A 60,948-nucleotide genomic window follows, 5' to 3' on the forward strand; every position below is an offset into this window, starting at 1 on the left:
ATGTATATCGTAGAGGAAAGGTGAGATAGAGGAGATATGAAAGAGACATTCAAATATCTCAAAGGTTTTCATGTACAGGAGGTGAACCTTTTTCAATGGAAAGAAGGCTCTAAAACGAGGGGTCATAAAATGAAGTTGAAAGGGGTAGATTCAGGAGTAAACTTAGGAAATATTTCTCTGCAAAGAGGGTGATGGATGTGTGTGTGAGGGAGTGTACAGAAAACACCCTCAGACAAGCCTAAAGGACCGGGCACAGCTGTCTTGCCTAGTCCTCTTTAAGGTTGAGACCCACAGGGAATCCTGGAATATAAGTCCTCAGGGCCTAGAAAGGGTAAGCAGGGCCCAGGAAAAAGACAGAGTCCCACCCTATGAGAAGACCTGCTATGTTTAAGGTTGAGATTGACATTATTAAGACCTGCTATGTTTAAGTTTGGGACTTGCCTGAAGTCCACGTGAGCTGCCTCCAAATGACTGTTTTGCTTTTTACGATCCTTTGTTATTTGTAAGATACATGAAGCCAAGGTGAACTGCTTAATTTGTTTGGGTGTGCTATGCACTGTACTTTTGTTTATTTTCACTGTAAATAAACTATACTTAAGGAACAGTCTGAGTCTGCCTCCCTTGTTCCTCTGGCTGTTCCCAAGCCGCTACCGCTCCAGTTACCACATATGGGGGCAGAGTGGATGTCTTATCTAAGCGGTAAGCATAGACAAGAGCCCACAGCTGCTGCAAGAAAGAAGAAAAAACGTGCAGAGATTTTTTTCTCTTTTCCTGGGACTTCCCAAATCCACTATTCTAGCTTTTGCACCACAGGCCAAGGGGCCTATCCCCATCTGTACAGTCAGGGGTCAACCAGTGAGTAAGGGACGGACAGGCCAGCAGGTTTGTTTTTTGTTTTGTCCTGCTCTCCTATTCTCGGAGAGGTACATTTTGTGGAGGCAGCTCGCTTAATAGAAGAGATGGATCAAGTAATACAGGTCCTTCTTACAGGACAGCAACAACTACAAAATGCCCTGCAAACATAAATTGATCAACCGCAGGCATTATGAGAATAAGTGGTGCAGCAACAAACAGTGCTAACGCAGATCGTCCAAGCTTTGCAAACAGCCATGAATGGACCACTTTCAGTGTTACAGACACTCCCAAATGGGTTTTGAAAAACTCTGAGCACATAGCAAGACTGGCCAGAGGCACATAGAGAACACTGATGACTTAGCTGCATTGATTGTGGTGATGTTGGAGATGCACTGATGGTTTAGATACACCAATAATGCAGGTGCATCAAGTGCCAATGCAAGGAGTGCACCAATGATACAGATATATCGATGGTACAGATGTATCAATAATTCAGAAGCATCAGGTGCACCGATGGTGTCGATACATCGATGACATAGAAACATCAAGTGCATCTATTTTGCCGATTCATCAAGTGCACTGATGGTGCCAATGCTGAAACATTGAGTCTGAAGCATCAAGATGCATCGGGCAATGGTGCGGAGAGACCGATTGTGTCTGGACACTCCTACACTGGCGTCTCTTTGTGTCGATGGCACTGGAGGCTCCTGCGTCACACTTTCCACATCAACAGCACTAGGATGTTCCTGTGACATGCTTTCTGCGTCAAGGGCACCAGATGCTCCTGTGTTGACAAAACTCTTATCAATGCTGCTGGACACTCCTGCGTCGATGGCGGTTGCATCAACTATGTCAGATGCTCCTTTGTATTGGCACTTGTGCCAACTGTGTTGGATGCTCCTGTGTCAATGGTGATGGGCAATCCTACATTCTGAGACATCAGTTGGTGATATTTCTTCATCACTCAACCCCTGAAACTACAGTGGATCCTGAATCTGGCGCTGCAGGAAGGGGGAGTCTTGTGCAAGGTGCTCCTGCTCAACTCAAATGTATGGTAGGAGAGTGCCTGTCAGACCATAGAACCAAGACCTGTGGAAAAGAAAACAAAGAGAGCATGAAACATTAGTGTTTAGGGGCTGCCTAAGCAGAGATAAAAATATGAAAAAAATTGAAGCCCTAAGGCCAATATACAACATATTTCATGAGAGAGAGAGAGTACACATTTGTGCTACAGTGCAGACAAAAATAGACCGAGAGGCTTGTGAGGCAACACACGCATGGGAATTCCAAATCATGCTCAGTAGCAAAAGCTCTACTGAGCTAATGGGTTTGTCTGGAGCCATCGAATGATATCACTCATGTGTCATGGCTAATTCGACTCTGCTTGTCGATGTAGAATGCTTATATAGGTGAATATCCTTTTGCAGGGTTTTCTATGGCAATATTTAAGCCAAATATTATTGAAAATCCTCCAGTAGTGATATCCTCATTTACATGTGCTAGATTTCTATTGTACTGAACCACTGGTAGTTTTAGGAAACAGATATAAAATATGTGTGTGTGTGTGTGTGGGGGGGGGGGGGGGGGGGGGGGGGGGAGGGGAATTGCCCATTTTCTGCCCCTAGAAAGTTATCCATGCCTCTTACAAACATGCATACCGAGGCTTCAGCTGGTCTAAGTGCCCTTAGTGTGACAGAAGTCTCACCAGATCTTGTTTGCATGTGAAATCAGTGTGCTAAGGAGGAGCACACCATGCTCTATAGGCAGGGGTGTTAGAGTAGAAAATCCTTGCACCCACTCGAGCAATGGAAAAGCTTGGAGTACCAAGAGGATTTGAGGGTTTGGAGACCTGGTGGATTTGGAGCTATCACTCTCCACAGAATGACACCATAGGGCTTAGCTTTCACAGAGAAGTTTCAAGAGAAGAATTCTAGGAAGGAAGTTCCTGGAAGTATGGAAGAGTGAGAAGGAAGACGGTCTCAAGAGCAGTGGGATCCTGAGGAGGAAAGGATTTTTCCTGGGATCAGGAGATGAGTGTACTAGGAGGTGCCAGAGGAAAGATATCCTGCCTGGCAAAGTCTGCCAGAGTTAAAGCTTAGATCCCAGAGGAGGAATAGATTTCCTGAGAGCTGGAGACAAGAATACTAGGAGGTGCCAGAGGAGAGGCATCCTGCCTGGGAAAGTTCACCAGATTCAAAGACTGATTCAGGAATAATCAACCTGAGACACCAGAGGGAAAGAGAACGAGACAAGGACCCCTTAAGGAAAAGAATGCATCTACCAACCAGGAACTGAGAGGGCTCAGCGAGGACAGGGTACTTTCCCATAAGAGCTTACCTGTGGGGACGAGGTGCGAGAAGGTGAAGAAAGACTGAATTTGGTTTTGGTGATTTTTGGACTTTGTGCTTCTGTGGTGCACTGTTCTGTAGTATACTATTTTTGAACTTGTGTTCCTGCCATCAGCTTTAGGAAAGGATTTTATTTTTGAACAACAGCACAAGTGTGGAGAGTGATTATTTTGAGTGCCTGGAACTAGTGTGCAGAAAAGAAGTAAAAACTCCAAGAGCCTTGAAAAGACTCTGCTCACCCCCCCCACGTGCAGGAACCCTGAGAGGTTAGAGGGCTTTACATGGTCGATGGCCATCCCCATGTGCCCCGGTGCCCAGGACCAGAATGAGTCATAGGCTACATTGAATTAGTTGTAAATACAGAGAGTATTACGTGCAATTAAGAACCAAAATTTCCATTGACTGGGATCACTCAAAATCTGGTCTCTGGAGGGTGAATAACAAGAAATGGCTGTTTTCTATCTAATAGCAATATCATAAAAGGAAATTTTCATCACATATTCAGTCTTTTGGCAAGATAAAAAAAAACCAACAAGATATTCAGCGTCACCATGGGTAATCTAATACTGTCCCTCGTGCTGCCTTTAGACATACCCACAAATAACTATTCACCTAAAAATATTCATTCCTTTTGTCTCTGGTAGTCATGAGACCTGAATACATTTCCTCTTGCCTCAGAGAAGAGGAACTCAGAGCTGGAGCACTTCTGCAGTTGCATGACTCCATTGCTTCCTTTGCTTTGTAAAACTCATTACAGTTGCCTTATAAAGCTGTACTTTGTTTAAAGAAAAATAAGAAAGTTAGCTTAACAAATCCTATCATTTACCTTGATCAGATAACTCTTACATCAAATTTAAGGACCTTCTCCTATATCTTGGGGTTGCAAGAACTTGTTAGAGGTGGGGTGCTGAATGGTTACTTGGGTATGGCTGACCTAGTGTGAATGTATTTTGGTGGTTTCTGGTTCAGTAAACTGGTTTTGATGTATTACTACTTATATTATGTTTGCTTCAATTTTTGAAGTGCACTTTTACACCACTTTGGGTAATTTTTTTCATTAGAGAAGAAGTTTATAAATACAGTATATTTAAATAATCTAAACAAGCTAAATAATCTAGTTTCCAATGCAAAACAACGTTTAAAGGGCTAGTGCTGCTTTTTTATTTTCTGAAAATCTCAAAGCTTACTTTTGAAAAATAACCTTGGCCTACTCTATCATCTACATTAGTCCAGACAAAATTTGAAAACCCAGGGTCTGATAGGGTAAGACCTGTGACATAGAGACATCCCCTTCCCAAAATGACAACCATTCAAAATGCCTTTTAGGCACTGGAAAATTAAGATGCTCTAGAAATAGAAACTGAGGTAGTATCGGAAAGGAAAGAAGATACCCAATGTACACAGAAATTTCAAAGTACTTTTAAAGGACCTCAAAACTGAAAACTCCTTTTGCTGGGTGACTCTGTTATCAAAGGCATTAACTTGAGAACACAGTGTGGGACACACAAAAGTTAAATGCGCCCCAGGATTCTTGGCTAGCAGAAATATGAGCCAGATTGTTAACGTGATCAGAAAATAAAGTAAGGCCTCTAAAAACTGGTGGTATAATCCACTTGGAGACCAATGTCCTGGCTCAAAACAACATCTCTTCAGTACAGAGGAATTTCCAGAATCTGGGGGAGGAGCTTAGGCACATGGAGAAAACCATAGCCTTTTCAGAAGCCTTACCTGTTCATGGAAAGGTCGTGGAAAGGCTGTCATATAGATGAATTCAAAAGAGGTTCAAAATCTAGTGTAAAGAAGAAGGTTTTAGATATGTAGGAGGTTGAGGCTGGTTATGGAAAAGGCTATACACTAAAAATGGTTTATGTCTTTCTGTAGTGGAAAAAAGGATCCTAAGTGAGAAACTAAGATTATATGTTGACAGGCATTCAAGCTACAAGACAGGGAGGCAGATGGAAGCCGATAGAATTGGAATGTCATCCTCGACAAGCTCATGTAGATGGTGGGAAAATAATATAAGAAATCATCAGATTGAAGAGGAGACAATAGGATCAGTGAGCAAAAGAGAAAAAAGCAGCAAAGCTATGAGAACAAGTGCTCATAGACTAGGCAATAAAGTTCCAGATTTGCAAGACCTAATGGTGGAAGCAGACTTAGACATTAATGCTATTATGCAAATGTGGTTTAATGAGTCTCATGAATGGGATATGGCCATATCAGGCTATAGTTTGTTTAGGAAACATAGAGGTGACAGAAAGGGGGAGGAGTAGCTCTTTATGTCAAAAATAATTTCAAAGCAACTGAAATACATGGAAAGTGGTGAAAGGAAAAGGTGCTGTGGGCTTTCTTAGAAAGAGGAAATGGAACTCCATATATTTATACCGGTAGGTGTGTTCTACAGACTTCCGACTTAGATGGAAGAACTGGACAGAGATCTGCTGACAACATCTAAAAGATAGAAATGAATAGGGATGTGAATCGTGTCCTCGATCGTCTTAACGATCGATTTCGGCTGGGAGGGGGAGGGAATCGTATTGTTGCCGTTTGGGGGGGTAAAATATCGTGAAAAATCGTGAAAAATCGAAAAATCGCAAAACCGGCACATTAAAACCCCCTAAAACCCACCCCCGACCTTTTAAATTAAATCCCCCACCCTCCCGAACCCCCCCCAAATGACTTAAATAACCTGCGGGTCCAGCGGCGGTCCGGAACGGCAGCGGTCCGGAACGGGCTCCTTCTCCTGAATCTTGTTGTCTTCAGCCGGCGCCATTTTCCAAAATGGCGCCGAAAAATGGCGGCGGCCATAGACGAACACGATTGGACGGCAGGAGGTCCTTCCAGACCCCCGCTGGACTTTTGGCAAGTCTCGTGGGGGTCAGGAGGCCCCCCACAAGCTGGCCCAAAGTTCCTGGAGGTCCAGCGGGGGTCAGGGAGCGATTTCCCGCCGCGAATCGTTTTCGTACGGAAAATGGCGCCGGCAGGAGATCGACTGCAGGAGGTCGTTCAGCGAGGGTTCCGGCGCCTCGCTGAACAACCTCCTGCAGTCGATCTCCTGCCGGCGCCATTTTCCGTACGAAAACGATTCGCGGCGGGAAATCGCTCCCTGACCCCCGCTGGACCTCCAGGAACTTTTGGCCAGCTTGTGGGGGGCCTCCTGACCCCCACGAGACTTGCCAAAAGTCCAGCGGGGGTCCGGAAGGACCTCCTGCCGTCCAATCGTGTTCGTCTATGGCCGCCGCCATTTTTCGGCGCCATTTTGGAAAATGGCGCCGGCTGAAGACAACAAGATTCAGGAGCAGGAGCCCGTTCCGGACCGCTGCCGTTCCGGACCGCCGCTGGACCCGCAGGTTATTTAAGTCATTTGGGGGGGGGTTCGGGAGGGTGGGGGATTTAATTTAAAGGGTCGGGGGTGGGTTTTAGGGGGTTTTAGTGTGCCGGCTCACGATTCTAATGATTTATAACGATAAATCGTTAGAATCTCTATTGTATTGTGTTCCATAACGGTTTAAGACGATATTAAAATTATCGGACGATAATTTTAATCGTCCTAAAACGATTCACATCCCTAGAAATGAAGGGGGAGGCGTTGTTGGTTGGTGACTAATCTGATGCATATGTACTGGAGTATCCTTCCTGCAGAATCAGTAAGAAGTAGATAGATTGTGGATGCCTTTCAAGGGATTCTTCTCAAACAAATGGTGATGGTACCCACAAAGGCAGGGCAATACTAAACCTGACACTCACAAATGTAGTCCGTGTCTATAATATCCAGGTAGGTCCCCTCCTGGGCACCAGTGATCATCAGACAGTATGGTTTGATATAAAAAGAGTAAGACGGAGAAAAGTCACAAGAAATTCAAAGACCTTGGGGAGATAGTGTCAGATGCTCTGAAGGTAACAAAGCAGTATGACAAGGCAAGGACTAGGGCCAGAGGAATGCTAGGTTGCTTAAAGAGAGGCATAGCTAGCAGGAAAAAGGTGGTAATAAAGCCTCTGTACAGGTCTCCAGTGAGGCTCTACCCGGAGTATTGTGTTTAGCTCTGGAGGCCATAAAAAAGGATAAAGAGAGGATAGAAGTGATTCAGAGAAAGCCAACTAAAATTGTGTGGGGTCTGCATCAAAAAAATTTTGAGATGAGACTTGAGATCCTAAATATATATAGCATATTCTACAGGAAAGGAGAGATTGGGGGGAGCTATGATACAGACTTTTAAATACAAAGAAGGTATTAAAAATGCACAAGAGGCAAACCTTTTCCAAAGGAAATGAAGCTTTAGAACTAGAGGTCATGATAGGAAATTTCAGAGAATACTCAAGAACATCATTCATTGGTATTTTTCACAGAAAGCGTGATGGATGCTTGGAATGCCTTCCCAGAGGAGGTGGTGAAGACAGGAATGGTGATGGAATTCAAAGGGCATGGAATAAATACCGTAGAGCCCTAGTGGCTAGAGCTTAGAAATGAAGCATTCAGGTAATTTGGATAACGTTTTCTATGGGGATAACCTCAAGGAGCAGCATAAATCCATAAACTGCTATGATGATAATTAATAAGCAATAGTAGTAGCTTGTGATCTATCTAATGTTTGGGTACTTGCCAGTTACTTGTGACTTGGATTGACCACTGTTGGAAACAGGATACTGGGCTTCATGGACTCTTGGTTTGACCCAGTATGGCATATCTTATGTTCTTATCCTCGTTGCAAGAGGATGATGCACCACCTGGAGAGCAGGTCTTTGCTACAGGAACATTTCCTGCTGCACCAGGTTGATGCTTTCCGATCATGAGACCTTCCTCCTCAAAGGCAGGAACAGGGATGCCAGACTGGAGTCAGGACTTGGCTACTGTGTCCCTGAAGTCTCATCTATATACCTCTCTGTCTGCCTCAGCTCCTCCAGGTCTGCCCCTCTAGCCTCCAGAGATCGGACTTGTTCTCTGAGAGACAGGAGCTCTTTGCATCGGATGCACATGTACAACTTCTCACCAGCGGGTAAAAAAATCGTACATGTGACACTCGATGCAAAAGACTGTGAGGCCCCCCTCTTGCTGCTGGACTGCTGCCTTCATCTTAAATTTTTTTCGGTTCCTAGTTAAGTTTTAGGTTGCTGTGGGTGTAGGATTGCGTACAATGAGGGTCCTTTATCTGGTAGTGACCTACAAGGGAATGATCAAACACTTGATAAGGTGTGGGGAATTTCTGAGTTTAAAAGGCTGATTTTTTATTTATTTTTTACACATGAAAGTGACACCTGCCTATAAATTAAAAGGTTGAACTAGGGGTCGGTGGGAGAGGGGTGGGAAATACAAACACACAAACTTCTGTTTGTTGCTTGACTTTCTGATTACCTATTTTAAACAAAACACACGAACACGCTAAATAATATACCCCAATAGTTTACTTCTCCCCAATAATTTTAAGTTTTAAAAAATTTCTCCAAGTAGTACTTTGTGATTTTTTCCAGTCACCAGCGAGGTGATCCTCTCCTCTCAGTGCTCCCACTGGATTGTGTGAAATTTGCATGTAAATACTTATGCGCATTGGCGTGTGCTGCAGTCCCTGCCACATAACTTTACTTCTGCTATGGATGACATGTAAGTAATAAAACAAACAAATAGGCAGATCAGTGGGATTTTAAAGTTCAGGGCTATCAAGGGGGAAGGGAGGCTATTAACAAGGGGGGTTTGGAAATCCTCTCTCTTGACTGGGTGAACTGGGAAAGAATTGGGAAAATGACCAATGGAGTCAGTGTGTGTGGCTATTAAAATTCCCCCACTTATGTAGTAGAAGCATGCACCCACTTAAAATTGCGTGCACATGTGCATGCTGTCAGGCTATTTTATAACAATGTGGCATTTTCTGGGACTGTTTTGCTTCGGTTTCAGTCCTTTTATCTCAATGTACACAACCTGTGGAGTGTGGTAACAAACATTCTGAATTGTCTTAGATTAAGACAGTTATTCCGCAAGGCTCTGCCCTGTCAGTCATGCTCTTCAACCTTTATCTGGTCCCTTTGTACAAAATCTTGGCCAGTTTGTGCAAAGGGTACAAGTTTTATGCAGATGTATTCAGTTTTTGCTATGCATCTCATCATCATTGCAAGAAACTGTCCAATTAGTGAACATCTGCCTACTGGCTATCCGAAAATGGAGAAATTACTTACCTGATAATTTCGTTTTCCTTAGTGTAGACAGAATGACTCAGGACCAATGGGTATAGTGTACTCCTGATAGCAGATAGGAGATGGAGTCAGATTTCAAAACTGATGACAGCCTACATATACCCGTGCAGGAAGCTTAGCTCTTCAGTATTCTCCTCGAAAAGCAATTGTGGATATATGTGTGCTCTAATAATCAAGTTAATCAAGTTAACTTGATTAACTAGGACTGGTTCAACTGATTTCCAAATTGGAGACCGCCAGTGCACTCAACTGAATAGCGCCAACACCCGGCAATTAGGGTGTCTTGAACTAGGGGTAATATTTGGCTTACCTGTGCTTGTCTTGTTCTCGGTGTTTGTCACCAGAGTTTTCCGGATTCCAGGGCAGCCGTGGGTGGGATGCTGAGTCCATCTGACTACACTAAGGAATGCAAAATTATCAGGTAAGTAATTTCTCCATTTCCTAGCGTGTAGCCAGATGGACTCAAAACTAATGGGATGTACAAAAGAGACTCCCAAACAGAGCGGGAGGCTGCCCATGGCCCACTTAGTACTGCCCTTGCAAAGGTTGTGTCCTCCTGGGCCTGGACATCCAGGCGGTAGAACCTGGAGAAGGTGTGTATGGACAACCATGTCGCCGCCCAACAGATCTCAGCGGGTGACAGCATCTTGGTTTCCGCCCAGGTCATTGCCTGGGCCCTTGTTGAATGGGCCTTGACTCACAGAGGCGGTGGCTTCCCTGCCTCTACTTAGGCTGCCTTGATTACTTCTTTGATCCAGTGGGCTATGGTTGCCCGCAAGGCCACTTCCCCCTGTTTCTTCCCGCTGTGAAGGACAAATAGGTGGTCCGTCTTTTGCACAGATTCCAATCTTTCCAGGTATCTGACTAGGAGTCTGCCAACGTTAAGATGGAGAAGAAGGCATGAGTCTTCCGCGTCCTTATGTTCGTCTGGAGATGGTAGCAAGATGGTTTGGTTCAGTTGAAATTGAGAAACCACTTTCTGTAGGAAGGAGGGGACAGTGTGTAGCTGTATGGTTCCCGGTGTGAACCTGAGGAATGGTTCCTAACAGGATAGCGCTTGAAGCTCTGAGATGTGATGGGCTGAACATATTGCAGTCTTCAAGGTCAGGAGCCTTAGTGACAGACCGCGTGTTGGTCTGAAAGAAGTTCCCACGAGGAAGTCTAGTACTAGATTGAGATTCCATAGGGGTACCGGCCACTTTAAGGGTGGCTGGATTTGTTTGACCCCTCTCAGGAAATGGGAGACATCTGGATGGGTTGATAGGCTGATGCCATCCACTTTGGCTCTAAAGCAGGCCAGCGCGGCCACCTGAACCTTGAGGGAGTTGAGAGACAATCCCTTCTTCAAGCCTTCCGGCAGAAATTCCAGGTTCATGGGGATTTTGACTGTCTGCGGGAGGATCTCTCAGTCCTCACACCAGACTTCAAATATTCTCCATATTCGTATGTAAACTAGTGATGTGGAGAACTTGCATGCTCGAAGCAAGGTGTCAATCACTGCCTTAGAGTATCTGTTTTTCTTTAGGTGAGTCCTCTCAAGGAGCAGACCATAAGAGAGAATCAAGTCGGGTTTTCGTGGAGGATCGGTCTTTGCCGGAGAAGGTCCCTGTGTGGAGGTAAGCACAGAGGTTCCCCACAAGATGTCTTCGCATGTTTGCGTACCATGGCCTTCTTGGCCAGTCCAGGGCCACTAGAAGAACTAGTCCACTGTGGTGTTCTATCTTGCGAATGATCCTGCCCAGCAGTAGCCATGGGGGAAAGGCATACAGCAGGTCTTCCTGTTGCCAGGTCAGGACGAGGGCGTCGATTCCCTGGGATTGCGGTTCTCGTCTGTGGCTGAAGAACTTGGGAACTTGGTCGTTGTAACAGGTTGCCAGGAGATCCATGGCTGGGGTTTCCCAGCAGTTTACTATCAACTGGAAGGCTGTGGACAACAGCGTCCATTCCCCTGGATCTAGACTCTCTCTCTGCTGAGGTAGTCTGCAGAGACGTTGTCTTTTCCCGCGATGTGGGCAGCTGAGATCCCTTGCAGGTTTGTTTCTGCCCAAGCCATGAGGGGGTCTATCTCCAGGGGACACCTGTTGGCTTCTTGTTCCTCCCTGGCGATTGATGTAGGCAACTGTTGTAGCGTTGTCCGACATGACTTTGACAGACTCACCCCAGAGTCTATGGACGAATCGTAGGCAGGCTAGTCTGACTGCTTGGGCTTCCAGTCGGTTTATGTTCCATCCCGCCACTTCCTTGTCCTTGTCCCTGAGCCGTCAGTTCCTGACAGTGTGCTCCCCACCCTTGCAGGCTTGCAGCCATGGTGAGCAAGATCCAGTCCAGTGAGGATAGTTTTACTCCCTTGCTCAGATGGTCTCCCTGTAGCCACCATTGGAGCTAGGTCCGAACCTCTGCTGGTAGCTGGAAGAGAATGGAGTAGTTCTAGGACATCTGTTTCCATCGTGACAGCAGGGAGCATTGTAGTAGGCGCATGTGGGCCCTTGCCTATGGAACGACTTCCATAGTTGATGTCATGAGACCGAGGACTTGGAGGTAGTCCCATACCTTGGGGCGAGCATAGTTCAACAGGTTTCGCAGCTGACCCATCAGTTTCCTTCTCCTTGGAGGGGGAAGGACAACCTTGTCTTGCTTGGTGCCAAATTGGACGCCCAGGTACTCTCGTGATTGGGAGGGCTGCAGGCAGCTCTTGGCTGTGTTGACAACCCACCCGAGATTCTGCAGCAAATTCTTGACTCTGGTTGTCACCTGGTGACTTTCCTCTGGAGATTTTGCCCTGATTAGCCAATCGTCCAGGTAAGGATGTACGAGGATTCCTTCTTTCCTCAGTGTTGCCGCCCCTACAACCATGATTTTGGTGAAGGTCCGTGAGGCGTGGCTAGTCCGAAGGGTAGCGCCCAGAACTGGCAATGATGGTCCAGTATCGCAAAGCGTAGGAAGCGCTGATGGTCTTGATGGATCGGGATGTGGAGATAGGCTTCGGATAGATCCAGTGAGATCAGGAATTCTCCTGGCTGTACTGCCCTTATGGCTGAGCGCAGGGTTTCCAAGCAGAAGTGTGGTACCCTCAGGTAACAATTGACAGACATGAGGTCCAGGATGGACCGGAACGTTCCTTCCTTCTTGGGAATGATAAAATAGATGGAATAGTGACCAGTATTTTGTTGGTGCGTGGGCACCGGAGTTATTGCCTTTAAGTTGAGTAGTTTCATCAGTGAGGTTTCCACTGCCGTCCTCTTGGAGAGGGCATGGCACGGTGATCTCACAAATTTGTCTGCAGGGATGCTGTGGAAGTCCAGATAGTATCCCTCTCGAATGATATATCGGACCCACTTGTCCGACGTTATCGTGACCATCTTTGATAGAAGAGGGTAAATCTGCCCCTATGACTTCTTCCAGTGGATGGGGTCTGTTGATTCTCATTGTGGAGTGTGGATGGGGCCTGTCCCTGAGCCTGTTCCCCTCTTGTTGTGTCTGTTCCGAAAGGACTGAGCCCTACCTGTGGGGCGAGGTGCTTGGTAGTGTGTGTTCTTGTACGGTCTAAAGCGCTGAGCTCCCCTGCCCTTGGTTCTTCGGGGGGGGGAGGAGCACTGGTTTCTTTTGTTCCTGTTCTCTGGTAGGCGAGGTACTGGAGATTCGCCCCATTTGTTGGCTAGCTTCTCCAATTTGCTTCTGAACAAGAGAGATCCTTTAAAGGGCATCCTCGTGAGGTTCGCTTTGGATGTCGTGTTGGCTGACCAGTTTCAGAACCGTAGATGTCTTCTGGCTGCCACTGCCGAGGTGACGTTCCTGGCAGAGGTGTGCACTAGATCTGAGGTCGCATCCATGAGGAATGATACCACAGGTTCCATTGTCTCAACAGCCGTGGTTGCGTCTCTGGAGAATACTGAAGAGCTAAGCTTCCTGCACGGGTATATGTAGGCTGACGTCCGCTTTGAAATCTGATTCCATCTCCCATCTGCTATCAGGAGCACACTATACCCATTGGTCCTGAGTCCATCTGGCTACACGCTAGGAAATGGCTATTTTTCAATAAATTGTCTCTGAATCTTACTAAAACAAAGTTTGATTCAGATGCCCCTTCCAAAAATTCAACATACTCAATTGTGATTGAGAACACCAGATTTTCTAACTCAAGTATAAGAAATCTTGGTGTATTAATCAATCCTTCACTTTCCTTTCGTCCTCATGTAAGATCTGTCATAAAGTCTTTTATAAGCTGCAGATCTTATGTGGCCTAAAAAACCTGTTGGATAAGACTGACTTTCGGATTGTAGTCCAAACATCTATTTTACCACTGATTGACTACTGCAACTCAATCTAGACTGGTCTACCTGCTGTGACATTGAAGCCTCTCCAGCTATTGCTAAACTCTGCTGCTCATTTAATCTCAGGCCATAAGTGCAAGGATCATATCACACCCATCATGATAGATCTTCACTGGTTACCTATCACTGCATATATCCAATACAAAATTGGAATCGTTGGTTTCAAACTTATCTCATCTTCAGTTTCTTGGTGAAATGCTCTGTTGAATGTCTATTGCCTGACATGTCAACTAAGATCAGCTCCTGGATATTCCATCTCTTCAATATGCAAGGCTTAGCAGAACTAGACTGCACTTTTTCGGTTGCGGCAGCAATCTTTTGGAATTCACTTTCGAAGCATTGCATTTGGCAGACAGTATGAAATCTTTTAAAACATTGCTTAAAACCTGGCTGTTTATACAGGCATATTTGCTGCTATCCCTAAGAAATCTGAAAACTTGAACAGCACAGATGAATTGTTAATTTATTTTAATGTTTTTAATTTTTTCGTGAGTTTATGCTTTTATGATGGTTTATCTATATACATCACCTAGATTACTTACATAGGTGATTTATAAATTTACAATAAATCTAAACATGCACGCATATATGCACATATGTTATAAAATGGCTATGTCCCTGGGCATGGGCCGATGAACGTGCACATATGTGAGCCAGTTTAAAATTTACTATCAAGCTGGAAACTACATTAGCTTCCAACGTGATTATTGGTGTTGTTTACAATGAACTTAATGTTTGATAAAATCTAGACAATGCCCAGGGCCTAGGAAGAGATCTTCCCCTTCTCCTCTACCCCTTCAGGGAATTCTGGACACTCAGAATAAATTAATGGTAGGAGGAACTTTACCAATTTGAACCTTATTTGAGGTGTGGCCCTTGCGGTTCTGTGATGGGACACTAGCCCAAGGATTACATTAGTTCCATCAGACCTCAAAACATTTTGCCAAAAGGCTAGTGTCCCCTAAGTGTTTCTTTACACACTTCAAATAAAATTTAAGGTGGGCTTTCTTGAGTAATTGCTTCTTTTTGCCACCCTACCATATACGCCAGATTTGTAGAATGCTTGGGATATCGTTATATGAACACTTTGACCAGTCTTGGCCATGGAAGCCTGTAACTTTTTCAAAGTTGCCTATTGATTACCTGCCTGATCAATCTGCTTCTTGCTTGATCATTCAGTTTGGAGGGCTGACCTGGGCCTTGGTGGCATCATACACCTTCAAATTCTTAATAATCATCTTGTCTGTGCTTCAAGGAATAGTGAAGGACTTTGCAATTCTTTTGTACCCATCACTAGATCTGTGCCTTACCATAACTTTGTCTTGGAGTTCTTGTGGTGCTCATGGCTGGGTCTTTGCTTTGAAATGCACTAATTAGCAATGAGAAGCAACAGAAACTGCTGAATTTATCATGTCATCATGCGAATCAGAACAATTTAACACAGCTAATTCACTTGGGGGTAGATTTTATAATTTTGCGCGAGCACGTACTTTTGTTCGCACACCAGGCGCGAACAAAAGTACGCTGGATTTTATAAGATACGCGTGGCTACGAGCGTATCTTATAAAATCTGGGGTCAGAGCGCGCAAGGGGGGGTGCACATTTGTGCAACCTGCGAGCGCTGCCTGTTCCCTCCGAGGCAGCTCCGAAATTGGAGCGGCCTCGGAGGGAACTTTCTTTCCACCCCCCCCCCCCGCACCTTCCCCTACCTAACCCACCCCCCCGGCCCTATCTAAACCCCCCCCCTACCTTTTGTTGGCAGATTTACGCTTGCTGAAAGCAGATGTAAATCTGTGCGCGCCAGCGGGCTGCTGGCGCGCCATCACCCAACCCAGGGGCTGACCCGGAGGCCTCGACCACGCCCCCGGACCCACCCCGAACTGCCCCCTGACCCCGGGCACGCCCCCTCCCCGCCTTTTTTACGAAGCCCCAGGACTTATGTGCGTCCCGGGGCTGTGCGCGCGCTGGCGCGCGAGGGCCCTGAGCGCGTAAATCCGGCCGGATTTACGCGCACAGGGCATTTAAAATCCGGCCCTTGGTGTGTGCTTTTGAAGGCATTTGGTTACACTGGAGCTTAAGTATTTAGGATTGCAACACAAATACAAGAGGGGTGGACACTTACCAGACCAAGCTATTCCATGTTTTTATTTCTGCTTCATTTTCTAAGTAATTCTGGAATATATTTTTTAACTTGGCAATTGTGGGGTAGGATGTGTGTATACAGAGAACAAACACTGGTTTAATTAATTTTACTTCAAGGCTACAAGGCAAAAAAAGGTGAACACTTTGGAAGAGGGTGAAAACTTTTGATAGCCACTGTAGCTGCTCTTGTGCAACCTTCATGTGCATGTCAAGACTAAACTGCGGTTTCCCACATCACAGATCCATTTCTAACATCCCTTTTTATTTTTTGTAACAGAATTGCTATTACTTGCAGACAAATCAAGCTGTTTTTCCATTCAACTTCTCCTTTCCTGTACTATATGCAGAAACTGAAAGAGAAGTTCTGGGTGCTGCAGCACAGCCAGTATTCACATTTGTTGGCATGAAAAACAGCTTAATGTAGCCAAGAGCCAAGCAAATGTTATATGGGAAAATTGCTACATTTATTGTGCTACAGCTGATGATCAGAATCTGTGTATATTCCTCATTTCAACTGACCCACTGAGAAGGTAAGTTTAGCTTTGTCTATTTTTTTGTACAATTTATCTTTTGGTCTAAGCTATATCAGTATCACTTTTCTTACTTCAGTAAAAATCTACCCTTAATTATAAAGCTTGAAAGCAATGTGAACATAGAGAAGAACATACCTTTTGACTTAACTGTCTTACCAGGCGATGCTATAGAAGTTTTTGTTGGCAAACAGTTTTGTTTTTTATCACCACTGTTTCTTAACTCACTTTGTTCCAATGATACAAATTCACTGAATGAAGGTTGCCTGGAAAAGGCCCTTGGGCATTTTTTTGCTTAACTAGTGAATCTATACTCTGAAAACAAACCCATGGACAATATAAAGAATATACCAAAGAAAGGAATTTCACTCTAAATGCTACACAACAACGTTTATGTTGAGAAGAAAATATGTAAAACCTTTTGTATGATCATAGTAATTAAACCAATGGACTGCATTAATTTCTGGAATGACTTATGTCCAAATAAGCGTGGTGAATATAACCGTAAGTCATCCAAAATGACAGTGTCTTTGATATCATGCAGTTTTTTTTAGAATTTTGATATGCAAATCAAATATTTAAAAAAAAACCAAAAAAAAAAACCACGTCTTAGTGCTTATGAAAATCTTGAGCACTTATCCGAGGATACCAAGTTGTAAACCAGTCAGGACAAGGCTATGATGATCATCTGTAGTCTGCAATCAACACCCGACTGTTTTCATCAGGTTATTTGAAGCTTATAACCATCATCAGCTTGTCTTCATCACATAACTTTATCCTGACTGGTTTACAACTTTCAATACTTGAAGTATCCTCGAGATAAGTTCTCAAGATTTTCATAAGCACTAAGAAGTCTTTTTTAAATATTATATATACATATATACATATAAAACATATATATACATATAAAACATATATATACATATATACATATAAAAAAATTGCAAGAGCTCAAACACACTATCATTCTGGATGACCTATGGTTATATTCACCACACTTATTTGGACATAAGCCTTTCCAGAAATTAATGTAGTCCATTGGTGTAATTATGATGGTCATACAAAAAAACGTTTTACACATTTTCTTTTCAACATAAATGTTGTGTAGCATTTGGAGTAAAATTCCTTTCTTTGGTAACTAGTGGATCTAGCAGTGGGTCTTAGCGAATATGATGAGCTGTAAATGTGCAAATGTACTTAAAATAATTGTTTTATAATCACCTAGTTTAAAGTTAAAATAACTTATTGTGCCTTGGTTAAGTATAAGGATGTCATGCATAGAAGTTCTACAGGAAAGTCAGATTAATTATTGTGCTGCAGAAGGCAGTTTCTGCTCTATCATACTGCTATAACAACATTTAATAATCATAGCTTGCACAGCGCACAAAGTGCTGTATCGGATAAATGTTATTGTCATGTGGAAACTAGTGTCAAGAAAAAGGAGCATGGAAGCGAATAAAGAGAAAGAGAGGCATGGAATGGTGTGACGAGAGTGTAAAGGGCATGAATGAATGAATAATGAGGATGAGAGGAGGGCTGAGACTACATGATGAAGAAACAAAGGCAAGGAAGTGCGGCAGTCAAAAAAGCAAACAGAATGTTGGGAATTATTAGAAAGGGAATGGTGAATAAAACGGAAAATGTCGTAATGCCTCTGTATCGCTCTATGGTGAGACCGCACCTTGAATACTGTGTACAATTCTGGTCGCCGCATCTCAAAAAAGATATAATTGTGATGGAGATGGTACAGAGAAGGGCTACCAAAATGATAAGGGGAATGGAACAGCTCCCTTATGAGGAAAGACTAAAGAGGTTAGGATTTTTCAGCTTGGAGAAGAGATGGCTGAGGGGGGGGATATGATAGAGATGTTTAAAATCATGAGAGGTCTAGAATGGGTAGATGTGAATCGGTTATTTACTCTTTCGGATAATAGAAAGACTAGGGGGGACTCCATGAAGTTAACATGGGGTACATTTAAAACTAATCAGAAAAAGTTCTTTTTTACTCAATGCACAATTAAACTCTGGAATTTGTTACCAGATGATGTGGTTAGTGCAGTTAGTATAGCTGTGTTTAAAAAAGGATTGGATAAGTTCTTGGAGGAGAAATCCATTACCTGCTATTAAGTTCACAAGCGGGCGGATTTTAAAAGCCCTGCTCGCGTAAATCCGCCCGGATTGACGCGCGCAGAGCCCCGGGACGTGCGTAAGTCCCGGGGGTTTTTTAAGGGGGCGTATCGGGGGCCAAATGACGCGGCATTTCGGGGGCGGGACACGGCGTTTCGGGGGCGGGACCGGGGGCGTGGCTTCTAGCAGGCGTAAATCGAAGGACAAAGGTAAGGGGGGGTGGGTTAGGTAGGGGACCGGGGGCGTCTGCTTCTAGCAGGCGTAAATCGAAGGACAAAGGTAAGGGGGGGGTGGGTTAGGTAGGGGAAGGGAGGGGAAGGTGAGGGGAGGGCGAAAGAAAGTTCCCTCCGAGGCAGGCTACGCGGTTCGGCGCGCGCAGGCTGCCCAAAATCGGCAGCCTTGTGTGCGCCGATCCAGGATTTTATAAGAAACGCGCGGCTATGCATGTATCTTATAAAATCCAGCGTACTTTTGTTTGCGCCTCCTGCACGAACAAAAGTGCGCAATCGCGCTTTTTAAAAAAATCTACCTCTTAGAGAATAGCCACTGCCATTAGCAATGGTAACATGGAATAGACTTAGTTTTTGGGTACTTGCCAGGTTCTTATGGCCTGGATTGGCCACTGTTGGAGACAGGATGCTGGGCTTGATGGACCCTTGGTCTGACATGGTATGGCATTTTCTTATGTTCTTAAAAGGGCAGAGGAGGGAGTGGTGTCCTGTTCATAGAATTGAATGAGGAGGAGACAGCATGTTATGAGTGAAAGGAGCCTCATACATGTTTTCATGGACGGTAATGTAACTTTCTGCAAATAAACTAGCATCCAGCGTGTGTTACAATATACTGTATATATGTATATAACACAGTATAAGGACAGAGCCACTCTCTGTTTGAGTGGCATAGTGAATCTGTGTAAAGGGTCAACTGATATATGTTCTACAACGTAAATGAAGATGCTACTCCAACCCTTTTTTTTTTGTGGACTTAACTGTTTCCAAGGGCACACAAAATAATTTATTTTCTAGGGCTGTCTTCAACATCTGTTTCCCCTCCTGCATGTCCCCAAGGTGTGTATCCTTTCGGTGGGGGTGAGAGCAGACCTTCTTGGCCCAGGCAGTGATGTAGGACTTCCCTAGTGTGTGTGTGTGTGTGTGTGTGACTATAGCTGTTTGGGACAGGTACTTTGACAAAACAGGCTGGACTCGCTGGATGTGTATTCAAATTAAAAGTTTACTGTTATTGATTTTACATGAAGCAATGTGAGCAAATAATGAAGTGTCCAGTTATATCCAGATTCTTCAGCCATATTGGAGTACAGATTATCTCCCTCTGTGGACATATCCCTTGGTAGTGAGGCTTGGAACTTGCATTTCATCCTTGAGATGAAATATTTGTCCCAAAGGGGCTGGGGTATCCTAGCTGTGACAGATGTCCCTTTTCCCCACAAGAACTGATATCCAAAAAAACATTCCCACACTCCAACCTGCCTGTGTCCTGAGGTGGAAAATCTGTTGGGGGGTTTCCATATGTCCTCAATCCTCTTTATACCAAACAGCAGGGGACCTTCCTGAAGAAAGCTCTCTAGTAGAAGCAACTTTTAAACTTCTAGTTCGGGAAAGAAAGAGGGCAGAAAAATACTTCCTTCCCACTTAGAGGGAAAAACATAGAATTTGGCCAACACAATACTAAATCTTCAATCTCTTGTCTCTGCAACCTCCTCGTGATGGGGCGAAGGGGTTTACAGATCCATCCTGTACTTCTGGAGAGGGGATTTCTATTCCCAGAAAGCTCAGGTCTCCAAAAAAATCTCAAAACCTAGGAAAAAAAAAAAGTCAAATCTCAATCTCTGTCCCTCTTCTTTCCAGTCTTTATTCAAAGACTTGTCAGGGCAGAGTCTCTCCCTTCCTTATGCAGGCTGGGGGCCTAACATTGGAGAGCATTCCTTATCAGCTCCTTCTTCTTCCACAACAAAACCTAATCTGCCTCACACTACCCTAAGATACCCCCCGCCCCTCCTCCCTGTGCCTCAAGGACTTTCCATTCCAGACATCCTCTGGGGGAGGTGCCGTTATAAATTCTAGGTCTCTTAGCAACTGTCTACCCAAGGGCTGGGAGCTAGGGCCATCTAGTGGAGACTCCATCTTCTCTACACTGCCAAAAGGAAAACAAGAAAGGAAGCAGCCAGCAGTGCAGGCTTGTAGTGTGCAGAGGTGAGAAATCCAGTAGGTGCACAAGGGAAAGTCAGCAGAATACAAGAGAGATAAGAGGCTCTAGGAACAGTAAGCTAAATTATCTTGGTGTGTCACAGGAAGAGGAATGGCCATATGGGATATAACACACATACAGGCTAATCTACTAAGCTGTAGTAAAACATTGCAATTCTACAGTTTTGCCATAAGAAAATTTCTGGAGGATTTACTAAATGGCGGGGTCTGAGCTCTACAATCTAGTAAATCAAACAAACTTTCCACGTATTGCCACGGCTAGGAATACTGCACTTTCTCAGCCATGGTAATGCACGATAGTGGCCTTTCCTCCATCCTTGAGCCACCGTCTTTTATAAATTATGCAAGTCCTTTTAACAGCCTCCACCCCCACTTGAAAAAAATGTTCATGGTAGTCTGTTCATCCCCAACATTCTCCTCTTACCCCTTGCTGGTCCCAGGTCAGCCCATAAAATTGATTAAAAAAAAAAATAAAATAAAAATTCTTCTTGTCAAGCCCTGCCCCTGGTCTGTTATTCTCACACCCTTTCTTAAAAATACCTCCCCCCCCCTTGGGATAACTCCCCCTCACTCCTGCCCTACCAGTACCATCTCGAAAAATTGCACCAGCTGACCTCAGTCTCTCCTATGTCCTTCACCTGTGGAGCAAACGAGTGCTTGCGATCAGTCATTGCCATTTTTCAAGATGGTGCCTACAATGTAGGAGCAAATGGGGATCACTGCTGCCCCCTGAAGAAACCCATAAATGGGCTAAATTGGGGGAGGCCTGGAGGATATTTAGAAAAAAGAGGTGAGTATAAGAGGCCAGGGGTAGGGCTGGGGACAGGGGGAACTTTTTTTTTTTTTTTTTTTAATTTTATGAGCAGTCCCAAAACCAGTGGGGGTGGGAGAATGGGGCCCATGGATATTTTTTCAAGGGAGGAGTGGGGCTATTTTTAAAGGACTTGCGGCTCCTTCATTAATCTTCCCTCCATGCTACTCCTACACTTTTTACCTCCCGTAAAAGTAGTCTTTCTTCCTACCAAGTCTCATTACCCGAAACCCTTACCACTTTATCCTACTATCCCTCGCTGTAATTTTACCTAAATCAGTTCCATGTAATGATATAATCATGTTTTTTATTATTGTTATTATTACTTTTCATGCATTATTTGTTCCATTTTTTCACTCTGCCTTTCCTATAACCAATTACTCTGTCATCTATTAGTCCCTGTTTCCCCCCTCCCTCTTCCATGTAATTTCAATCTGCAGTTATAATGTAAACCGATATGATGTTTCACACTAATACCGGTATATAAAAAGCTTTAAATAAATAAAATAAATAAATGCTCCCTCCAACTAGTGACTAGGTGTGTGCACATTATTTTTTTCATATGAGCAATTTTTTTAAACCAACAATTTTTTTTTTAAACTTTTTATATAAAGAACAAGCAGAACATCAAACACAGAAGGGGTATCTATTTACAAACGCACGGCGAGCAGGATACAATGTATAGACAACCAGAATGGTCTCCTTCCCAAATGTTAAATGTACAGCATCAGAGCCTCCAAAGTCATGACACATGGGAGCATAGGTTAGAGCAATTCATTCATAATTATCATATCACTATTTAGAACATTACTATTGATTAGAAATGCTCCAGTTCAGTAGCATTTCCACATCTGATCATAAATCACATCTTTGCTCTTCAGCTTATATGTCAATTTCTTTATTAATGCAATTTCATAAATTTGCTTATGCCAGCCAGCCATAGTAGGGATTTCTTTCAATAATAATGCTAGGGTATGCCTCTCTGCATATATTAACTGATCAGTTAATATCCTCTTGAGAGTCAGCAGGACTGTTTCTCCAGAGCCCCAGAAGGCAAAATTCTGGCATAAAGTCAACACTCATTCCCAAGATTTTTTCCACCACCCTGTCCAGGCTTCTCCAAAATGCTGCTACTGGGGGGAGGGGGAGCATGACTACCATAATCCACAGCACAGATGGGAAAAAGCTGGAGAGAAAGCTACATAATACAGAAGGTATCTATAAGTGTGATGCAATAGCTTAACCATTAACTCCACCCTGTGGCCCTTTGCCAGATAACTTTCCAATTATCATCCTCCAATTGTAAAGATAATTCCCTATTTCACTGTCAGATACAGAAGAGAGGGGGATCAGCAGCCATCATACCACCACCGATAGCCTTGTATAGAAGTGAAATAAATTTCTTAGGCACATCAGAACCTAAAAGTGTTTTCTTAAATGCCAAGGAGGGAAGCGGTATATGTCCTCTCTTCCTATGCCCCTCAAGCACTCAGTTTCTGGTAGTATGCTATAGATGTCCTTTGTAACTCATGCGCGCCGCCCCTCAGATCGGTGAGTGGTCAAGCCCTCTTGCCACAACTGGTCCAAACATTTTAAGACCTACCTTCCACCAGTCAGCAGTCTCCCTACTAAATGTACAAACATTTAGCATGGGATTATTCCGTAACGGAGAGAGGGGAGACGAGGCCCATGGGACAAGCTTAGGTTTTTGCTGACAACCCACCACACCTTAAGTGTATGAGAAATGGTTATGTTCATTCTCCCTGTCCTCCTACAGCGTGAAGAAGCATTAGAGTTTAACAATAAGCAGCAGAGATCTAAGCCCTCTGCCAGGTGAGATTCCAGCACATACCTTGGAGTATCCTTATCTCTGTGCAACCACATCATAACCCCATGCAAATGGCCTGCCCAGAAATACCCCTATAAATTTGGGAGACACATGCCACCCCTCTCCTTTGGCAGCCAGAGCATCCGTAGTCTGATGCAAGGGCGTTTGCCATGCCACATAAATTTGAGGAGAAGCTGTTAAGATTAGAGAAAAGGCTATCAGGTAAAAGTTTCGGGATGTACTGAAACAAGTATATGAGATGAGGGAGCACATTCATCTTGACTGCATTTATTCTGCTCATCCAAGACTGATAGGAGTCATCACATTCCTGAAGGTCCCGCTATATGCTACTAATTGCAGGTGAATAGTTAAGTTTATGAGATCTTTTGGCACTCTGATCCCTAAGCATCTTGGAATGTCTTAATCAGTGGTGACTCCTATAGGGAAAATTTTAGACTTATTAAAATTGACTTTATAGTCTGACATCCACCCATATTCCCGAAGTAGTCTTAACATTCTGGGACCTGATCATTTAGGATTCGGAAGAAAGAGGAAAACATCATCCACATACATTGAAACCAAATGCTCCTTACCGCCTGCTAGATTTCAATGGCTAAGTCAAAGAGCAGCAGGGACAGCGGACAACCCTGCCTTGTGGTGCTTGAGATCGGAAATGGACACGCTCTCTGCTCGTTGGTTAGCACTTGTGCTATGGGTCAGTGATATAGTGCACAAACAGTCCCTAAATGGGGCAGGTAGTCCAAATTTCTCCAGAACTGCAAAGAGAAAAGGCCACCTCAACCTATCAAAGGCCTTTTCTGCATCCAAGGCCATCACAGCCCCCCACAGTCTTCTCTCTCTTAGCCATATATGTGATATTAAACAACAGGTGTTTGTTGTTGAGAGTTGGCCCTTCACAAAACCAGTCTGGTCTGGATGCACCAAATCTTCCATGATGCTCTCTAGCCAGGTCTGCAAGATCTTGGCCAGGATTTTTATATAGGTGTTTAGCAACGAAATTGGCCTGTAAGAGCCAGGGTCCAAGGCATTGTGCCCTTTCTTGTATATTAACACTATATTGGCATCTAATAGGTTATTGCCAGTCTCTGGTGATTGTTGCAGATAAGAAAACATTGTCAGCATGAAAGAAAATATTTCCTGCAAAATTCTTTTGTAGAATTCCAAGGCAAAGCTGTCTGGCCCCAAGCACTTCCCATTAGGGAGCCCCATCATTGCTTTAAATATTTCCTCTACCTGTATCAATGCGGATAGCCTTGCAGTCTGTCAGTGAGTCCGGGGACCTGTACCTCCCTCAGATACTCATTTAATTCTTCCAAGCTGTACTCTTTTCTATTAGTGATTAAGTCTGAAAAACATTCTTTAAAAACCCTATTAATGTCAGAAAGCCTATGTTTCACTTCCCCATCCACCCCACGGATACTATGTATAAGGGGCTGCGAAATGCGTTTCCTCAGCACCCTTGCTAACAAGGCACACGTCTTGTCCTCATGTTCATAAAATCTGTGTCTGGCGAATTTAAAGGAACATTCCACCCTCGATATCTGGAGATGCTTCAGTTCCCAATTTCATTTTAGGAGCACTGCATAAACTCAAACAGAGCATATGGCTTTATGCCAGTCTTCTAGCTGTTGAACCCATCTTTCCAAAGAATTCCCTTTCCTCCTTTTGTTTAGATGACTGGCAAAATTAATTCGCCCTTGCTATACAGCTTAGAATGTCTCCCAAAATACCACAGGAGACTGATCAGCCCCCTGTATGAATCTCTGCATAGTCCTGTACCACTTTCTCCACCATAGTACAAAACTGTTCATTGCCCAAAAGGGATGGATTGAAGTGACATTGTTTGTCTGACTCCAGAGCCTGGGATATGTTCAATGGGAAAAGCACCGGATGATGATCTGATATACTGCACGCTAATATCTCAATGGGCCCCACTAACTGCACAAGTGAAAATGCACATAAAAAAATAATCTATCTAGCTATATGAGTTATGTTGTAGGGTAAGTATAATCTCTTTCAGATACGTATTGTATACACCAGACATCCAGAAAACCTAAGCATTGCATTCAAAGGTTTAACACATCAGGTAAGTATTGTCATTCTTTCCGCCTTTCCCTGGGTTGAAAGTAGGTTGAAATATTCCCCAACACAGCCAATGCTTCGGTAAACAATTCTCCTCTGCAGGATAATTTCATATAGCATGGCAACCTCAAAACACAGCCCATGCTCGAGTAGATGATTTAACCCAGCAGGGAGCTTAAAGACCGGGAGTATAATACTTCCATTTACCATAACATTCCAGTTCGTGGCAGGGCTTCGGAAAATATGTCCGGCCTTCTCTGCACAAATTAAATCACAGTTCGTGGAGAGAACTGCCTAATAATGATCATTCTCTTGCTTTTGCCATTGGGTTAAACCCAGTCTGATTTAAACACAGTTTCTGGCTTCTGCCGCAGGGCTTGAACTTGTCCTTTTTAAACAACAGTCTCTGGCTTACACCACAGTTTCTAACAGAGACCAGAAGAGTTTTTTCAAGCACAGCTTCTAGGGCTTGTGGGCTTGGTTTGAGGGAACCAAGCCCTTCTGCCACCACCCACTGTAGCTCGTAGAGAGAGACATACACTTTGCCTTGCCCAACTACAGCTACTACAACCCAGGGCAGTTCCTTCTACCGGACTCTAAACCTGTCTGGCTTTAACAATCCAGAGAGGGTTTCCACCATTCATCTCTCACATTCATTGGCATTGGTTCCAGTTCCGGCTCTGGTGGTAGATTCTCCAACACCTCCACATCTCCCTTGGCCTCTAGTAGTACAACTTTCTGTTCCTGTCTGGCCCCCTCCCCTTCTCCTCCTAGTCTACCTGGGTGTTCCTTCCCCCTTGCTGAAGTGAAGGCTGTGAAGTCCCTCCCTCTTTGATCTCCAACTCTCCCACAGTTCTTCTAAGTGAATGAGATTTTCTTCTAACTTGGGGATTCTTGGGTTCTGAAGGTTCCACCCAAGTTTTTTTTCTTGCCCAGATTCCCCCTACTGGTTTCCTCACTCAACCTCTCCCGCTGTATATAGTAACCATTAACGTATGTGGCCAAAGATTCAAGCTGTTTCAAGACGTCAAATGGAAATTTTTTTATTTATTCAAAAGACATGCCAAAGACAGCAGTTCAAACTATGCACAGTGCCCCAACACAGGACCGTGTTGCACTGGGGCTGCGTTGGGAGGGATAATACAGGAAACAACCTTATCTATAAACAAGGAAATGTGTTACAAACACAGAAACAGCAACCTCTACACTAGAAATTTCTTTAATGATGCCAAGGCGGCAATGTACTTTATTCAACTTGAGGCATGCGATTCTGGAGCTGCCTGATGCCATGCCCTGTATCCTTGCATATTTCAGTACATAAGAACATAAGAAAATGCCATGCTGGGTCAGACCAAGGGTCCATCAAGCCCAGCATCCTGTTTCCAACAGTGGACAATCCAGGCCATAAGAACCTGGCAAGTACCCAAAAACTAACTCAATTCCATGTTACCATTGCTAATGGCAGAGGCTATTCTCTAAGTGAATTTAATAGCAGGTAATTGACTTCTCCTCCAAGAACTTATCCAATCCTTTTTTAAACACAGCTATACTAACTGCACTAACCACATCCTCTGGCAACAAATTCCAGAATTTAATTGTGTGTTGAGTAAAAATGAACTTTCTCCGATTAGTTTTAAATGTGCCCCATGCTAACTTCATGGAGTGCCCCCTAGTCTTTCTACTATCCGAAAGTAAATAACCGATTCACATCTACCCATTCTAGACATCTCATGATTTTAAACATCTCTATCATATCCCCCCTCAGTCGTCTCTTCTCCAAGCTGAAAAGTCCTAACCTCTTTAGTCTTTCCTCATAGGGGAGCTGTTCCATTCCCCTTATCATTTTGGTAGCCCTTCTCTGTACCTTCTCCATAGCAATTATATCTTTTTTGAGATGCGGCGACCAGAATTGTACACAGTATTCAAGGTGTGGTCTCACCATGGAGCGATATAGAGGCATTATGACATTTTCCGTTTTATTCACCATTCCCTTTCTAATAATTCCCAACATTCTGTTTGCTTTTTTGACTGCCGCAGCACACTGAACCAACGATTTCAATGTGTTATCCACTATGACACCTAGATCTCTTTCTTGGGTTGTAGCACCTAATATGGAACCCAACATTGTGTAACTATAGCATGGGTTATTTTTCCCTATATGCATCACCTTGCACTTATCCATATTAAATTTTATCTGCCATTTGGATGCCCAATTTTCCAGTCTCACAAGGTCTTCCTGAAATTTATCACAATCTGCTTGTGATTTAACTACTCTGAACAATTTTGTGTCATCTGCAAATTTGATTACCTCACTCGTCGTATTTCTTTCCAGATCATTTATAAATATATTGAAAAGTAAGGGTCCCAATACAGATCCCTGAGGCACTCCACTGTCCACTCCGAAAATTGTAGGTTCCCCTGAAAGAGAACCTCTTTAAGCTTCTAGCTAGCTTCCAGAATTCGATTCTTATCCCCATAATAGTGAAAACGTAAAATAATAGCTCTCGGGCAGCCATTATCTGCTGGAAGAAGCACCCTGTGCGCTCGGTCTGTCTTTAGCCTGCCATTTTTACATTCCAAATTCAGTGTAAAGGCAGCCAAAAACCTGGCCGGATCACTGCCTTTGACGTTCTCCAGTAAATCCACTATGCCCAGGTCATTTCGACGGTTCCAATTTTCCAAATCATTGAGTTCTTTGACTGTGCGCCTGTGGGCTCACTCTAGGACTTCTGTGCTGTAACCACATCCTCTAGCAATAAATTCCAGAGCTTAACTGTGCGTTGAGTGAAAAGAATTTCGATTTGTTTTAAATGAGCTACTTGCTAACTTCATGGAGTAACCCCTAGTCCTATTATCTGAGAGTAAATAACCGATTTTCATTAACTTTTTCATGTCCTTTCATGATTTTGTAGACCTCTATCATATTCTCCCCACCTCAGTTGTCTCTTCTCCAAACTGAACAGCCCTAACTTCCTTAGCCTTACCTCATACGGCAGCCATTCCATGCCACTTATTTTGGTCGCCCTTCTCTGCACTTTCTCCAGTGCAACTATATCTTTTTTGAGATGCGGCAACCAGAATTGCATACACAACACTATTCAAGAAGCGGTCTCTCACCATGGAGCGATACAGAGGCATTATGACATCCATCATTTTATTTGTCATTTCCTTCTTAATAATTCCTAACATTCTGTTTGCTTTTTTGATTGCCACAGCACACCGAGCCGACAATTTCAATGTATTATTCACTATGATGCCTAGATCTCTTTCCTGGGTGATAACTACTAATACAGAACCTAACATTGTGTAACTACAGCAAGAGTTATTTTTCCCTATATGCATCACTTTGCACTTGTTCACGTAAAATTTCATCTGCCATTTGGAAGCCCAGTCTTCCAGTCTTACAACATCCTCCTGCAATTCATCACAATCCGCTTGAGATTTAACTACTCTGCATAATTTTGAGTCATCACAAATTTGATCACCTCACTCATTGTACCCCTTTCCAGATCATTTATAAATATATTAAAAAGCACTGGTGCACATACAGATCCCCGAGGCACTCCACTGTTTACCTTTTTCCACTGTAAAAACTGACCATTTAATCCTATTCTGTTCCTGTCTTTTAACCAGCTTGCAGTCTACAAAAGGACATCACCTCCTATCCCATTACATTTTAGTTTTCTTACAAACCTCTCATGTGGGACTTTGTCAAACACCTTCTGAAAATCCAAATACACCACATCTACCAGTTCAACTTTGTCCACATTTATTCACCCCTTCAAAAAAAAAATGTAGATTTGTGAGGCAAGACTTTCCTTGGGTAAATCCATGCTGGCTGCATCCCATTAAACCATGTCTATCTAAATGTTTTGTGATTTTATTCTTTATAACAGTTTCCACGATTTTTCCTGGCCCTGAAGACAGGCTTCACTGGTCTATAGTTTCACGGATCACCCCTGGAGGTCTTTTTAAATATCGAGGTTACATTGGCTATTTTCCAGTCTTCAGGTAGAATGGATAATTTTAATGATAGGTTACAAATTAATTGAAATAAGACTGAAATTTCATTTTTTAGTTCTTTCAGAACCCTGGGATGTAAGCCATCTGGTCCAGGTGATTTACTACTCTTCAGTTTGTCAGTCTGGCCTACCACATCTTCCAGGTTTACCGTGATTTGATTCAGGTCATCTGGCTTCTGTTTGCCTTTTTCTTATTTCTTGAAATAACAGGCATAAGTTTGTGCAAACATTGTCAACAACCTTACAATAGCATTTGATATACAAAGCAAAAAAAGAAAGAAGAAAAATAAGTACTGAACAGAATCTAATCTGTTGCATTTTCCTTTTATTTATTTAGATATTTTTATATTACGCTTTTCAGCACTTCAAAGTGCATATCAAAGCAGATTACATTCAGGTACTATAGGCATTTCCCTATCCTCACAGGGCTTACAATCTAATTTTGTATCTGAGGCCATGGAGGGTAAAGTGACTTGCCCAAGGTCACAAGGAGCAACAGTGGGATTTAAATCCTGGTTTCCCTGGGTCATAGCCCACTGCTCTAACCACTAGGCTACTCCTCCACTCAATACATGCAATCTTTAAAAATTGGCTACAGCAAACCCACTACTGGAGAGAATTTCCAAAATTTTGCATCTGTGAATCTAGTTAAAAACCACTTATTGTCTCTATAATACCCTAATATACAGAGCTATTACTTTGCTACCAACATCTCTTCTAAAATTGTTTCTAACTTCAGCAAGTATCAAACATCCTAATATTTCTTGTAATTCTAAAAATTGTTTTTCAAAAGGTTTCTTCAGCTTCTATCAGTCATCACATGAAGTTACAATGAGTGAAAAGAGGAAAGCAAACTTAGTAACTTCCCAAAATAACAGGATCACAGTAACTTGAGGTTTTTGTTCAAAAAAAGTACCTAAAACATATGCCTGTAAATCTCACGCTCACCCTCTAACTGCGCACAGGCATAAAAGCGTTGGCATATACTAAGGAATGATGCTATTTTTAAACATGCAGGGGCATTGCTTTAGGAATGATTTCCAACATAAGAGTTGTAGAAGGGATGTGTGGATGTGGGGTGTGTGGCTTTGAGGAGTGTTTGAGAGGAATGGAGGGTGTGGCTGAGTAACAGAGGGGGTTTGTATGTTGAGAGGATGTGTGTGTGTGTGCATGGGGATGCAGGGCTGTGTATGTGGGGGGCGGGTATGGGAGCCTCTGAGGGATGAATTTATAGGGTCTGTGTGTTTGGGCGGGTAGGAGTGTGTGAGGATGGGAGGGGTTTATGGAGGGAATGTGTGTATGGGAGTTGTGGGGTAATGCTGTGTCTGTAGATGAAGGGTTGTAAGATGTGTGGAGGAATTTTGTGTGGTGGTATCTGGGAGTATGTGTGTGTGTGTATATATATATATATATAGGCATCACAGTGTGTGTTGGGGATAAATGTGTGTTTGGGTGGGTTTGTATGTGGGGGAGTGATCTAAGGGGGATAACGTGGGAGGTTGGAATGTGTAAGGGGAGTTATGGGGTGTGAATGTTTTGGTGGTATGTGTAGAGGTGGTGGATGTGCTTGCAGGGGTGTGGAGGTTGGGGCAAGGGTGGGTGAATTGAGAAGTTGCGTCACTTATTTTCCCTTTTTTTGTAGGAGAGGCGGATGTGCTGGGAGCAGGTGTGTAGGAATGAGTGGGATATTTGCAGAGCCAAAGCTAGCCTATGGTCATAGGCGCCTCTCCTAAAGGGCACGTGCTACCCACCCTACCACACGCAGGGAGGTGGATGAATGGTGCACTTCTGTAAAAGCCACGTTGTAGTTGAAGCAAGAGAGAGAAGAAAAAAAAAGTGAATGCAGGACCCATTTCTGAGCCGGCACGCACTTAGGCCCTGCAGCGACCCTGTCCTAGGATGGCCAATTTTTCCATGGACGTTAATTGGACATCCACTAAATTTCATGCTTTGGGAGGGGAGGCGGGGGAAGGTTACAGACTCATTACTTTGTTTTCAAGCACCCCTCCCTTCAATATACTTTGTTTTATAAAATGTTATTTCAACAATCTTCATAAAGACATCAACCGCCAAAAAGCAGTCCTAAAGTTACCCACATAAACTTAACTGACTAAAGACAGTTGGGTATATTTAGCAACACACCTGCAAGGCTGAATATCCTGACTAATTTTCCCAGGTAAGTTTGTCAGGCTAGTTTTCCTAGCTGGCCACTGGCTGAATATGGACTGTGCCAGTCACTCAAACTGCTTAAATGCAGAACATAGGTTATAATAAGACTGTTTCAACACCAGACTTTAAAACTAAAACGTCCGAGGTTCATGTACATGGCAGCAGCAGCTAGGTCTCCCTCTAACCTTTAAAATTCCTGGGAGTTTATGGATCCAAGTTGTAGATTTAAATACAAAATAGCAAAGGAAAGCTTCAGACAAATCAATGCTTCTTTGTTCTTCTGAATAATTAAGATGGCTTGAGCCATGAAGCACTGAGTGATGCACTGCTGTACAGAATACTGGATGCCTGTCTGCAGAGTTTAAGAGAAAATAGTCTCAGTGACCCTGTGTGCGGAAGGTAATGGTTAGTTTTTCATAAAGTCAGTTAGCCAGTAAGAGAAAGAACATTAATATTTTGAACTCATGGCTCACATCTCAGACTGGAAAAACTCAAATAGATCATGTTGATTTTCTTAAATCATGGGCAATGATGCCCTGCTTGGATTAAAAATTTATATCAATGTTTGATTACACTAGGGATTAAAAAAATGAGTTTCTGTACATATACATAGGACTTCTGTTAAAAGCAATTTACATACTGACTGTAGAAATTATTAATGAGTTACATACTTTGTAATAAAGAAAGATTCAGTCATCACTGACAGCTTTTGGATCTGAGAACTGCCATGCCTACACAGATGTTACAATCTAGCACCATAAACAGAACAATTATCCTTCCAGATGTTCCCATTTCTATATACTTTTTGATTTTTACCTAAAAGAAGTACTTAATGTTTTTTTTTATTGCAAAGGAATACAAAGATCAAGAAGGTACCACATGAATAGAATGGCATTAAAGAAATCCATTCCCCTTCCCCCCCCCCAAAAAAGAAAAAAAATAGAAAAAAGAAAAAGATCCATTAGAATTAAAGCCCTATCAAGTCCACAAAATTATCAGGGATCCAAGCCAGTAATGAGAGAGGAAAAAACAAGAATTATATAACTAAGAACATGAACTAGCAAAGCAGCTGTTATAATTGATACATGAATCAATGAGAGGTACATAGTTAGCCAGCAGAGGAGGTTTAATTAGTCAGAGCAGCAGGGGTCAACTGTTGACTACATTTGTCATTGAGAAAGACAGATTTTGTGGGTCAAGAAAAATTGAATAAGCATTTTGATAGCATACAACACGCAAAGAATAAAAAAAAAAGGCCCCTACTTGAGCCACTTTCTCTCTCACTGCAAGAAATACTTACTTTTGTTTCTGCATGGGATGGATATAGTCATGTCAGGAAATACTCCTGACTTAAAATTAAGAAACAAAAGACTGAAATGATGTTAAACAATCTGAAGAGCCAGTCACTTACATGCTCCAAGATACAGTTCACAAGTAGGGTTGAATTCTTGGCCATCTCGTCTTCAGATTTCTTCAATAGGGCCATCACATCTAAGCGTCAAAGAGCAGTTTTGAGACATCCAATCTTTTCTCCAAATAAACTGTTGAAGTTGGAGGAATCGTCCTTAAAAGTACTTAAGATATGCCCCTTCTAAAGATGTCAACAGCAGATACTGACAGCACAATTGGAAAGTTAGTGAACCTTAAGTTTGAATCCTGACCATATCATCTAGAACTTTGTTTCTTACTGTAAAGGTGTCCGAAACTTGCCCCTTACTAGTGTAGCATCAGTAGTCTCAACAGACCCTGTATTAAGTGTGATGTTAAAGTAGGAGTGATAGGTAGTTGGCTCTCCCCAGTGGGAGGTGTAGGAGTTAACAGAACATCTGTGCCCTTGTGGTACAGGGTTCTTTGGGGGTACCTTTCACAACAGAGACGTGCTGTGATAGGGTGGTCTCTCCAAGGGGAGAGGACTGCCAGTCCTGATTCCTGTCCTGGGAGGGTGGCTGAGGCCTAAGGTTAAGGTGCCCAGGCCTCTTAAGTCTAGGGAGTGTCTGTTGGGGGGTCCAAAAGAGAATCCCTAGGTTTCTTGAAGATCCATTTCAGAGGGATTTCTTTAGATGGAAGAGTGAATTCCTGAGTCTTTTGGTAATGATATGGAGGTAGTTTAAAAAAAAGAGTTGTGAGTTCCTAATCATCATCTGTCCATTGGATACTGCTTCTAAGCTGAGTAAAGAGAGTTTCAAGCTGGAATCCAGGGAATATTGCCAGACTTGGAGGTCTGTTTCAGAGCCGCTGCCTAAAGGGAAGCATCAGCTCCAGAGTTCCTAATTCAGAGGAAGTTCCAGGTTACTACTGAAGTAAGAGAGCTTATCTAGAGAAGCAGGTACCAGGGGAAGTGCCCAGAAGGGAGAGCCTGACCCAGAAAGCTTACCTGCCAGGATGTGCAACCTTTGCTTCTATGTAAGAGACAGAGTTTAATTTTGCGATAAAGTCCAGTATTTTATACATTTAAAAGTGCACTGGATGTGGATTATGTTTCTTGCAAGGACTTAAGTTTTTGGACATCTACTGCGTGGCGTGTGGAATTTTTGGTATTGAATGGAATGTTTGCAGAAGAGCTCCAGAGAAAATTAAATCCCTAAAGGCCTTGAAAGAATGACTCTTCCCTGTTTGGGAAGCACACTAGAGGCATGGGTCCTATACTGGCCCATGACCTCCTCAGTGAGCCCCGTGCCCAAAGAGAAATTGGGACAGCTAATTAAATCTCAGTATAATTATCTTCATCCTGTAGTTTCCCACTTTCCTTTCCAAGTACTCCGTACAGACTTTATAATCCAGAATTTGCTTATCCTGAAGAAAGATCTTAGACTCAATATTTTTTAATTGAACTAATCCAGACAAACAAGTGCCCTCTAAATTTCCTTTAAGCTAATATCTAAGGTTTAAATAAGACTGCTCTGCTCCCAAGACAAGGACTGGTTTAATGCTGGTAATCTGGATGTAGTTTCCAGTCTTAATATAGGCTCTGAAAGAGGTTTCGAAGGACCTGGGCCTATGTGTCGTAAGACATAAGGAATGCCATACTGTATCAGACCAAGGATCCATCAAGCCCAGCATCCTGTTTCCATCAGTGGCCAATCCAAGTCACAAGTACCTGGCATGAATCCAAACAATAGATAAACGTAAATCTTGTTTATTCTGGAAGGGATTCTGTCAGAACAATTCTGATCCTGGTCATGTTATCAGCTGGAGATGATAAAGCAGGAATGCCTGGATTTTTTTGTGACATAGTATAGTATTTATGAGCCAAGGGACAAAGTCCTGCCCTTTAAAGCTGACCAAAAGAAATGGCAAGAAATCTTAATACCGTGCTTAAATTATTCTTATATTCTAAAAACTTAAGAACATAAGAAGTGCTGGGTGTCGAATTCGATTTATCAGATCTCCTTCACCTGAAAGCTCCACTCAGCTTCCTGACCAAGCTGTGCTTCAGTTCGATTCCCAATGCAGAGCTAGAACAATCAGCATATCCCCTATCTAGCTGACTCAGGACTCATTGCAGCTTCAGCATAGTTCTCAGTGCTGTGAGTTTACCCTGCATTCAGCACTATTTAGCTGCATAAGTATAGCTTATGCAGTTTAGTAGCAGCCATAAAAAAGATATAGTTGCGATAGAGAATGTACAGAGAAGGGCAACCAAAATGATAAAGGGAATGGAACAGCTCCCCTATGAGGAAAGACTATAGAGGTTAGGACTTTTCAGCTTGGAGAAGAGATGGCTGAGGGGGGATACGATAGAGGTGTTTAAAATTATGAGAAGTCTAGAACGGGTTAATGTGAATCAGTTATTTACTCTTTTGGATAATAGAAAGACTAGGGGGTACTCCATGAAGTTAGCATGGGGCACATTTAAAACTAATCAGAGAAAGTTCTTTTTCACTCAACGCACAATTAAACTCTGGAATTTGTTGCCAGAGGATGTGGTTAGTGCAGTTAGTGTAGCTGTGTTTAAAAAAAAGGACTGGATAAGTTCTTGGAGGAGAAGTCCATTACCTGCTATTAAGTTGACTTAGAAAATAGCCACTGCTATTACTAGCAACAGTAACATGGAATAGACAGTTTTTGGGTAATTGCCAGGTTCTTATGGCCTGGATTGGCCACTGTTGGAAACAGGAAGCTGGGCTTGATGGACCCTTGGTCTGACCCAGTATGGCATGTTCTTATGTTCATTGAGTAAGCGCCTTTGCTCACTCGTTGCTAAGCCACATAAGTCACTAGTATGGCTAAAGAGTTAGCCGCCTAACTTGTGGGCGTGTAGTGGGCGATAGGGGCAGAGAGAGTTAGCTGTACAAGTTAAGCGGCTAACTACCGATATTCAGTCTTAGCCAAATTTAGATGAGCCATAGAGCAAGTCTAAATTTAGCTGGCTATAACCTATACGACTAAGCGTGGATATATTCACGAAATAACAGTGGCTTAGTTATGCTGCTGAATATACCTTGTAACTTAGCCAAATAAGTTATATCTGGCTATAGTTTTGATTCTACTTTCACTTTGTAATTTTAGCTGTTATGATCTTTTAATTCTATCTATTGTATTTCTCTGTTTTAATTATTTGTAAACCGTTGTGAAGGTTTTTACTGATGTGACGGTCTAAAAAAAATCAAATAAACCATGAATTACTTAAACGGCCAGCTTTGAATATTGACTCTACTATTTTCTTGTCTAATTCAGTGATTCTCAACCCAGTCCTTGGAACACACCCGGCCAGTCAGTTTTTCAGGATAAACAAATGAATATACATGAGATAGATTTGTATACAGTGGAGGTAGTGCATGCAGGTCTCTCTCATGCATATTCATTTTAGGGATGTGCATTCATATTGTTTTGTTTCATTACATTATGTGAATAAAGTTTTTGTGCACATAAAATTCTATTTACACACATAAAATCAATGTTATGTTCTTATGGAAACATATTTGAATAAAAACACATTTTATGTTTGTACTTAACTAGCAAAACAAAATTAAAAGTGCAATGAACAACCCGCCCCCCCGAAACAACAAAATGAAAAAAAATAGTTGTTCTCATGTATATCCCAAATTCATTGTGGATGTCTTGAAAACCAGAATGGCTGTGTGTCTGAGGACTGGTTTGAGAACCACTGGTTTAATTTATTATTTTATCCACTTGAGATTAAATAATTGTGTGTGTGTGTGTGTGTGTGTGGGGGGGGGGGGGTGTTACACTTTTTGTTTCATTTAAAATGAATCCCCCCCCCCCAAAAAAAAAAACACCCTTGAAATAAAAAGGAACAAGAAAAAAAAAATAATAAAAAAAATTGTCTGGTCCCTGGTTTGTCACAAAAAAAAAAAAAGTTCTGGATCCTTGCATGAAACGCTTTTGAAAATTACCCTCATAATGAATTCCATCTTTCAAGCAGGTTCAAAATTGACTACACAACAGAAAGAGTCAACTTTTTGGATACTTCAGTTTCGTCAATAATGGTTATCTACAAACATCTGTATAGAGAAAAATCACCTGACAAGTGCGGTTACCTTCACAGTTCCAGCTTCCACCCTTCACATACAAAAGGATCCATTATACATACTAAGCTGTGCAATATCTTTATATATGTTACTCCTGGGGGAATTTGCGCACAAAAAATAAAATTCTGCAAACTTTATATTGGTCAAAATAACACAATTTACACAACAGTCTTTAAGTAATTACATTTTAAATTAATATCGAAAAAAGTTATTACTTAAAGATGCAGAATTTGAAATATTTTGAGCAGAATTTCCCTAGACATTCACTGTAAGAGTGACCCTTCTACTCGCTCTCCCTACTCCCCTGGCCACTTTGCCCTCTCAGGCCCCAACTCCTCCACCTGCCAGTATCTCTCCCCCTTCCCCTCTAGGCTCAACCCCTTCCACTCTATTGCCACCCCCAGAGTTTGACCCCGTTCTCAGTACTGCCCCTCACACAGGCTCCCTCTGTCCCTCCCTCTCTCACACACATGCTTCCTTTCTCTAGCACACAATACACACACCGTCATACAGGCTTCCTCACTCTCTCGCGCACACACATCCCCTCATACAGGGCCCTCTCTCTTGCATACACACCCACACAAGCTCCCTTTCTCTCTCACACATACATCCTCACACATGTTACCTGTGTCTCTCTTACAAACCCCTTCACACAGGCTCTGTCTCACACATTCACAATCCCTTCACACAGGCTAGCACCCTCACACACACAATATCCCTTTTTCATACACATACGCTCCCACTCTCTCACACATATACATATGCTTTCACAACCTCCTCATATCGGATCCCTCTCTCTGAAACCCACACTCAAGCATCCCCTCCCCTCTCCCCCCCCCCCCCCCGCTCTCTTACCTCCCATGCACTCTCACTGTCTCCTCCCACACACCCAAACACATTCTCTCTCACCGGGGCCTTTATCTTCACTGCGAGCGGAGCAAACTCCGTTCGCGGCACAAGGGGGCCTTCCATCTTTGCTGCGAACGGCGCACCAGGGCCTTCATCTTCGCTGCGGAGCGCATCCATAATTCCCCCAGGACTAATATGTGCTCTAACTCAGAAGGCAGGGACAAACACTCAGTAGCCTTAACTGATCCCTTCAAACAAAAAGCCTACATCCTTAAAATCCTCACTTGAAACTCACAGGGCAAAGCTACCACAATTCAATGAAAGAAGCAGCACAGAAATGAGGAGCCCTTGTAGTAACATATAGCCCAGATGGAAAAACTGAAGAATCATAAGAGATATAGCCACTACTCCTGGAGAATGAGTCACTGAAAGAAATATTCCCTGCTCTGCCGATATTAACTTTCTGGCAACCATCTAATCTGAAGCAAAAACAGAAACTTGAAAAGAAGAGAATGGCACATATCCGTGCAACATACCATGCTGCAAACTCTGCAAGAAGCAATACTTAATCAGCAGCCGCCCAGTTTATCCAGTCTAGACTGGCAGATCTGTATTTGTACACGAGTATTATTTTACCATAAATATGTATGTTTTATTGTAAACTGCCGAGACCACTGGATTGTTGCGGCTTATGTTTTAAAATAAAATAAATGCCAATGTATAGTTCTCAACAAGGGAAAAAAAGACAGCCCAAAGGGACCCTATTCTTGCTTCTCTTCTAATGTACATATTATTAAATGGATAAAATGTGAAGAGGGATGCTATATTGACAAAACAAGCCAGAAGTTAAAGACAAAAAACAAACCCACATATCCCTGAAAAGAAAAACAAAAAAAAGAGTAAGGTGACCATTCCATGGGGGAACATTTTTCAGGACTAGATCACTGCATTAATAATCTTGTGATCAGGATATGAAAGGGAAATTCAAGAACCTGTGAATTAAAAATGATCAAATGCTTCAGAACTGACATAAAGGGACTTAACAACACATAGTAAATGACGGCAGAAAAAGGCCAGCTTGGTCCATCCAGTCTTCCCAGCAATCTTTAACAGAGAGACTGTCTACCAGATAGAACTCTACTGCCTCACTGTCACCTTCTGATCACTCTACCACATCAGCTCCCATCCTTCCCCCTACCCTTTGAGAACATAAGACTTGCCATTCTGGGTCAGACCAAAGGTCCATCAAGCCCAGCATCCTGTTTCCAACAGTGGCCAATCCAGGTCACAAGTACCTGGCAGGATCCCAAGGGGTAGATAGATTCCAAGCTGCTTATCTTGGGATGAGCAGCATGGAATCTTTACACCACTGTTGTAATGTATTTTATGAATCAGGTGTCTTTTGCTCTGCCTGTTCATTCTGATTTGATCTGAGAAAGGGAGCGTTAACTCTTGAAACCTAGTAAAGAAATATATTAAGTTAGACCAATAAACAACTGTCACCTCATATGTTTGTTGACCATTATTTTTGTGACAATTACATGGAAACTTTATCCTCTGATAAGGAAGAAATCCATAGCACTATTTTTGGAAATATTATGGGTTATTAACTAATACAGGCATCATACATTTTCAGAATGAATTTAAATAAAATTTCAGATCAGTGTTCAATGTATTCCATGATAAAGACAATTTATTTTTATATTTTAAAATGGGTAGGAAATTAGTTTTCACTTAGTAAGAAAATGAAGACTCTACTGCCATCTACTGTCAAAGAATAAAAGTATTAGGTTTTTTTTCTTCAGTATTTAGTGTGATTGCAAAGTGAGACTAGCCACTGAATGACATAATTATAACATGATTTATTCAAGGTTCTTTTCCATGATGACACAATGGAAGAAAAACTTGATAAATGTAGCCATAAATAAGATGGCAGAAAAAGACAACGTATTATAGTATAGCTGTGAAAGTGGGCAAAGGTCAAATCTTGCTTAGTTTTGAGAGACTAGGAAGCAAAAGGCTGAAGCAGAGGTTTAGTCAGAGGCACAATGAGTGAAAAACAGAGGCCCATATTTGGTGCCATTTAGCTGAATAAGTTTCAACTAATCTGGCTAAATAGCGGTGACTGAATATGTGCCCGAGATCAGCAGCAGCCACCTAGCTGAATAACTATTTGGTCTGGCTGGTTAGCCACCTAAGTGGAAGGGGGCAAGTGCATAATTGGAAGTAGCTGACCAGATAAAATTACTCAGATAACTCTGAGTTAGCCAGATAACTCATCCGGCTAAGTATGGTCATAGCACAGACTTGTCCTAAAGTTAGCTGGATAGATGGGTATATTCAGTAGCGCATGCCCACTGAACAAACCCAGCATGTTCATCCAGCTAACTAGCTGAAATGCACAGCGGCTCAATATGGACCTCATGATTGCTGTATGCAGTTGAAGTGTGTTGCATTTCTTTTTTCCCCATGAGATGTTTATGCAATCATGGAGGTCCCTATTTTAAAGAAATGATTTCAGAAAACTGAATCGGATTTCTAGCCCAAAACATACACAATGAGACGAACACTATCTTCTTTATGGCAAAGACCTAAAAAAGGTCCAGTGACCAAAGCAGCACATTGAGAAATGGGGATGCTTCCACAAAGCACACGTCTGTGCATACTTCAAAAAATAAGTTTAGGAAACACCTGAAAAATACAGACTATGTAGGTAAATGGGAAAAAAAAATATGTATTTGAAATTTCTGCATGCTACGTTCATGGCAGATAACATCATACACACAAAAGTTGTGACATAAAATGTAAATCATAAAATAAAGATAAGTTACAACATAACATATAGACAAACAATTGTTTCATGATGTAATCTTTGTAGCATTATAGGCTGTATTTGCTGACAAAGAGCCCTGCAGGTGAGCACAAATGTTCATAGGTTTTGCCTGTGGTCCCTCATGCATCCTATGAGTATTGGCACCTTTTTCCAGAAAGATAGCACTGGATATATATGTGTCCATTTTAGAAAAAAGCATCATTTACCCAAATTATTTTTGGATCAGGAGGGATACAGCAGGAAATAATTTGCTTAGTATCGCTTTGCCGAATAGTTACTGCCAAAACAATAGTGATGGCCTGAAAGAAGATATTTGATTTAGTTAGGAGGCAAAGACACCTTAGATGATCATTAATACTCCACTCAGTTTACTGACATTACCCAAATATTTTTATATTCCGCAACTTCCATTAGTAAGTCCAGTGCAGATTACATTCATAAAATCACCACAAACAGTAAAATAAAGCAGGAGTTGCTTGCCTATTACAGGTGTTCTCCATGGACAGCAGGATGTTAGTCCTCACACATGGGTGACATCATTAGATGGAGCCCGGCACGGAAAATGTTTATCAAAGTTTCTTTAGTAGTGGGTGGGTTTCATGAGGACTAACATCCCGCTGTACTTGGAGAACACCTGTTACAGGTAAGCAACTCTGCTTTCTCCATGGACAAGCAGGATGGTAGTCCTCACACATGGGTGATTAAGGAGCTCCAGGCAGCAGAGAACAGGTGCCAACGTGCACAGCAACTGGAGCTGCAACAACCACAGGAGGCGGCCTGCACCAAAGGGCAAGGCCCAGAGAGGGAGAGTTGGGTTTTCATGGCTGGAAGAGATTACAGAGGATGGACTGTCCGAAATGACTGTCCTGCCGGCCATCCTTGTCCAGGCAATAATGCGAGGCAATGTATAGCGGGAACTTCAGGTCACCGCTCTGCAAATCTTGTGAATGGGAACTGCATGCAAGTGAGCCACTGAGACTGACATGGCATGGACAGAGCTTTGACACAGACATCAAGCTGCAAACCTGCCTCTACATAACAGAAAGCGATGCAATCCGCTAACCAGTGGGATAGAGTCTGCTTGGAAACAGCGACTCCTAAACTGTTCCTGTCGAAGGAGACGAAAAGCTTCCAGGAGAGATACTTAAGATCACAAGAACACAACGGTTCAAATGGAGGTTTCATGAGTTGCGAGAGGACTACGTTGAGATCCCAGGAAACTGCCGGGGGGTGAGTGGGGGGCATTAGTTGTAACAAGCCCCTCATGAATCGGCCCACTAGCGAATGGAAAGAAATTGCAAAACCAGCCGAACCCTGATGGTATGCCCTGATGGCACTGAGGTGAACCCTCACTGATGTTGTCTGCAGACCAGAAATCGGAGAGGGACAACAGGTAGTCCGAGAGTGCAGGAGGGGAGCAAGAGAAGGGATCCAGACTGTGACCCTAGCACCAAGAAGAAAGCCATTTCCACTTCAGATTATGGAACTTTCTGGTGGAAAGTTTCTGGACTCCAGAATGACACAAGATATCTCTTCCGACAGGCCAAGGGTCCCTACCATTACCTGGTCAACATCCAAGCCATGAGAGACAAGGCTTGCAAGCTGGGGTGGCAGCACCTGTCCTGGGTGATGAGGTCCGGAGCCATCCCCATTCGGATCAGGGGGCACAAGGTCAGTTCCCGAAGAGTCGGGAACCAGACCTGACTGGGCCAGCAGAGGGTGATCAGAATAATGGAGCCCTAATCCTGCTGCAACTTCTGGAGCATCTTTGATATGAGAGGAAGGGGGGAATACACGTGCCTCAGTAGATAGAGAAGGCATCTGCTATTGATCTCTTGCCTCTCTTGCTGAGGGAGCAGAAGCAGCACACTTTTCTGTTTTCCACTGAGGTAAAAAGGTCTATGTCCGGGGTCCCCCCAGGAGCATAAGATGCATTTCACTACATCCTGACTGAGGGACCATTTGTGGGGCCAGAACATCCGGCTCAAGGCATCAGCCAGAAGGTCCACCCCGGAAGGTACACCGCCCAGAGAGTGATGCTGTTTTTGATGGCCCATGATCAAACATGGACAGAGGGGGAGGGGGAATGATCACACCCACCCTGGTTTGTTCAGGTACCACATGGCCACCTGATTGTCAGTCTGAACCAGAATCACCTTGTTCACGAGCTGCTCTCGGAACACCCACAGGCATAGAGGATCGCTCGCAACTGCAAGAGGTTGATCTGAATCCGTGACTCCTGAACTGACCAGAACATGCGCTCCCCACTCCATATGAGAAGCGTTGGTGGTAAGTGTGGCCTGGGGCTGAGCACTCCAAAAGGGGCAACTCAGCTCCAGGTTCAAGGGAATTGTCCACCACAGGAGAGACTGCATGCAGGTCATGCAGAGCCCAACACCATTGAGAGCACAATGCCCACTGTGCCCCTGTCACGTGTAACTGAGCAATTGGGGTAATATGCACCATCGCCACCATATGGCCCAGCAGTTAGAGGAACTAGTGAGTGGAGACATGGGGGCAACTGGAGATGTGTTGGGCAATAACTGAAAGGGTCTCTGCCCTGCCCCGAGACAGGAAAGCCTTTACCTGGATAGTGTTCAGGTGCACTCCAAGGAAGTCCAGTTGCAACTACGGCTGCAGATGGGATTGGGAAAGTTGATCAAGAATCCCAGAGAGTCTCCAAGGTGTTGATCGTGAGGCGTATGGCACACTGAGCCCCTTGGTGGGAGTTGCTCTTGATGAGCAAATCATCAAGGTAGAGGAAAACATGAATTCCCCGCCTTTGAAGATAGGCACGGAGACATTTGGTAAAGACCCAGGGCACAGATGCCAGACCAAAGGGCAGAACTCGATACGGATAGTGGTTTCTGTTGACTAGGAATCTCAGGTACTGCCGATCCTCCTGAAAAATGGGGATATGGGCGTACGCGTCTAAGATCATAGAAACATAGAAATAATGGCAGAAAAGACCAAATGGCCTGAGGGAGCAGAGCCAGTCTCCCGCCTTGAGAAGGGGAATCAGGGTGCCCAGCAAGACCATTTTGAACTTTTCCTTTACCAAGAAATGGTTTAAAGCTCTCAGGTACAGAATGGGGATTAGAAAATACCTGGAGTAGAATCCTTCACCCCTTTGGCTGGGTGGGATGGGTTCGACTGCCTGAGTAAGAACGAGGGTGGACAGCTCCACTCGAATTATCCATAAGTCCCCTGCCACTCTCCACCAGGGACATGGAGGGGAAGCAGGGTGGAAGTCGCTGGAAATGCAGTCGGTAACCCTGACGGTCGATAGATAGGACCCAGAGATCCAATGTAATCAAGATCCACTGATCTGCGAATAGCTGGAGTTGATTTGGACCCATGGAGAAGGCTGGCTCATGCTCCCTAGCCACCAGTCAAAACCCCGTGGCGGGGTTCTGCGGCGGAACCATAGGTGCCAGAGGTGGATTAGATTGTCTCTGCCTTGTCTTGGGGACAGGCCTTTGAGCCCTGGACCTCGGAGCGGGTGGGTAATATTTACGAGGCCAACAGAAAGGCCATTTAGGATATTGCCGTGGGGGCTTTCTGGTAGGCTGGGTGTCGGACGTACTAGCCCGCAACTGCTGAAGGGTCTCCTGGTAGTCCTTCAGCTGAGAGTCACAGCCTCTCTAATCCTGTCTCTAAACAGGTTCTCCCCCGTACACGGCAAGTCAGCTAGACAGTCCTGGATCTCAGGGTGCAAGTTGGAGGCCTGTAGCCATGCCACCCGTCGGGCTCCAATGCTGCTGCAGTGGTTCTCATGGCTGTCAAGACATCATAAGCCAAGCGAACCTTGTGCTTATCGTACTCCAAGCCCTTCTGGACAATAGACTGGATGCCCTCCTGGAATTGTTGAAGCAGATGCTCACTAAATTCCAGGGCCTGCTTCCACAGGTTCTGGGAATACTGTCCATTGTAAAGCTGGTAGCAATCTATGCAGGCAAAGAGCATAGCACCCTGAAACACTTGGCTCACCAAAATATCAAGAACTTTATGCGCATGCCCTGGAGGAGCGGAGGCATGGGTACAAATCCTCTTAGCCTTTTTTCAGGGCTGACTTCCACCACCGAATGGTGGTAGAGTTGACGGCGGTTGAAGCCAGTGGATGGCTGGACTAGGTATACCGCATCGGTCTTCCTGTTAACTGGCGGCACAGAGATGGGGTGCTCCCATAGGCGGGTCACCAGCTCCTTGAAAATGTCATGGACTGGTACCACCACCTCTTTCGTGGCATCCGTGAATTGCAGGATCTCAAGCATTTTATGCCTAGAGTCCTGCTCTGTGAACAGTTGGAAAGGCAGTGATTCAGCCATGGCCTTGACAAATCCCAGGAAGGAAAGATCCTCTGGGGAGATTGCCATTGTTCCTCCGGTGGAGAGGATTTGGAAGACAATCTTCCAATTTCTGGGAGGAGGATACAGATGCCTCCCTATCTCAGGACAGTATAATGCACTAGGGGAAGAAAATATAGTATAATAGGTTCCCTATATCTATACAATGTCATTCGTTAAAGGAACCCTCTATATCAATATCAACTCACACAATATGTCAGTAAATATATTTTATTAATGAGACCACACCATAAAACCTGTCTAGACAAAGAGTACTAACACAACCACACTTCACATTCATACCAACATTCCACACATTAAAAAATCAACATATTTAATATTGAATAATACTTAATAACATGTGCAAAAAGCAACATTTAAACAGCACTGTATATAATTATGTAATGTTTTTCAACAATAAACATATTCTTCCACGTTGTTATTCAATTACATATATACATCAAATTCATTCACGGAACACTGGAGAATAAATATATTAAACTCAAGGGATATCCCTTTTTAATCACCATCAATATCCAGTGACCAAATGATTTAGCATAGTCCATTGGACTCCTTTCAGAGTCATAGGGAGCTTCTCCCTCATTGTGACCCTCCAGGGATGCGGGGGGGGGGGGGGGGGGGGGGCCAAAGGCCAAATTGGTGTGCGCAGCTTGGCCCTTGAAGGCACCGAGACACAAGCCAGAAGATTTATGGACCTCCAGGCCGCAAGAGCACAGAAGGCATCAGTGGAACCAATCCCTGAGGGCCCTGGGAGAGCTGGCAGGTGAGTTGGCACTGTGCGCCTCTGGGCTGTTATCAAGCCCAATGGCCCATCCTCCTCCTCAGAGTCACTCACTGATATAGGGGCCAGAGGCAGTGGCAGCGGTGCGCCCATTGACCAAGGGGCTTTGGACACCAAAGCCGGCTGCTTCAGCAGCATACCGAGCAGCATGTTGAGCCGCTCTAGGAAAGGTGCAAGCACTGGTGGAGCAGGCTCTTGTGGTGGAGATGGTACCCAGGGAACTGGAGGCTCGAGGGCCTGGCTGACCGCCCACTGCATGTGGCTCTCTAAATCCTCCTCAAAGGCCAGTGAGGATAGAAAGGCCTGAGAAGCTGCTGGCAGAATCGGTACATCCTCTGGATCGAGGGGGACAGAGCCCTCCACCGGTGTCGGTTGCCTGGAAGCATCAGTACGGTCGGAGGGAATGGCCTCCTCCACCCTCAACTGCTTCGTGGGAAGCACAGAAGTCAATGCCTTCTCATGGTCTGGTTTCAATGAAGAGAATGATCCATGATGGTGCTTCTTAGACCTTTCTCAATTATCACTGTGGTCCTTGCCTGGTACAGATGGTGACGTTGAGGAACCCGACCGGGAACAGGACGACAGGGATAGCAGATGGTCCCCTGAGCCTAGTTTGGGGCCAGACAAAGTAGGAGGCAAACCCGGAGTTGGGGCTGGGGGCTCCTTTCTAAGTGGGGTGGAGGTCCCTGATGCAGAGGATCTGACCTAAAAGTTTTTCCATTTTGTCAAGACAGGACAGACAACCTTTGGCGATCATCTGGGCGCAAAGATCGCAGACATCGTGAGAAGCTCCCAGGCAAAGGACGCAGACCTCGTAGGGGTCTGTGATGGACATAGTCTGAGGGGCACTGGCGGAAGCCGGTCGATGTCATGGACAAAAGAGCACAGCGCACAGTCGATGGTCAGTGGGCACCAGGAGGTGAAGCCGTCGGGGATCAACCATGAAGGCACGAAGCACTTACCGAAGGCTGCCCAATGCGGGTGAGGGACCCTATGTAATGCGTGTAAGGAAAAAACACTTTAAAATAGCCAAAAAAGAAGTGCGAGCTCCGAAACTACAAAGCAATAGCTGCATGGAAAAGAAGAGACTGAAGAAGAACCCCACATGGACACGTGGTTAGCGGCATGCTCAGTGTGCCTGCCAAAGTTTCTAGAAACTTTGACAAACATTTTTCATGCTAGGCTCCATCTAATGTCACCCATGTGCGAAGACTGTATTCTCTAAGGACAAGCAGAATGGTAATCAATATAAAACATATATACCTAAAAAAAAAAAAAAAAAAAAAGATTTAAACAATATTGTTAAATGCATCTTAAGATAATAAGCCTTAACCATCTTCCGAAAAGTTTTATTTCTGTCTGGGATCGTATTTCTATTGGAAGTTCATTTCAAAGTCTGGGCCCAATATAAAAAATGCATGTTTATGTGAAGTCTGAAGCTTATAGTTCTCTATTGTTGGGAACCTAAGTAGATGCACCTTAGCTGATCTTAAATCTCAAGCTGGAACATACCAATGTGCCTTTTATTTGCTTCCAGGAGCCCTGAGATCCAAATAAATTTACTTCTCCCAGAAGTAACACCAGACCAGAGTGCTTCTACATACCCCCATTACTTCCCATGGAAGTTTGACACATTGCTCCGTAAGCAACTTTAGCTGATTGCTTGTCCTAAGCAGTTCAGAAAGTAGTTAAAAGCTTATTTACTCAAACTTTTAAAAACTTGTGAACATTTGTGCTCCTCTTTGTTGTCAACCAGATACAGCCTATAATGCTGGAAAGATTACTCCATGAAACAATTGCTTGACTATATGTTATATTGTAACTTATCTGTTTTATGATTTATAATTTATGTCACAACTTTTCTATGTATGATGTTATCTGCTATGAACACAAGATACGTACAGAATATAAAAGTTTTAAAACTGTTTTTGCTTTGTGCAAAATATACACGATAGCTGTAACAGATCCTCTATCAAATAGCAAACATATTAAAAAAAAAATAATTTTCCCTATTTTTAGTCTAACATTTCCTATATAAAAGCTGCTTTTAAATACTCAGTGCTACCTTTCCTGCAAGAAATGGCTACACTCGCCTTTTCAAAAAAACATTTTTGTCTAACCCTTATACATACATTATCCTCTTCGAGATTCACTCTACCTTTTATCCTAATAAGCTTTTTCCTTTTATTCATAAATTTACACTTTTTCTTTTATAAACTCAAATGTGTTGCATCACAAGCAAGTACATTTGCATAGCACACACTTTCCACATACCCACCATTCATCTTCTTTATCACATAGGAAACATCCATAACTGATATTATGATATACAGTAATGTTTTGTAATGTCTGTAAAAACAAGTTATTGAGATATATAATAAAGAACATATCTAAAACAATCTGTTTTAAATATCTAAAAAACAAATAAAAATAAAATAAAAAAAAGGAAACATCCATGACCATGGATCCCCAGGGAAATCAGAAGATACAGATATTATTGCCATGTCTTAATGCCAAATTAGGAAGCACTGACTACGTATAGCACTATCAAACTGATTAACTAAGGTGCGCTTCCACATTATCGCACAATAATGTACATTATTTACCATGGCTTCCATTATTTCTAATAGGGCCTCATAGTAATGAGACCAGTTGTGGCTTAGGAAACAGCCAAGAGAAACAAGGAGGCAGAATCTGGCTATTTCCTTAAGTACAGTTTATTTACAGTGAAAAAGCCAAAAATCAAAACAAATAATACAGCTTATCCGAGCTTCAGGTAACACACACAGTCCTCAAACATAGCAGTCTTTGTGTAGGTTGGGTCTCTTCCTGCTCCCTGGGGCTTGCATCCTTATGCTAAGCTGAAGGGATCCTCCCTAGGCTCAGAATCCCTTGCTGGGTTAGGACTTGAGAAAGACTGGGCAAGATAGCTGTGGACGGTCCCTTAAGGTGGATTGAGGGAGTTTCCTATAGAGTCTCTCACATACACTTCCTCTTAGCTCAGCCTTGCCGGGATGAGCACCTGCCTATACCAGGGACACCTCTCTGGACAGAAAATCTACATTGGCATTTTCCCATCCTGTCCTATGTCGGATCTTATAGTTGAAGGGCTGTAGGGCCAGGAACCATCTCATCACTTTTGGATTGGACTCCTTTCTATATATCCATAGCAGTGCTTGGTAGGGATGTGAATCGTTTTAGGACGATTAAAATTATCGTCCGATAATTTTAATATCGTCTTAAACCGTTATGGAACACAATACAATAGAGATTCTAACGATTTATCGTTATAAATCGTTAGAATCGTGAGCCGGCACACTAAAACCCCCTAAAATCCACCCCCGACCCTTTAAATTAAATCCCCCACCCTCCCGAACCCCCCCCAAATGAGTTAAATAACCTGCGGGTCCAGCGGCGGTCCGGAACGGCAGCGGTCCGGAACGGGCTCCTGCTCCTCAATCTTGTTGTCTTCAGCCGGCGCCATTTTCCAAAATGGCGGCGAAAAATGGCGGCGGCCATAGACGAACACGATTGGACGGCAGGAGGTCCTTCCGGACCCCCGCTGGACTTTTGGCAAGTCTCGTGGGGGTCAGGAGGCCCCCCACAAGCTGGCCAAAAGTTCCTGGAGGTCCAGCGGGGGTCAGGGAGCGATTTCCCGCCGCGAATCGTTTTCGTACGGAAAATGGCGCCGGCAGGAGATCGACTGCAGGAGGTTGTTCAGCGAGGCGCCGGAACCCTCGCTGAACGACCTCCTGCAGTCGATCTCCTGCCGGCGCCATTTTCCGTACGAAAACGATTCGCAGCGGGAAATCGCTCCCTGACCCCCGCTGGACCTCCAGGAACTTTTGGCCAGCTTGTGGGGGGCCTCCTGACCCCCACGAGACTTGCCAAAAGTCCAGCGGGGGTCCGGAAGGACCTCCTGCCGTCCAATCGTGTTCGTCTATGGCCGCCGCCATTTTTCGCCGCCATTTGGAAAATGGCGCCGGCTGAAGACAACAAGATTGAGGAGCAGGAGCCCGTTCCGGACCGCTGCCGTTCCGGACCGCCGCTGGACCCGCAGGTTATTTAAGTCATTTGGGGGGGTTCGGGAGGGTGGGGGATTTAATTTAAAGGGTCGGGGGTGGGTTTTAGGGGGTTTTAATGTGCCGGTTTTGCGATTTTTCGATTTTTCATGATTTTTCACGATATTTTACCCCCCCAAACGGCAACAATACGATTCCCTCCCCCTCCCAGCCGAAATCGATCGTTAAGACGATCGAGGACACGATTCACATCCCTAGTGCTTGGTGGCCTGTTATAAAAGTGTGAACTGCTGTCCCAGCAGGTAGAAGTGCAAATCTCTAAGGCCCACTTGACTGTCAAGGCCTCCTTCTCAACTGTTAAGTAATGTCTCACCCATGGCATCAGCTTCCGGCTAATGAATGCCATGGGATGTTCTTGGCCATCCTTCTCTTGGATTAAGACTGCTCCTAAGCCTAGTCCTGAGGTATCTGTTTGCACCGTGAAGGGTTTCTGTGAAGTCTGAACTTATCAGGACCAGTTTGGAGCATAACGCCTCTATCAGAACCCGGAAGGTCTTTTCTGCTTCAGCTGACCACTAGATCTTCTCTGGTGCTTACTTCAACAACCTTGTGAGAGGCTCTGCCTTCTCTGAGTAATTGTGAATAAACCTCCTATAGTACCCAGTAAAACCTAAGAATGCTCTCACTTTCACTTTTTTTTGCGAGACTGGCACCCAGGTGAGTGCCTCAGTTTCCTGGGTCTGCGGATGATCCTTGCCCTTTCCCAGGGTGTAGCCAAGATACTGGACTTCTTGCACTCCCAACAAGCATTGCTTAGGGTTAGCCATCAGTCCTGCTTTTCTCAGACTGGTTAGCATGGCCTGGAGTTGGCTTAGATGTGTCTTCCAATTTGTGCTGTATACCACGATGTCATCCAAGTAGGCGGCTGTGTTCCCTTGGTGTAAATGGAGCAGGCGGTCAACCAGGCTTTGAAACTTTGCAGGGGAGCCATGGGAGTCCAAATGGGAGGAACCTGGAAAAGTTCCCTTGATGTTAAGAATGCAGTCTTCTCCTTTGCCGCTGGCATGAGAGGTACCTGCCAATAGCCTTTTATAAGGTCCAGGGTAAATATGAACTGGGCTGATCCCAGATGCTCAATCAGTTTATCCACTTGTGGCATCAGAAACACATCACGTTTTGAGACCTCATTGACCTTTTTAAAGTTAATGAAGAACCTTTTGCTTCCATCTGGCTTCTGGCACTAACAATATGGGTAAGAACCAATCATTGTTATGACTCCTCTATAAACCTGAGCTAGAGGATCTCCCTCACTTAGGTCTCAAAGGTGCAGTGCCTGGCCTAAGGAATCCAATAGGGTCATTGCCATACCAGAACTCCAGGAGGTGTAATGATGTCATACTGTACCAGGTGATTACAACTTGGTAGGTTTGAGAAGATTTCCTTGTTTTGCTCCACCAACTGCTTCTAGTCAACTGTCTGTGGTGGACAGCTGCTCGTCAAAAGGAATCTGAATTCAGTCTACTTCAGGTCTGACATCTGGACCAAACTCTCCTTGCAGCACTCTGCACTCCTGTGAATTCCACTTCTTCAGGTTTATGTGGCAGATTTGAGGTTTTTTTTCATTTATCTGGCTGGGCTATTTTATAATCCACGGGTAGTGTTTTCTCCAACACTTCATAGGGTCCGTGCCAACAGGCTAACAACTTGCTTTCCAGAAGAAGGGAGGAGGACAAGAATGCAGTGCCCTGCTGGAATACTCTTTGGATTGTGAGGCGGTTTTAATCTTGGGCTCGGGTAGCCTGTGCCTTCTCTAGGTGTAGGCGGGCTGCCTCTTCAGCTTTTTTTTAGGCGATTTTATACTTTAAGAACAGTCAATGAGGTTCTGGCTGGGTTCCTTTTTTCTTCCCACGTCTTGAGGGCTATGTCCAAGATTCCTCTCAATCTCCTACCATATAGCAACTCAAAAGGGGAAAACCCCATCTACCTCTGTGACACTTCACAGATTGCAAACAGCACATAGGGTAGCAGTGCATCCCAATTCTTGCCATCTTCATCCACAAATTTCCTCAACATTTGTTTGAATGTCTGATTGATGTGCTCAACGAGGCCATCAGTCTGTGGGTAATAAAAACACTGCATACCTTGATGTATCTTGAGAAAGTTGCAGAGCTGTTTCATTACCTTTGATACAAATGGGGTTCCCTGATCCGTCAGTATCTTCTTGGGCAGCCCAAGTTGCAAAAAAAACAAAAAACCCACTCCATTAGGGCAGTTGCCACTGTCAGGATTTTCATATTCCGTAGCAGTACTACTCCGGATATCTTGTGGCATAATCAAGAATGAAGAGGATGTACTTATTTCGAGTAGATCTCTTTAGTGGTCCCACAAGTTCTATGCCCACCATTTTAAAAGGGGTCTTGATTATGGGCATTGGTGTAAGAGATGCTGCCCATATGCTGACAGGCTTTGTGAGTTGGCAGGTAGAGCAGGACTAGCAATACAACTGGACCTGTTTATGTAGGCCCAGCCAATAGAACAGTGCCAATAATTTCTTGAGTCTTTTCCTCCCTTAGGTGACCCACTAGAAGGTGGATATGTGCTAGCTGCATGACCTTCTGGCAATATGGTTTGGTAACTAGGAGTTTTTCTATCAAATTCCCCCTCCACACTTCCCTTTCTGATTTGATAAAGGTCCCCTTTCATCACGGATGGCCGGATTTTAAATGCCCTGCACGCCGGCACGCCTATTTTGCATAGGCCGCCGGCGCGCGCAGAGCCCCGGGACGCGCGTAAGTCCCAGGGCTTTGTAAAAGGGGCGTGTCGGGGGTGTGTCCTAAATTGACACAGTGTTGCGGGGGGCAGGCCCGGGGGTGTGGCGCCGGCCCGGGGGCATGGTCGAGGCCTCCGGACCAGCCCCCGGGTTGGGTGATGGCACGCCAGCAGCCCGCTGGCGCGCGCAGATTTACATCTGCTTTTAGCAGGCGTAAATCGTGCAACAAAGGTAAGGGGGGGTTTAGATAGGGGAAGGGAGGGGAAGGCGAAGGAAAGTTCCCTCCGAGGCCGCTCCGAAATCGGAGCGGCCTCGGAGGGAACAGGCAGCGCGCGCTGGGCTCGGCGCGCGTAGGTTGCACAAATGTGCACCCCCTTGCGCGCGCCGACCTCGGATTTTATAAGATATGCGCGTATCTTATAAAATCCAGCGTACTTTTGTTCGCGCCTGGTGCGTGAACAAAAGTACGCGCTCGCGCAAAATTATAAAATCTACCCCAAAATAAGGAGGAATAGGTTCTGTAACCTGCACTCCAGGGACTAGATTTCCGTTTCACCCTTTGTACATGCTACTGGGCCCACTTAAAGGACTCATCCTCCCTCTGGGCTCGCCTTTTCACACTAAAAAGGAGCCAGGTAAGATATTCTGGGTGGGTTGCTGTTCTTCCCCTGACTCCAACCCTTCCAATCCAGCTGCCTCTAAATTAGCAGCATAATTGTATTTGTCCTGTCAGCATTGCCTCTGGGACTTAAGGAGTCTTAGAGTCTTTATGAAACAGATCTGGATCATCTAAAGGAAAAGAGTTCTGGAAACTCCAACTCTTCATTGTTAGGGCTGGATGAACCCATTGTGAGCTGGTTCCAGACGCTCTTAAAGTTTGGACAGTCCTGTCCTATCACAATGGGGTAGGGTAGCCAAGAACTCCCATCTCAATTTTGTCTTGGCTGACTGGAGTCTTCAATTGTACCTGGCTTGTTGGATACTGCCATTGGTCTCTGTGGATGCATGCCAGAGTCACTACTCTGTCATAGTCAATCTGGACTTGCTTCCTTAACTCTTCTGAAATGAGTTTTCACACTCCCAGAGTCCACTAATTCCTGGGCTGGTACACTATCTAGATCAACCACAAAAGTAGACACTCCTTGGCTGGGAATATCCACAAAATTACAAAAATGTGGGGCCATGACATTAACATCCATTTGTTCATCTTCCCTGTGGGGACAGTCTCTGGTAAAATGGCATCTTTCTCCACAGCTGAAATCATGGCAGTCCGGCTGAGGTTTGTGGTGAAAAGTCCGGCTAGACCTGTGCTACTGGTTGTTGGAGCATCTGACTCTTAGGACTCTTTCATCCTCCACCTGGATCTGGTGGTCTTCCCTGAATCCATGGCTATTCAGGGATGGACTGTGCTTGGTAATAAGCCACTGCCATTTTCAATGCCGTCTCTAGCTTAAGATTTGGGTGTCTGCACACCCACTACCACATACAGCATTCTAGGCCATGTTGGAATTGTTCCAGCAAAACCGTATTGGCTACTTCCACCCTGGTCTTCCCTTCTATGTGCAGCTACTTCCAAGCCACATCCTTAAGTTGGTGGAAAAGGTTCCAAGGATTCTTCTCTGGTTGAAGGATTCCTTGATGAAATCACTGTCAGTAGGCTTCTGGGGTGAGTCCTGCTCTACAATGGCTGCTTTGACTTCCTGATGTGTGGCCCTCCCCTTCCAGATTGGCAGTCTAGAAGGCCTCTCGAGTAGATTCTCCAGATCGGTTATCCAACTATCTTCTGGTCAGCCTACCAATCAAGCAGCCTGTTCAAAATTCTTCAAGAAACAATCGGGGGTCTTCTCAAGTACAAATGGCAAAAAGGAAGATGGCTACTGCTATTACTAGCAACAGTAGCATGGAATAGACTTAGTTTCTGGGTACTTGCCAGGTTCTTATGGCCTGAATTGGCCACTGTTGGAAACATGATGCTGGGCTTGATAGACCCTTGGTCTGATCCAGTATGGCATGTTCTTATGTTCCTAGGCCTGGTCACAGTGGTTTGCATGACCTGTGCTACCTGGGTAAGCACTGTGTTTTGCTAGATGTTTTTCTTGCAGCACCTGCGGCTGGGCAATTTAGGTTTGTAGGGTGTTCTGCAGTTGCTGCTGCCCTGCAGAAAGGACCTGAATCACTTGTTCCATCTTCCCTGCTTCTGAGCTTCCTCCAAACTGGGTATCTCTCCGGAGAAATGTGAGGAGGAAAAAAAAAACAAAACACAAAAAAACCCTGCTGGCTTGTTCGGCCCTGACTCACTGCATGAACCCCGACTGCACAGGTGGGGTGCCCCCTTAAGAACATGCCATACTGGGTCAGACCAAGGGTCCATCAAGCCCAGCATCCTGTTTCCAACAGAGGCCAAACCAGGCCAGAAGAACCTGACAATTACCCCAAAACTAAGAAGATCCCATGCTACTGATGCAATTAATAGCAGTGGCTATTTCCTAAGGAAAAACTTGATTAATAGCAGTTAATGGACTTCTCCTCCAAGAACTTAAACAATCCTTTTTTAAACACAGCTACACTAACTGCACGAACCACATCCTCTGGCAACAAATTCCAGAGTTTTATTGTGCATTGAATGAAAAATAATTTTCTCCGATTAGTTTTAAATGTGCTACTTGCTAACTTCTATTATTCGAAAGTGTAAATAACCTTTGGCCTGTTGTAGCTTCAGCTGGGGGGGGGGGTACGGGGACTGGGAGGCTCCAGAAAAAGAGAAAACAAATCTCTGCAGATGTTTTTCTTTTTTCCACTGCTTCCACCATATGTGGTAAAGTGACCAGTTGTGGCTTTGAAATCAGCCAAGAGAAATAAGGAGGCAGAATCTGGGTGTTTCCTAGGTGCAGTGTATTTACAGTGAGAAAGCCAAAAATCAAACTAATGCAGCTAACTTCAGGTAACACACAGTCCTTAAAACATAGCAGGTCTTTGTGTAGGCTGGGTCTCTGCCTGCTCACCAGGGCTTGTCTAACTCTTCTGGGCTCTGCATCCTTATGCTAGGCTGAAGGTATCCTCCCTGGGCCCAGAATCCCTTGATGGGTTGAGGCCTAAGGAGGACTGGGCAGACAACCATAGCTGTCCTCCTTCAGGTGGTCTAAGTGAGTTTTCTATAGGTGTATTCACAAATGTATCAAAATAACCAAAATCCATGTTTGTAAACCATAAAAACATTAATGAGCAGTGTATATTTAGCCCCCATTTCTGATATACTAAGCAACAGTGAGTGGATTGAACATGGATGTTTCAGTGAGTAAATATGTCTAATGTGATCTTAAGATTGATACAGTTCTAGAGTAAGCTATGTGCTGTTTTTTTGCACATAATTTTGCTTTTGCAAAGCTGGTTGCAAAAATTATGCAAAATATCACTAATGAACAAAAGTTATTCAAAGCAGATTGGTGATTTTTGCCATAGCAAAATTGCCACTTTATGCCAATTTCCACAAAATGTAACTACACATCAGGGAGCTATAGTTAAGGGTATTTTTTTGTCTGGGATATTGCATGGGTCTTATTGTAAAAAAAAAAAAAAAAAATTCATGTGAAAAAATTTGAATCATGTTTAAATGAGTCTGTATCGCAAGAAGAAAAATCAGGTAGTACCAAATCATTCCTGCGAATGCACATCTTCTTCCTTGTCTGTAAAGTAAACATTTAGGCTATTAGTTCTTGTTTTCTTATAATGCTTCTGTTGTATTTCCAGGAATCTTCTCTGTTCATCCTTCAGTACTGATAAGCATGTTAGCAGAAGGCTTCCTCACTGGATTCCAATATGAGGAAGGGAAATACAGAGGAAAACATAAGAAACACAATTGTAAGAAAAAAAGAAAAGATAACGAGAAGCAGGAGACCTGGAAAGATCAACTTGTCGATGCATCAGCAAGTGATGAAGTGGAAAAGCAAAATAAATCAACTGCAAGAGGAAATTTATTGGGATATATTAAAGATCAGCAAGGGCGGAGGCCTGAAGATGAGCAGCGAGTTCCAGCAAGAGAACAAATATCTTCTCCTGCTCTACAGATAGTAAGACGGGACAGAAACAATGAAAACCTGTTAGACCTTTACACATCCTGGTCATGCACGAGCATTTACAAAAACTATCCTGACTTGCACATCGGAGGGGACCATATAGGGAACATAAGCGATTCAGGTTGTATTTTGGATCATGAATGTGAGATCTCTGAAGGTCCTGTTTTGCTTTCCATAGATATACCACTTGGGCATTCACCTTGTAGCAAGCCTTTAGAAAAACCATCAATAATAAAATTGCTGCAAGGTGACGAAAACAGAGACCGGAGTTTCATGCTTCAGAATCGGCCATTTTCCAACTCTATGCTCAATTGCTACATGGAAAAACATGTGGATGAACTCTACAAGCAGTACTTTGAAGAAAACCTGACCATGTGTGGCTCACCATCAAGTCTGCTGCTGAACAATGCAGCCCAAATAAGTTTACAAATATCACAAGAGCAAAATATGGAAGCCTGCAGAGCTAGAGATATGCTGCTACACCATTTGCGTAGTGCGGCTAGCAAAAACAGCTCTGAATTTACCACGCCGGTTTTACAGATATCAAACTTTGAAGGCAAGAATTCAGATTCTTTTGCAAAAAAGATATCTAGGGTAAAGCAGGCTCAGTAAAAGAAAATAAAAGAAAGAAAAATATGCTTTTTAATATTCTACCAATCTATATTCATTTTAATTTGGAATATGGACAAGAAATCAAGCACTAACTAATCAAAGTATTAATTTTAAATAGTTTATGTCTAATAAATGCTTGTGGCAAAGTACATTGATGACAAATGTCACCTTAGATGACAGGCTGTAATTTAAATATATTGCTTCACAAACTCATTTTAATGTTTATAGACATGACTATGTTCATCAAGAATACCTGTATATAGTGCTAATATATTGGAAAAAGCACTGCTTACTATCCTACTACTACAATCATTCCTCAAGTTCAAATTAAATATACCACTACCAACTGTAAGATGAATAAAGAAATTGCCAAAAATGTTATCTTCCATATTTAACATATTGTGGTATTCAAATTCTTTGAGTGGGGAAGAGTTTCTGGATCTTGTGAGATACAAGTAGTGCCTCACAACAGGAGCACCCTTCTGTATTTTGTCACTTTAGTGTTGTCAACTAACCCAAATCCAAAAGGGCTGATTCAGTTCAGGTGTTGCCCCACTGCATGCATGGAAGTGTAGTTTTGATTGCCCCTTGGTAATGTGGGACCATAGCGCCATCCCCGTTTCATTTATATTTTCTGGCAAATGTTGTCATTCGCTGATCTGCTCATTCTATTTGGACGTGAGAAGGGAGAGTTAAATCTCAAAAGCTAGTTAAGAAATGAATTACGTTTCACTTTATTTTCAGCATATGAATTATGATCCCCAGATTCCATATTGAAAGTCATATCCAAGGCTTTTTGAAAATTTCTTTCATATTTTGATCTTGGAAATTCTAATATCCCCTGCTATGACAAGTTAAATGTCAGCAAAACTATAAAAAATACTTACTGGCAAGAATTCCACTTTTTAAAGTTATTGTAACCCCACATACAAGCTTCAGGTATGTGTTTGAATGTTAATTTTTTCTCCACTGGTTTTAATTTTTCTTCTACTAGTTTAAGGGCAAGTAGTACCATCAATTTCATGGTAAAGTGGTAGATTCAAGGCATGGATTTGAATCATGGGAAAACTTTATGAAATTATTTGTAAGTGTGAAAAATAAGTTGGTACTCAACCAATTTTTTTCCACAATTTTTCTAAGGACATTTTGAAATTATGACTACCAAGTAGCATTTTGAGGATAATTTTCAATAGCATTTATGCAGGCAAAACAGTATTTTACCCACAAAAATGGGCTTCTTCTAAAATTAATCACCCAATATGTTGGTAAACTTCCATGCATATGTCCTCTGTGTATAAGTTTACCTGGGCAGAGCAGAGGAACTCCCTGGGGTGGAGCTGGGAAGAGGTTTGTACTTATCTGCACACATTTGAAAATCCAAACGTATGTAACTCCCTGAGGCGTACATAACATGATGGGTAGAAAGTCCCTATTGTTGAAGGGTCATCCCTTCCACAATTTGTGGGGGTTTATCAAATTAGGTCATGTCGTTGGTGAAGTCAACCTGATGGGGGCAGTATGCTTTTAGCACAACCCTCCTTTTATTTTTACTGTATGGACAGAGGATGTCTCCTCGCTCCCCCTCCATGATCTGACTCCATCCATAACATCAGATTGCCTCAATAATGGACAGTGACATCTTGTATCCAGATCGAAAAAACAAACTGCAACTTTATTTTTCTGGTATATCCAGCCAGCTAAGAACTATTTACAGGGATGAGATATTGTAACACTTTGCATTACTGAACATGTCAGACAATCCATATTAGCACAGGTCATAATTATGGCTGACCATAAAAGAGTCAACCAGCTGTTCTATTAAATGCCTTTTCTCTCCTTCAGCTATATGGGAGGGCTGATTTTTTTTTCCCTATCAGGCAAAACTATAATTCAATGAGAACCAAATACATAAACACTAGAGATGTGAATCGGAACCGGTTTGGATTCCGGTTCCAATTCACATGTGGGTTTTTTCCCAATCGGGCCCGATCGCGGTTTTGTTTATCGGCTGCGCCCGAGCCGATAAACAAAAAACCCACCCCGACCCTTTAAAAATAACCCCTTAGCTTCCCCCACCCTCCTGACCCCTCAAAAACATTTTACAGGTACCTGGTGGTCCAGTGGGAGTCCCGGGAGCGATCTTCCGCTCTGGGACATAGTAAGGGCAAAGGCTATCGGCGCCATTTTGATTACTGGCAGCTGATGGCCTGAGTGCAGGAGATCGCTCCCGGACCCCTGCTGGACCACCAGGGTTTTTGGCAAGTCTTGGGGGACCCTCCTGACCCCCACAAGACTTGCCAAAAGTCCAGTGAGGGTCCGGGAGCGACCTCCTGCACTCGGACCGTCGGCTGCCAGTATTCAAAATGGAGCCGATAGCCTTACTATGTCACAGGGGCTACCGGTGCCATTGGTCAGCCCCTGTCACATGGTAGGAGCACAAGATGGCACCGGCCATCCAGTGCTCCTACCATGTGACAGGATCCGGCCAATGGCACGGATACCCTGTCACATGGTAAGGGCAAAGGGCCATCGGCGCCATTTTGATTAGTGGCAGCCGAAGGCCCGGAGCGGAAGATCGCTCCCGGCACACCCACTGGACCACCAGGTACCTGTAAAAAGTTTTTTTTTTGGGGGGGGGGAAGCTAAGGGGTTATTTTTGTGTGCCATTTTTCCCGCCCTCCCCCAAAACGATAAGGGAACCCCCACGGTTTTCCTATAGTTTTGGGGGAGCCCCCGATTTCTGACGATTTTGAAAATATCGACAATATTTTCAATCGTCCGAAGCCCGACTCACATCCCTAATAAACACAAAACCCCATGACCTTGCCTTTCTCTGTCACTTTCCCCAGGGTACTGTTCACCTCTCACAGTGTCATGATCTCTTTACCCAACTCTCCACATTACCATCCTTCTGTGCTAGTTTCCCCAGGCACAGCACAAGCAAGAACATACTGGGGTAATATTTGTGTATGACTCACCTGAACCCAATTTCTTCCCCTCTTGGAGCATCTTGCTCTGCACCTTTTGGGTGGATCCTTGGGGTGGGGCCACTGACCTCTGTACTTCACCGCTATGGCAAGCTCCCTTGACAGAGGAGGAAACCTCTTCTAACCATCTGTGCTAGTTTCCCCAGACCTCACACATGCTAGGGCAGCTCCCCAACTGGTAAGCTTGCTCACTCCTGCACTTCTTCTTTTGGCAGTATGATAGCTCCCTGGGAGGAAAGAGGTCACTCCTTGCCACACCTGTAGCTGTTCTGGTCAGACCATAAAGGGAGGATGGAGTCCACTCCACTTTTTCTCAGCCTCAGGCCTCTCACCTTGAGGGAAAGAGCCCCTACAGTGCCCCACTCTCAATGGAAGGTAGATGGGTACTCCAGTTGATTACACAGCTGGAATACCTTAATCCCCACCCTAAACGGGAGAGAGCAGGGGGAGAGAGCAGAAACCCACTAAAACTTTTCCCCTTTTATACT

The 60,948-nt window shown here is 43.8% G+C and overlaps 1 protein-coding gene across 1 annotated transcript; it reads left to right on the plus strand.

The window, feature by feature from the left end:
• Positions 1 to 16,198: 16,198 nt before the first annotated feature.
• Positions 16,199 to 57,855, plus strand: LOC115093992 (uncharacterized protein CXorf21-like). Its single transcript, XM_029606548.1, has 2 exons — positions 16,199 to 16,389; positions 56,536 to 57,855. The coding sequence occupies exon 2, from the start codon at positions 56,571 to 56,573 to the stop codon at positions 57,471 to 57,473; it is 903 nt and encodes a 300-aa protein (XP_029462408.1). The 5' UTR covers positions 16,199 to 16,389; positions 56,536 to 56,570; the 3' UTR covers positions 57,474 to 57,855.
• Positions 57,856 to 60,948: the final 3,093 nt, after the last annotated feature.

The sequence above is a fragment of the Rhinatrema bivittatum genome, chromosome 6 (genome assembly GCF_901001135.1).
Source record: "Rhinatrema bivittatum chromosome 6, aRhiBiv1.1, whole genome shotgun sequence".
Lineage (NCBI taxonomy): Eukaryota > Metazoa > Chordata > Amphibia > Gymnophiona > Rhinatrematidae > Rhinatrema > Rhinatrema bivittatum.

Coding starts and splice junctions, on each gene's coding strand:
- LOC115093992 (XM_029606548.1), top strand. CDS start 56,571: ATGTTAGCAGAAGGCTTCCTCACTGGATTCCAATATGAGGAAGGGAAA.